Genomic DNA, 53,234 nt, shown 5'->3' with positions numbered 1-53,234 from the left:
GTGTCAAGTATGATAGTTTGTAGAAATCTGTCTCGAAATGGCCTCCATGGTCAAATCAGTGCCCAGAAACCAGCACCAAACAAAAAACAATAAAAAAAAACGTGTGGCATTTGCCAAGGCCCACAGCCTGCTAAAAGGATGGATGCTGGAAAAGTGGCAGAAGGTGGATTTTTCAGATGAATCTTCGGTTGAATTACATCACAGCCGCCGCAAATATTGCAGGAGACCTACTGGAGCCCGCATGGATCAGAGATTCACCCAGAAAACAGTTAAGTTTGGTGGCGGAAAAATCATGGTCTGGGGTTACGTTCAGGATGGGGGGGTGTGAGAGATTTGCAGGGTGGAAGGCAATATCAACAGCCTAAAATATCAAGAAGTATTAGCTACCTCTTAAATTCCCAACCATAAAAGGGGTCAAATTTTGCAGCAGGATGGTGCTCCATCGCATACTTCCATCTCTACATCAAAGTTCCTCAAGGCGAAGAAGATCAAGGTGCTCCAGGACTGGCCAGCCCAGTCACCAAACATGAACATCATTGAGCATGTCTGGGGTAGAATGAAAGAGGAAGCATGGAAGACGAAACCAAAGAATCTTGATAAACTCTGGGAGGCAGGTAAGACTGCTTTCTTTGCTATTCCTGATGACTTCATCAATAAATTGTATGAATCATTGTCGAACCGCATGGATGCATCCTTCAAGCTCATGGAAGTCATACAAGATATTAAATATGGATCTCACAGCACCACTACTTAATTCACTGATGTTATGCAACATATTTTTGTATTTGAAGTAAATTATTTGTTCAATTTTCACATTACTCTCTGTAGGCGACAAAACTTTAGTCTTGCCAAAATCTGATCTTTCTGTGTTCATTAAAGGATCAATCTTTCTTCAGTGAAGCAAATTTGTTTTAGTATATTAAACATAATTTGAGAGGGTTTTAGCTTTCATATGATCCATTTCTAAAACCAATGGATTAATTAAAAGTCATGTTATAAGCTGTTGTTTCTACAAAATGGATAAGTGACAAGACTTTTGTCAGGGACTGTATACCACTTAACCTTTAAGGGTCGTGGGGAGAGATCGAGCCATCAGTGGACATTGGGCAAGAGGTCGGGTCTACACTGGAGACGTAACCAGTTGATCATAGGTCCAAACACACAGAGACAAAGAACCATTCATATATAAAGAATGAAAACTATATATATACTTACTTTAGCTGCTTTGTGGGATGACATTCACTTAACACATAAACCAAAATGCAAAGAGATTTGGACAATTTGGTTATTATGATATCATGACAACAGCAGTAAATGGGGGTGTTTTTGTGAAATAATGACTCAATTTTGTATTGAAAATGTGTAGGCTATAATGATTGGATATTTTTTATTTCAAATTGAATAATGTCAGTCACTGTCAGGTCATACTGAAAGATGTGCTTTATTTAATTTTTTTGTAACACGAAAAATATACATATTGTTTATATGAATAAGGAATTGAAGCAAAATAAGCTTATCTTCTATATAAAGAGGTTCCAGTGTGTTATCTTCTGAACGTTTTGTCGATCTTTAATGAATAAATGCAGGATGTGTGTTTGATTTCCTCAAATTCCACCAGTAAAACACTTCCGTGCTTTGTTATTGACCTTATAGATTATCTAATTTTCCCTCTGGCTATTCTCTTTAATTAATTGTTCTCACAATATAATTTTACTGTAGTTAGTTGAAGGCTTCTACAGCCGTAGCATTTGCTCTTCATCTATAGAGAAATACACACCTGCTCCCCTCTGCTCTTTTTATTCAGCTCCTTTTTTAATTCAGGAGCTACTCTTTGGTCTCCAAGATGCAAAAAATAACAAGATAACAAATTGTAGAACTTCCGCATTGTTCTAAACAGACTTGCTATTTGAACCTAATTGGATTTTATTGTGTGCAGATTCAGATGCAGATCATTTCCATAGCTACAACAACGTCCAACCTGATCTTTTAGGTGGATGTACATTTTTCTCAAGTACTGTACTAAAGTCTTATTTTGAGAGGATCCTTGTCCTTTGAGTATTTCCAACTTTATACTTTTTGTCATGCAACATTTCAGGAAAAACCCAGCCCCTTTTTTCTCAACAGCATTTATTTAGGTGCAGATTCTCTGTAGATCAAGCTTCATTTTAATTTAAAAATAATTTGTGTGTTTATTATTCAGTCCTTATTTTCTCGTTATTGTGGTGAGATAATTTCACAATGTTGTGTTGGATTAGTTCCCTGAATAATTTGGAATACAATGATATTTTTGTTACCGTCATCAGTCAGTAATCCTCTAACAATTCTCAAAGGAATCTCTGAAAGGTTATTTAAAGTGTTGATATCTGGACATTCCTGCAGTGCCAGTTTGTCTAAAAAGGACAAATTCAGACATCAAATTTCCCGGCCTAATTATTCAGACAGATGAAATAACACCAACATCCAAACACTGGGCATTCAGATCTGTCAGCTGTTATTAATTCAGTGCAAGATGGGAGAGAACAGTCCTCTCACACAGAACTGGGTCATCCTTTAGATGTTCAGGAATAGCATTGTTGTAATAGTTATAAGTGAAGCAGTCAGCGTGCTTTGTTAACATGAACTGTGTCATCTAAGTAGTGCATATAAATATTAATGGGAGCAGTCAGAACTTTGTGGTGTTATGTGGAAGGATGTTGCGAAAACAACAGGAATGTAAGAAAGATGGTGTCATCAGTATACATTTTCCAGGTTTATTATAAGAGTAATTAACCTTGATTGTAGTTGGATATTTACATATATACACATATATGTATTGGACATATCAATATATTTTTTGGCATGGTCCTTAATGATTCATTCAGTACAAATATAAGCTTCTTAGTGTGGCACTGATATTCGGCTTTTGACCAGCAGAGGGCAACATCCTTCTATCCTCTCCAGCTTGCATAATGACACACAGTCACAGCAGGACTATGGAAAATGAAATTACTCATGAAAATGACTCAATTTGGTAATCAAGTGACATTATAAGTCAAAAAGCCATTTTCCAATGTTCATCACTGCACCGAAATCAATATCCTATACTTCTATATGAGGCAGAATGAAATCATGACTGACAGTAAAACATCTCCTTAGCAGACACATCTCACACACAGTTTGACCTCAAGGCAGGAGGTAGAGCTATCTGTCAGAGAATCTCAGAAGCTGCCAGGAAACTAATCAGAAAATAAGTTGATGAATCAATTGGCAAAGTCAAACAGTAGCCGCTGCAGTCGGAATAGATCCTTGGCTGACAAGCTGATAGCCAATATAAAGAGCTCAGGCTTGTTTGTTGAAGATCAAAACGTATCCTGAAAGTGAGCCTGAGGGCTGTATGATAATAGCTTCACTCACACCAGGATATTTAAAATCCCCCCTGCTCTCTGTCTGATTCCGTAATCCACCACACATAAAGTCTACTGTACGTCACAGCTGCACGTTGATAAAGATTTATAAAATCAATGTAAGTGAAATTCGTAAAATAAAGGATATTTCGTCACAGGAGTGCTGTTACGAAGAAGGGTGGGTTAGGGTGGTTCACTCTCCGGCGGGTAGATAGTTCGATTCCAGTCTCATCCATTCGAGGTGCTGAAGTGTCCTTGGGCAAGATACTGAACCCCAAAATACCCCTGCTGGTTCTAATGGCTGCGCCGGCATTGTGTGAGCGATGTGTGTTAGAGAAAGTGCTGCACATGGATGCACTGTATGAACATGTGTGTGATTGGGTGAACGGTAAAACTGTACTGTAAAGTGCTTTGAGTGGTGATATGTTAATACAGACCATTTACAATTGATCAAAGGCCTAAAAAGGCCACCATAAGTATCCTGATATATAGATTTGACTGATAAACCTCATAGATTGTGGATGATTCTGCACTGGGGGTCCTTTTAGGCCACATACTGCATATTGAGATTCCAATTTGAATTTCAAATTCATCTGCTGCACATGAGTAGATTTTGGTTTCCTTGATGTAATAGATACGCAGAGTATCTACTTGTCCTGTTCTCCTGCTGTATCTTTAACCTTTAGCCTGCCCACTGAATGTATGAGCACACTGTTTTACTCACTGTGTCATAGAAGCAGAAGAGTTATTGTCTTTCATTAATGGTGTAATGTTGGTTCTAGTTTGGTTCACTTTGGGCATGCTTTTCAGAATAGAAAGGACTGGGTTAAAAATGGTTGAGATTGTAATCGAAATGTATAGATCCTGAGCATCCTGCATGAATGTGAACATATCATACCACACTTCCCACGTGTGAGAAATAAGGTCGCAGACATTTCCCCCAGGATTCTCATTTTTTAGCCATCTTCACTAACCATGGCTCCCAGTCAGATGCTAAAAGTCCCTTTACAAACCCACCAGGTTGAGTTGGCTCCATGCAGACTCTCTGTATACACATTATTTTGCAAGAATGTTTTGGAAACAAAATGTTGAAATGCATCCATGGTCGTCCTCTCTGTGCTGCCCCCTTGAGTCTGTCTGTGCCCATGCCTCACAGTCCGTATTGTTACTGAGGGGTTTCAGGGACCGGCCGGGCTCCAAGGCTGCAGATGGACACTGCAGAGTTATTATGAGTAAAGCATTCTTTTTATTATTAACTAAGAGATTGCAGCAATTAATTCCCTCTGGTTCTGGCCGACAACGTAACCTCCAATATCATCCACACACTCTGTAACAGAGTGCTGGTCACTATACTGTAGGAAACGGAGTTGAGATCCTTTTTTATGAATGTACTGCATCATATAATGGGTTTAAGTCCAAATGAGTTGGCACAATCCCTATGTAAGTCCAAGGATCTCTTCTCGAAGCAGGCAGCGTCCAGTTCCTCCACATACTGAAATTAATCATTGTGCATCTTTTATTTTAAGGCACAAGGTGTAGAACTTCATATTACATATAGTTTGACACAGTCTCTATTGTGAGGTTAGCGTGCACATCAGAAAAGTAATGAGGTCACACATGGCGTCTCACCATTGCAAATTCAGAATTTGCTTTCCTGGAGGTAGTGGCCAGTCCATCAATATATCAGCCAAACGCCAGTCTCCAGTGAAGTTATTTTCAACACTGCTGAATTAAATTCTCCCAACAGGATATTTATCTGTCATAAAACATTAAGCCATGAATAATGATGTGTCATCTGAGAGCATTTTTCCCTCATACTAGAGCACGGGACCATCTATGAAGTCCTGGTCTTCATATAACACAAGATAAGCCTCGGTGTGTCTTGAGGCCCGGGGGAAATTACTGTGTCACGCAGAGATTTTAGTTGCTGATCCCCACATTTAATATCAAATACAAACGTCTGTCATAGATGCTCACTGAGACAATCTGAATCCATCTTACCTGCACGGAATAAAAGCACAGTGAAAAACACAGTCAGTCAGAGAACACGCATCAATGTATTTTGTTGGCAAGATTCATGGTAGCAATAAAACACAGTTCACTTAATTATAAACAACACTGATTGTGTCCTTTCCCTTTGGTGTTTTTTTGTCAGAGTGCAATATGAGCATTGATTTTATGACAGAGTAAAGCATGGAGTAGTTAAACCCTGTCATGGCTGGATGTAAGGCATCCTGACAAGATCTTTCTTTGTGACCATTTCAGCCATTTTCTCCCTTTTAATTTTTATAATGGTAGACATCCACCACCTCCACTTCTCAGCCCCCATTCACCATCAATAACCTGCCTTTAGTATTTATTATGATATTTTATGCGTGTGAGGAGCCGTGGCCAGAGGCTTAATGTTTCCAGGTTGTCCGTACGTCTGTCCCCTTCCAATGAGCACGATATATATATACGGGAAATCTTTCTTTGGCACAAACATCCACATAAAGGTCGAAGGCCAAGTTCACTGTGACCTAACAAAACCTGTTTTTGGCCATCATGCAAGAATTCAAACCCTAATAGGATACAATGATGAGCTGATGACATTTGGTGATGACCAAAAGGTCAAAGATCAATGTGGCATCAAATTGTTCCTTCTGGCTGTTACACGATTCCATATCGACAGACAGATAGAAAGATTGTTACCATATTTAACATTCTGACAGATATAGAGTAGTCTCGGACTGAAGGCATGAAGCAATGTTTTTTATTAGAAAGTACTCACTGGAATCTTACATGTCACAATAGTGATAGGTTTTATTTCCTCCAAAAATTCCCTTTAATAAATTCCTTCAAAGTCTCTACTACATATGGTTTATTATACTGGTCTGGATGCATGTTCGAGATACAATCAATAATGCCTCATAGCTCCTATGTTCAGTAAAATGGATTAGAAATTACACATCCTTCTCAGTATACAGCCATGCCATGAGCCGTGAGGCTCCGTGGTGCTTTAAACTAAAGGCAAACAAACACATTGCAACATGCTCACAACATCACAGAGCTAACATACTGGTGCAGGTCTAATGTTTAACAGGTTTATTATCATAGATTACAACCATTACAACTGTTAACGTAAAAACCATAGAAGTTTATACTCCTCTTCGTTTCATTATCCGGATATGAAGCGGAAATATCCAGGATAGGAATGCTGCCATCTTGCGTAATTGGAGCTATGGTTGACAGTAGCGATCTCCGGATGGATGAAACATCCGATGATGTCTAATTATTGTATTGCATCAAACAACTCATTAAAACCAAACTTAATGTGAAAATAAACAAAGGTCTGTGTGATATGATCTAGGGTACATAAAATGACAGAGAACATCTTTGAGAAAAATATATTTGACGTGTAAATTGACATTTACGTTTGGTCCTTGTCCCATCTGTTAACATGGAGGAGGATGTATGACCTGTACAGCAGTCAGCCACCAGGTGGCGATTGTGATGCTTTGGCTTGACTTTTGAGGAGCTGTTATGTCATCCATCTTTATTTACAGTGTATGATAACTACACTTGCCATTAATGTCCATCCAATAATTGTTGAACAACAGTCTTTTCTTCATCCTCCCCTAAATACTGTCAAACTTTCTGCTCTTGTTTTTGAAATGTATGTAAATACCTTCTGAATGCCAAATGCATTTTTCTATTATTATCATCATTGTTCTTTTCCCCGAGAGACTTTGCACTGAGCGGAACATCAGAGCAAAAGCTCACAGTTAAATTTGGCATGCTTCATCTTAAATGGCCCTTAACCCCCACAGCACAGGGTTCACATCCTGAGCTCGTCTTTGCCAGACCGGCTGACACTGAGCTGCCCTTTTCTCATTCAATTGGGGATTCCGACAAATATTTACTTTAAAAGTTCACGACCCTGTAGATCAACCACGGTGTTGTTTCTGATGAAACCTCCAGCAAATGAGTGGCCTATACATTTCCTGAGGATGAGACTTTTCACATGAAAGAGTTAGAAATTAATGAGATGACAGTTGATTGTTTGCTCTCTCTAAGTTCAAACTGAGAGCGAGTTGAGGTCGGGTCAAGAGTGAAATGAATCACCTCTGAAAATAATGACCACAGAGGGAATTTGCTTCTTTCTTCCAGACGTAGTGTATGAGCAGCAGCTCGGGAGGAGAGATCTGCAGAGGTAGAAGACACTGGCAGAGCGGAGATTGACATTGCTCGTTCTCCCTAGCCAGTTTGTAAAACATTTACTCTTGTGCTTGTCGGACATGGCAAGTATCATCCATGTTCTTTCAATGTCAGCCAAGATCCCCAAGCTGACAGGCTGCTCTGTGGACTGCAGGGACTCTCACTCGTCATGAATATTACATCGGAACTGTTTACATGCTTGCACAGGGCTATCAGTAGGAGAGCTTTATGAAACAGCCATCGTTGACTTTAGCAAATATAATAAAAAATAACTAAATTCTTGCACTTCCATCTTATGCATTACAACCAGCTCAATTTAAAAGAAAGTTGTCTTTTCACTTATTATTTTCACTCTTGTGCTCCCCATCAAGCTTATTGCTTATTCATGACTAATTACCGCTTTATGTATGTAGACTAGGCGGCCACAGGAAGCAGCACGGGTTAAGAGGCTGTCAGGCGTGAGAGAAAAAAAGAGGAATCAAGCCATGCTGCCACTTGTCATATTTATGAAACGTTAGAAGAATGGTCTGAGTGTAATGCCGGGGAGGGGAGGGTGGAGGAAGGTGCTGGTGGTGTGTTGTTGGTTAGTGTGTGTGTGTGTGTGTGTGTGTGTGTGAGGAGGGAGGGAGGCGGGGTGCCACAGCTGCAGGCCAACAGTTGATCCTGTCCCGGGAAACAGGATCAGCCAGGTCATGGTGAGGGGGGGGTGGAAGAGGTCCTGACCCCTGAGGTTAAGGAACAGACTTCACAAAGAGGTACATCTTCAAAAGCGAAGGGCCACTGGGGAACTGGTATAAGGGTTGAGAAAATAAACCGGTTTGACCTCCTTTCTCGGCGCAGGAGTTTCCCCAGGTGTTTACTTTAACCTCTTTTTTTTTGTTGTCTGACTTGAGGCGCCGCTCTCGTGTATTTTACACTCATCCAGACACAGCAGCAGCATCAACCCCAGGCAAACTACTTTGCCTGATTTTAACTGTTGTCTTTTAGGCAGAGAATCTGTTTTTTCAGCATTTTATTCACACATTATTTACGACACTCCAAATGGGGTCACGTGTACCATAAAATGCTAATTCCATTGTGTGTGTGTGTGTGTTTGTGTGTTCACGTAACATATGAGGTCATGCCATGTGCTCGAAGTTCAAACACTTGTATGAGGAGAGGGTGATCGAACATCTGTGAGCATATTTATCACACCAATCACCATGACAACTAGTGACAAGTGTTAGCTCAGTGTGGTCTCCATGTGAGTAAACAAAGCACCTCGCAAGAAAGTCACTCATTAACACTCAAATCGGAGTGCGAGAGAAGCTGGTGTTTTAAACAGTTGAATGCGCTCCCATGCTGATACACCCGTGACCGAGCATGTTAAGTGCCGTCATTAAGTTGTTTGTCAGAGAATAAGCATCTGTAACTCCAGGAAATCGCTTTTGGGCCTCATAACTATGAAATGTCTGTTATGGGACTTCCGGGTCCTTGAGTCATTGGGGGCCTGGTGTGCGCCGCTCACATCCTTTTGGCCTCATGCTGAGGTCAGGAAATTAAAGAGAGAAGCCACAGACAAACAGCCGATTGTCAAGTTTTACACCTTGACCTCGGATTAAACTTTCAGCTCCCGCCTTTATGCTTGCCGCTGCTTCAGCAATCAGAGGAAATCAAGAGGTTACTGGCGGTTCAGCCTTGATAAGAATCTCGAAATGGAGAAGTTCACAGAGGGGAAAGGTTACAGGGAGTTGAAAGAGAGTGCAGTCAGTCATGGAGAGGATTAAATAAAAGGGAAGTCAGGGCTGAGGAACTGCGCTGCGATTTCAAAAGCGCACTGCAGACAAAAAGCTGTCTGTTCCCTCACTGGACTTCATATTCAAACCCAGTGCCAGGGAAGTTTAGCTTGAACTCATCTTCACCTTCAGAGGTCTCACGCTACAGGCTGTTTTTCTCAAGTCGAGAAATGTATCACAAAGTGGACAGCTTTCTAGAGTGAACACAAGAACTCAGGTTTGGTATTGACTGTACAATGAGATCTATTTCGGGCTCTAAATAGAAGATATGTGTTCCATTTTGTAAGGCACATCCTTGGGCCTTCAGCGTACATCTGGTGACCTCTATCTGTCCTCCCTCCTCTCAGTGTCTTTCCTGCCTTTGTTAATTCAGCACTGCAGTGAACAGCAGCCAAGTCAGAAGCAGACGTTTTGGGCCAAATACAGGACATCCTGTCACTCTAATGGACCACAGTCTTTGATTACACAAAAGTGAATTAGCCTTTGATGTGCTTTGTTAATAATACAATTCTATCACCCGTGATCAGTTTACCAAAATAATCCCAGGTTCTAAACCAACAACCTGTATCTTAGATCCGATTCCGACAAAATTAATCTGCCCCTAATTGATAGTTCGTTACTTTCGTTACATAATCAATCTGTCATTATCATCAGGTTATGTACCACAGTCTTTTAAAATAGCAGTAATCAAACCCCTTCTCAAAAAAAACACCCTAGACTCAGAGGTTTTAGCTAATTACAGACCAATATCTAATCTCCCCTTCATGTCTAAAATCTTAGAAAAAGTGGTAGCCAATCAGCTGTGGGAGTTTCTCCAGGAAAATTATATATATGAAGCCTCAGATCAGGGACTTGTGTCTGTCCTCGTTGTGTTAGATCTCAGTGCAGCATTCGACACAATTGACCATCAAATTCTATTACAAAGACTCAAACAGTTAATTAACATTAATGGAACCGCCCTTAACTGGTTTAAATCTTATTTTTCTGATCGCTCCCAATTCGTGCAAATTAATGATGAGTCATCTGTGTGCACCAAAGTTAACCATGGTGTTCCACAAGGCTCTGTGCTCGGCCCAATTTTATTCTCATTATAAATGGTTACATAATCAGGACACACTCTGTAAATTTCCACTGCTATGCGGTTGACACCCAGTTATACTTATCAATAAAACCTGAACAAAGTAATCAATTAACTAAACTTCGAGCATGTCTCAAGGACATAAAAACCTGGATGACCCGCAATTTTCTCTTATTAAACTCAGACAAAACAGAGGTTATAATACTTGGCCCTAAACACCTTAGAGATACATTATCTAATGATATAGCTGCGCTAAACGACATTGCATCATATTTCTAAAATCAGACATGTCCTTTCGCAAAAAGATGCAGAAAAACTAGTCCACGCATTTGTTACATCGAGACTGGACTATTGTAATTCAATATTATCAGGCTACAGCAGTAAGTCATTAAAGACCAAGAAAAGAGAGCACATTTCTCCAGTATTAGCATCGCTACACTGGCTTCCGGTTAAATCTAGAATAGAATTTAAAATTCTCCTCCTCACCTTCAAGGCCCTGAATAATATGGCGCCATTTTACCTTAAAGAGCTGTTAGTAACCTATCAACCCACTAGAGCACTCCATTCCCAGAATTCCGCCTTACTTGTCGTCCCTAAAGTCTCTAAAAGTAGAGTAGGAGCCAGAGCTTTTAGCCATCAAGCCCCTATCCTGTGGAATAATCTACCACTTTCAGTTCGGGAGGCAGACACTATCTGTTCGTTTAAGAGTAGGCTCAAAACCTTCCTTTTTGATAAAGCTTATAGTTAGAGCTAATTAGTGCGGCAGAACGTTACTTGTTCTATGTTCTAAAATAGGAAGCGTTTAGTTTAAAAAGGCATAGAGGTATTGATGGCTGACCTACTGAGGGGGCCACATGGTTTTCATCGTACTACCATACAAACCAGTAGCCAGTCAGATTTACCTTGAGCCTCAGTGTACCTCAAGTTCGGCCTGTATCATTGTATCATTGATTACAAGGCAAAAAACCCTGATGACGCTAAGACGCAAAGGGAATTTGAAGACACATGACACACGGAGCTTATCTTTCCAGCTTCTCCTTCCTCTTCTTCATCTCTATCCCATTGAAGTAAGTCATATCTCATCACTACATGTTACTGACTTGACCCCTTCCCTGAGTCCCTTTGCTTTATCGCCCGCAGATCCAGATCCAGGCCCGCCGATTTGCGGATCGCGCATCAGAGGTCGCAATGGTGGATCCAGTATGGGCGGATTCTATATCGTGAGGGCTGATCGTAGTGGTAATGGCGGATCCTGTGTTGCGTTGGCATCATATAATGGTGGTGGACCACGACCGAGGCGGCGGCTGATGATGGATCCTAATAAGCAGCAGTGGACAATGACTGTGGACTATAGTGGATCCGATCTGGATGGTGGATCATGATCCTGCTGGTTGCTTACCATAGACTATGATTGCAGCAGTACTGCTTGACATATAGTATTGAAGTTATCCTTCAAAATGTTTACCCTCATCAAAAACTTTTAATCTTGATGATGTTTTCCTACACCTGACATCTATTGCACTTCTGTCCGTCCTGGGAGAGGGATCCCTCACATGTGGCTCTCTCTGAGGTTTCTACGTTCTTCTTACATATTTTTATCCTGTTAAAAGAGTTTTTAGTAGTTTTTCCTTACTCTTGCTGAGGGTTATGGACAGAGGATGTCACACCTTGTTAAAGATCTATGAGACGAATTGGGATTTGTGAATATGGGCTATACAAATAAAATTTGATTGATGATTGATTGATTATATTGTGAGGCTCAAGTCTGATATTTGGATGTGTGATAACTTCCCTATTGGCTGACTAAGTTTACTGTAATATGTTCTGTAAAACCTGCCACTCACATGAAAACTGGGCTACACTTGAACCTTGAACAAGAGTAAATATTTCAACACATGTATTGTTAAAAAGAATCTTGACAAATACAAATGTATTTTATGGTTTATGGTTGTACCTAAACATTTTCCTGAGATAACATAGTCCAACAAATATTCTGAATGGCACACTAGAAAAAGAGGAACACATTCATACCAGGTCATGCATTTTAGTACTTTATTTTTGAGATATCAGTGCAAATGAACACCAAAAATGAAAACATAAAAAATGATAAGTTTCAGGTCTTCACATGAAGAAATGAAACATCTTTATTTTTTTTAAATATTTGCTGCTACAAATTTATTTCTTAGATGCACGATGCAGATCCATGATTGTATGTCAATCCGCCACTAAAGCTCTTTCACAGAGCTTTGTTAACCAGTAACAGAAAAGAAAATCACAAAAATATTCAATGCACGTTTATTTTTCACACATTTTATCAACTTGCTCAACAGCCTGTGGTTATTTAGAGACTGATCATATTCTAAACGAACCTCTCTGTGTGATAAAAAAGACCTATTTTAAGACTTGACATTTTCCCCCATCACCAGTAGGGATACACAGGTAGTTCCCATGCGTCTGCATGCAACAGGCAGCAGTGAGGAGAGTCAGACATTATTACACAACACAGCGCAGGATAGATTATCATTTACCACATAGAGACACATGCAAAGAACAAACCAACCAAAAAAAGATGGGCATAGCATCCTCTGCCTTTTTATGTACACTTGTACGCATATAATTCATATTTACATGTCAGGGCATTAAAAACTAGGGTCATATCTTTTCTTAAACATTACAAAATAGTCATCTTTCATACTGAAAGTACTATTTACACAAATATATTTAACCGTTGTGAAAATGTATTAATCGAAGAGACGTACTTCATAGGTATATGTATTAAAAAGATCACAAGACTAAATGGATAAAGCAGTGTCTGAAAGTAACTGAAAAGAATACAGTTCAATCAAAGTAAGGAGCTCAATACCAGATATCCCTCAAGACACCAACAAGTCTTGGCGATTGTTGGCCAGGTACACACATCCAGCTGCTTTGGAAACAAAGATGTACCTGTGGTCTTCTCTTTATTATCATGCATTTCTTTTGACATTTTATGATTTAAAAGACAGAGAGAGCCACAAAAAGAAAAGATGTCCAAAAACCACAACAGTTGAAAAATGATGGGGAAAAAAAGAAATCACAAACTGTCAAATTCTCAACAGATAACAACACTGACATCTTTTTATTACATGCCATCAAATTATGCTGAAAAGCACACGAAGAACTCAGGTTCAATAGTGCAAACTCTGGTCGCTCCTTTATATGAAATGAAAAGAAAAGGCCATGTGCTTCACACTCAAAGGTTTTGTGTGCATGAAAAAAACAGTGGTGTGGGTTTACCCAGGATTGTAAGATAAGTTTCTCAGACACTGCAGCCTTTTAACTGTTGCTCTAGAAACCTGTTTACACACAGTTGCTCAACTGTAAGTACCACACACGCTCTGTTGACCCACCTGCTGAAAACGGCACAAACATCATCACCCTGAATTTGCACTGTTGAATATTAGCCTTAGAAGTTCAATTCAAATCAAAGTAAAATACAATGAGTTGTGACCATTACAACTTCTGCTGATATATACTCACTTCATTGGCAATCATACCACACCATGAATCTTTATAAAAAGCAAGACAAAGCATTCGTCATGGTAAGACCTTCACCGAAGCAACTGCAGTGTTAATATTGTTTTCAACGTCTTTGGATGAATGTCTCATGTACTTTGTTGTAATTGACTGCTGTGACCGTTTGAGAATGACTTTATTTGGATTCTTATCTAAAATTGATGGGACTCTGTCTCTCTGAAAGTGTTCTGATGTAGAAAATAAATAAATGTCCAGTGAACTGAGCATGGACAATTTTGCACTCATTAATTATAAATGTCACTTGAAATGTTCTCTCTAAATGTTTTAGGGAAGGCAGCAAAGAAGTCATGGATAGTGATATGTGTGCAATTCAGTATAAAACAAGGCCAATTTGTAAAGGACTTCATATCTGACAAAATAAAATATGTAGTGGATGATAATCACTGATGGTAAAGGTTTAATCTGAGACAGCAATGTAGTTTTGGTTGTATCAATTAAACATTTTTGCTAAGACAGGCCTGTTTTCAGCTTTGCATTCTTTGTTATTTGTCTCATCAAACAAATTTGGCAAGTCATTAAAAAAAAAGAAAAAACAGAGTCAATGGTTCTGATTTCCACTTGTTATTTTTCTGTTGATGATATAACTTCTACTCAGAAAATCGGCTCAGCCCCTGGCTCTCGTGGCTGTGCTTGTCGTTGTGGGTTGGTGATTGCGGGGTGGAGCTCAGACTGTGTTCATAGGCATGCATGTCACTGATTGGCTCTTCTTTAACTTTGACCACAGACTGGGTCCCTACTGCCTGATCCCTAACCTCTTTCCTCAGCTGAATACTGCCCTTCTGCAACATGTAATACAGGATGGGGTTGGAACGTGAGAGCCGAGGAGAGTCCAGGTTTGAGTCACAACCCTCCTCATCCTCCTCTTCCTCCTCATTTTCCTGACTACCCCATCGCACAGGGCTCTCAGGCTCCTGTTTGACAAGAGTAGGGGGGTCCCGTTTTTGACTGACAGGCCATGGAGCTGGGTGGCGGCTCCAAGGGTTGCAGATAGGGCTGTCGCCTGCAGGCGGGTTGGGCAGTGGTCTGAGATTACTCTGAAGCCCTGAGTTAAGGGAGCCATGGGGGTGCCACCCAGGTAGGTGAAGGAAGTTGTGATTATGGGCAGGCTGACTGAGAATGCTGCCATTGGCCTTGCCATTGGCCTGCAGGACAGTAGGACTGGCTGACCCCCGAGGCTGCTGGGACAGCTCCTTCAGGCAGTTGTCCGAGAGCAGCAGCTGTTTGAGCACATTGAAGCCCCGACTCTCTCTGGCAGGGGTTTCACTTATAGGGCTCCTCGGTGGAGCCACCTCTTCCTTCAGACTCCTCTGGTGGTCAGGCTCTTCCTGAATAGCAGAAGAGGCAAAAATGTTTGTGTCATTACTGTCCACTGCTCTTGAACAGCTGGTATTGCTCAAACTATCAGTGTGATCAGGGCAGAGGCGTCTCTTTTTAGGACTGGGGCTTGGATACTCCCTCTGTTCCTCTTTAACCTGTCTGGGCTGAGACTCAGTCTGCATAGCAGCACTGGTGTAGTAGGTAGCAGTCTGTTGTTTCAGCAGCTGGCTAAGGAGGCCATATTTTGCTATGACCTCTGCAGGCCGTGGTTCTGTTTTAAAGTTCTGCTGAGAATCTGAGAGGGGGCTATTCTTTTCATAGCCACTAGGTTTTTTCCTGCCACTTAAGTCCTCAGACATGGCAGATGATGGTCCCATCCCCTCTGTGATCTCCGTTTTGACCTTTATGTCCAAAGGAGGCCCATTAGAAGTGTCATACATGATGGAGGTACCAGGACTCTTCTCATAGCATGCCCCTGCCACTTCCACACTCCTTCTCCCACTGGGCCTATCTTTGCGGCTGACTGTAGCACTAGCCGAGCCTGTTCCTAGAAGGAGCTGCAGTACAGTGCGTCTCTCAAGAAGGTTCTCAATTTGAGAAGGAGGAGAAGCTTCCTTACGACTGAAAGGAGTGCCACTGCCGGAGGGTCCGTCGGAGAGTGGAGTTGTGCTGGTCCTGTGGATTGGAGCATTGAGCCTTTCCAAAAGAGCAAGGGGCCGGTTGGCATCAGGTTCCTGGGCCAGTCCTTTGCTGGAGGGGATGGGTGGGGAAGATGAAGCTGTGCCACACTGAGCCAAATTCTGCAACAGTTTACTGGCACTGAAGGCAGGCTCAGAGGCCTTCTCAGCAGGGAAGGTTTTAGATTTACACAAGTCCAATGGGCTGGATTGAACATGGGGAGAGGGGTAGGAGTATGGGGACAGTGCACCACTGTGGTCACGATTAACTGAGTAGTGGGATTGGGCTGGGGCTACGGGCTTATCTGTGGGGCTTTTTGTCCTGGTGTCATCCCAGGGCACCAGTCCCTTTGGTGGGCTTTGAGACATGGTAGCCATGGTTATATCAAGTGGCGAATCTTGGTTAACAACACCTTTATTAACCATCTCATTATTTCTGCGTTCAAGAAGAAGCTGCATTAGTGTGACCTTAGGGTGGGATTTTAGGTCAGAGCTCATTTCAGACTCCTTGTTCATCGACAACTTTGATCCCAGTGCCTCTGGCTTCCACTTGTTTATTAAAGACTCTGTTAATTTGTCCAGGGAGGAGGTAGAGATAGAGGAGGTGGAAGATGAGAAAATAGGATTGGAGACAGAGGAAGCAACAGTCAAGGTTGGTGAAAGGTTTGAGGCAGAGGGTTGAGCTGAAGATTGAGGAGAGAATGCAACAGGGGTGGAAGAAAACACCGTTGTGGAAGAAGAGAGGGTTGAATTGGACGAGGAGGAAGAGAAGGAGGAAGGGGGGGTGGTAGTTTTCGGCCCTGTGTGTTGTGTTTTGGCCCGGCTTCTCATTGAGAGGTCAATGGGAGAGCAACTTGAATAGGAACTCTCCGCATCACTGCTGTCCTTGGTCAGCCTCCTCTCCTGGGTGGAGCACTCGCTGTCCGATGTGGCTGAAGAGGAACCGCTTGGTGGCAGAATGCCACAACTATCCTCCAGGTGCCCATTCTTGGTCAGCTGCTTCTGGTTGTTGTGGTTGTTGAGTAGCAGTAGGAGCAAGCTGCTGCATGTCTGTGGGGGACGGGTTGGACGTGAGTCAAAGCCTCGCTTCTCCTTAGGTTGTTGGCTGTGAGTGTGGCTTGGAGGAGTTGGGGGAGTGGCTGGGGAACTTTGGCTATGGCCACGTTGCAAAGAGGGGCTCTGTGGACTAGACAGGGCTGTTCGAGAGGGTATCGTTTTCGTATTTGTGGTTGTCATTCCGTTTTGGGTTGTGATGGAGCTTAAGGTGTCTGCAGCTCCAGGGAGACTCCCTCCCACACTGGGGGGTCTTATGTCCTGGCCATATTGCTGGTTTGCCATGGCAGCTAGTCTCTCGCTTGCAGATCTTCCTGAGAGCTGGGCTTTGAGTGCATGCTCTCTGGAATACTGCTGAAGATGGGCTTCACTGGACAGAAGCAGTGCCAGTTGACTGCAGGCTACACTGGGCTTGGGTGAAGGTGCTGGACTGGAACGGATTTTCACCATGTTGGCCACTGCCTTTAGACGCTCCGCACAGGATACCGATTCAGTAGCTGTTGGTGCAGAGGGAGGTGTGGCGCTATGCGTGGACCGAGGTGATTCTGGTGGCCTGTCCTGATTGTGTACCCGTCGACTGTAAGGTGTGTTACTGTGATTTTGAAGTTTGCTCTTTCTCATTAGGCCCTTCAAGCGGCTTGAAGCCGTCCCATACACAGGAAGTGGGTCTTTGTCTGCAAGTGGTGCCTTGGATGGAGAGGAACACTCACTGGGTGGATTATTAGAGTGCTGAGACATTGCCACACTCTGAAGCCGTGAGCTGAATGACTGAAGCAGTGAAGCCAACAGGGTGCTCTCCCCAGCATGAGGAGATCCCTCTAGTGCTGCATTTTGTAGGCCTCCCCCTTGGCCATTGAGTTCTATTGGGGGTGAGCTCATCCGCTGATTCCCTGGATCAGTCCAGGCTCCAGAGCGCAGTAGGCGGGCCTTCTTCAAGTGCTGTGAAGAACCTAGTGTGGGCCCGCTGGTTCCAGTCTTAGGAGCTGTGGGTCCATGGCTGGGCAGTTGGTAGGGCCCAACCCCTTTGTCTCCTTGCTCCTGATTGCTGCGGGCAGCCTCAGACCTCCCACCTGCTGTGGCCCCAGGCCCGGCCACCACTGGATGCATCAGTAAACCTTCCAGATAAGTTAAAACAGCTGAATCCTTGTGTGTCTCAGGGCCAGGCTCCTCCCCATGAGTCATGTTCAATACTAGGATCCTCTCGTATAGTTCAGCCGGCTACTGGGAAACAAATGTCCACTATGTCATCTGGTAAACAGTGGCATGTACTTCCTTAATAAGGCCATGAAATTGCACAAAATGTGCAGGGGGCTGAAAGATTCACTGGCCGGAAAGAGATCCCTCTTTTTATTCTGCAGAGTTAGCACTTTGGTAAAACAGCAGCCATATTTGGAGGCAATATGGGGCAGGGGGGCCTCCCAGGCATTGTTGTCTGCCTGTAAAACACCGTAGGATCCCAGAAGGCCCAGCTCCAGGCTTATGTGAGTAGCAAGCGAGGAGTTGGCGGGATTTCACCACAAAGATGTTGACACATTCCGTGGCTGTGGATGTTTGGGATGTCTGTCCTGAGGCCTGGATGTGGTTCTGTCAGTGGCGCCTTTCAGCTTTGCAGATCTCACACGGGGGACCTATGGCAGTGAATGAGAGAAAAAAGAAGGAAGGGAGGAAACAGAGATGGTTGGGTGGAGAAAAAGAGGAGAAAAAGGAGAAATTGTGTGAGAAGCCGGAATTTGCAAAGCACTATATCACATTCATTTCACCACCTTGTCTACCATCTCTGTTACTTAGCAACATTTCAGATTGACTGCACACAGCTCCTTCTCCTCTCTGCACTCTCCCTTCACAGCCACCGAACAGACGATAAATGTAGATTAGGCCTGATTGGATCCAAATTGAAAATTCAAGACCACTACCTTGAAAACATTCAGGTCTTGAGCTGTAAGCCCCTCATAGCGATGCCTTTCCAAAGTGAAGGGCCTTGTGAGAGCTGTGAATAATTTCTTATGCAGCTTGTCATTTCAGTGGATTATCCCCCCTACTACCGTCTTCTCCTTATGCACTTGAGCAGCATCTCACACGAAGCAAACCCTCAGTCTGCATAGAGCAGAAGCCACCCACCCACATGCACAATAATAAGAATTTAAGCATTCCTACATAGACACAAGAATGAAGATGTGTATGAAGACATAGATACTGAATATGAACATGCACACTCTCGTTCATACATAATAGGGGGAAAGCTATTATTATACCTCAATCAATCTCATAAATGCATTATTTGTATTAATACCTGGCCAGTTGCTGATACGTTACCAAGATTAGCTCTTTACAGGCCAAATTATTTTTAAACCAGTACACAAGACCAAAACCTGAACTGATATGATGTGAGCTGTGTTTATAAATGCAGGACAATGACAGAGGAGAATCACAGCAAGAAAGTAGCTGACACACAAGCTGTACATAACTGTCAAGTGCATGTTTACTTTCTGTGTATGTATTGAGGAGTAATGGTGGCTTCAGGATCAGGTGCACCTGTCACACCACACCACTGTCAGGAGGGCAGAACCAGTGACACTAGGGTGACCGTTGTGCTAGTTGCCATGACAGTGTCAGCACTGCTGCCCTAGGAGACCTCTGCTCTGAACCCTGTCAGCTTGGTTTCCGTGGATACAGGACACCTCTGACAGTCCTGGACACATCCCATAAAGGTTAATTAATACAGAGTTTCCACCTCGCCTCAGCTGCTGTTCGTGTCCTTTCCCAATGCCGTCCTCACCTTTGGTGTCCACTGAGTGGACCAACATAGCAGGTCACACAACAGGACAGCAGCCCTTGCTTATTACGAGAGGCCATGGCAACCCATGCAACCGCCAGACTAAATACCTCACAAAAAACAGAAGCAAGGGCCAAAAACGACACGGCAGCATGCTTCCAACCAGGCCGAAATCCATCCCCATGGTCAAGGTTCACAGGTTGTCATGACAGTAAGGGCAACAAAGTGGCACTTTTAATCCCACCATGAAAATGAGCCCGGATTAGAAACTGGATTTAGGCTGATTAGCATGTCTGAGTTGCAGTTAGAAACAATAAGGTTGGCAATTTAAAGACCTCTTCAAACCAAATGTCCAGTCTGATCAGACATTTCAGACTATGCAGTATTGTATAGAATATAATAATTTAACTGAGATGGACCCATCCACATCAATTACAGTTCAAGGCCATCTTTAAGCTGTTGACCTAAATTTGACAGCAACAAAAGCCAACCTGGACACACTTGGCCATCTGACGTCTGCTGTTATGCTCATCTTAGATGCTCAGGATTAGGGCTATTTTCCCGCCAGTGAGCTTAACGCAATTATAATAGAATGCTCTGTTACACCATGTTTGATAAGCACAGTAAACATGTTTACCTTCAACATATATTGGTAGAGTAACTAATAGGCCATGATACAGTTAGTGAGGGGAAAATGTGAATGGGAAAAAAAACACGGTCTCAACATGGGAAATTCTGTTAATCTCTCTGCTGCTGGCAGTAAACCTTTGGAATTACGTTTGACCTTGTCTATGTTTTTGTCCAAAGAAACTTTAATACAGAGCAGACAAGGCAGGACAGAGACACTATGACACTGCACAGTTTTAGTTTATATACAGCAAGGCAACTGCAGTAACTATCTCACATTAAGTATGAAATACTCTTTAAACAAAGTGGAGGCCTTCAGCCTCTTGAGAGACATGTAATGACAGAACCTAAATCAATTGATGCTAAAGCGAGGGAAAGAAAAAACATGTTCTCCTCAGTAACTGAGCACTGACAACAAATAAATGACCTTAATATAGGAAAAACTGTCCTCTATACTGAGCACCTAAAGCATACAGCTCTCCTCCCTTTCCCTCCAAGAGTGTATGATGTGTGCATTACTATTACATTATCTCCCCAGGAGTATACATTGAAAATGACCTTACACATCTGTTAACATTTCAGCTCATTGGAGGTGGCACCCAAAAAGCCTGACCTCCAACCCCTCCCCCACTGTGGGACACCACAGCACCAATGAGCTGCGCTACGGTTTCTGTGGTGATTATCCATTATCCTTGACAATGTCAGCCAATGACAGAACAGGCACCATTCTAAAGTGATTTTTACCACTACAGTCAGCCATGTACATGTGAGAGGGGAGGGAAAGCTATGTGAAGGGGTGAAAGCTTCATCTTCCTCTGGCTGGTCTACTCTTCATCCATTTCACTCTCTCTTTTGCTCCTCTTTTACTTAAAAGACACCGGGAACAGAACATGGTTACTGTAGGTCATTCTTCATATGGGTCATAGAATTAACAAAAGGCAGACATTGGAATATGTCAGTGCCGATGCCATGGATTATATCTTAAAATACAACCTTCATTTCATCCACTGACCTCCACATTACAACCCCCCAGCCCTGAACACACTTGCTGGTATTTTTTATATCTAAAAAAAGTCAGTTCCTAACTGACCTTCATTGTCAGGAATGGTAATCCATTTAAGCCATTTAAAATGTATGAGACCAAACAAAAGAATTAAAAAGGGGAAGAGCCAAAGGAGCGGCAGTTAAAGTCAAGGTCATTCATACCGCTAAGGCTTTTCCACTTGATGCAACAGCTGGTGTCCATGCAAAGCTCTGGGCGTTAATAAAAAGTGACAATGCTGCCTGAGCGGTGTGTATTACTAATGTCTGACACCAGCCTGGCAGATGTGTTCTCGCTGCATTTAAGGGGAGTCAAGGTTAAAGGAATTTAAAAGGAGAGGCGATGCCTAAACACTATTATATCATGTAATCTGCAGCCCAGCCCTGCTGCACATACTCATCGGGGTAGCTCACTTACACATGCGGTGTGACCGCTATTTGTAAATTCAATATACTCTGACATGATTAAATAAGACAAAACATAAGCTACCTGACCAAATGCAGTGGTTCCAGGCCTTCTACAAGTGAGCAAATGCACCAGAGGAAAGTTGAATTAAAAGCTCTTGTTCACCTTGAGAGAGGTAAACAAGAGAATAACATGCCAATGAACAGCAAGAGAGCTGGAGCAAGAAAATGTTTTTGCAGATAAGTCAATCAGGACAAAATAACAAGGAAATGCAATACACAGACGCGTGCACGCCCACACATTGAGAACTAGGGCACTCTGACCCACTTCTTAGGATATACTGACCAAACAAGTCATGCAAAGCACACACGCCCCCATGTGTGCAGACAGATAGAGCCATGGATGTACCCCACATCAAGGAAATGTGAGACGTGAATGCTGAAAAGTCAGACCTCTTGTGTTAAATAGCACAGGCAATATTTGGGGAAACTATCCTTCTCAGAGCACTTGGATGTGAGGAAATGCATGTGATGACTGAATGCTAACATTTCAGACTTGATCAAAAACTGTCTGGAGTGCTTAAGTTCCTGGCCTGCATCTGGCCTTCGAAGAGGAGTGCGGGGGTGGGTTTCAACTTCATCTGTACTCATCAGTACAAAGAGTTCTTAGGATAGAGGGAGAGGATGGAGGAATTAATGCACGCCGATGAGTCATCTAAGCAGTTCAGAGCCCAGCTGACTCCAGCCAGTGCAGTGATGATATCACTGTACCGTATCACAGACACAGGCAATCATTCCCGTACCTCCCATGCCCAGGCTTGCATTGTTTACTAAAGTGTTTGAGTCCATAGTAAATATTTGTGTGCCATTTGGAAGACCCGCCCAAGGGCCACTTCCTGAGTGGCTGAGAATTAGTGCATCTATTAAACACACACACATTCTTTCTTAATGAGCCGTAGCTGCCATCAATCTATACCTGATTCATTTCTATTGGGCTCCGAGGTAATCTTCTGCTCACATCGTCTGTCCAAAGTGGTGCTCATTTCCCTCCCGAAACAACACACATTTTACATTTAAAAGTAAACACTGGCGCTGGAAATAGGAACAGCTGATTGCCCCATGGCCAGCATGCCAAAAGGCAGAGGGAGGCTCTTGAAACAGACTGCAGTGGTGATGTCTGAGGGAAATGGGCCACTTTGCTATTGAGATCCAATGTCCCAGAGTCAGGCTGCCCTGAGAGCTGGATAAAACCAGCTAAAAACCTTGGCCTTTAATGAATCATTCCCATAATATCCTTGGCATCGGCCTTAAGAAGGCTATTGCTGTGAGTCAGCAAGATGTCTGCCTTTATTGGGTTAAAAGAGTACCTCGTCTTTTTTTCTTTTTACTGTGAGTAATTTGGGATGGTTTGCAGTAATAATGCAAGCGACAGACATCTAAGAGACAGAAAAAGAAGAGTCCATATTTCAGCTATCATTTTCTATTTCATAATGCTCCCCATGACCTACTTTCTATTTTTTAAATAATTCTAATGCTTGCTCTGAATGAGGTTGGAGAATGATATCAAATTGTAAAACAGGGTTTGAAGGGACATTCCACATGAAGGATCACAAACACAGTTTGGATTTTTTTCTTCTCTTTACCGTAGTAAGAATACAAGACTTACAATTAAAATGAATCTCATAAATTAACTGAATACATTTAACCCAATAAAGTATAAAACAATTATGTGCAACCTTTTCTGACAAAATCTCTCAAGTAGCACCAATCCAGTTAGCAGATCAGAGCTGAGTAGATGCCAACGAACAGGAGACTTCAATAAGATTAGTCCTACACCTAGGAGTCTGACCAAGAGCTCACTGAGCAAAAGCTGGTGCAACCGACAAAAACAGCCCAACTCTAAACATTCCTGAAAGTCCCAGACCCTACATTAGCATCCAGGTTAATCATCAAATCCACTTTTGGATAAAAGTTTGTGACTTTTCAATATGGCAAGGGGGGGCACAAACGTGTCCATATATCTGTAAGATGAACTGATAATCTATCTTATTATCAACCTACACTAAATATGTATTAAGGGACACGCTTCTGCAACAAGCTGCAGATGGCACAGACATCAAGACAGAGAGAAATACACTGACAATTAATCTCTGTTAACAGTAACTCAGGTAGGATTATGTACACAGCCCCATTAAGAGCAACACTGCTAGAAAAACACAATGCGTTACCGCTGCTTACAATACTTCCACAAAATCTTAGAGTTTTGGATAACACTGATGAAACAGGAAACAATATGCCTGCCGTCCCATCATCCCAAAGAACGTTGAAACACCTTGTAGCCTGTTGTTACACAACTTGAGTGTTAGCTTTAGACAGGCTAATCTATTTAAGTTAATGTTACATGTCTCTTATGATTCCTTTTCAAGCAACAGAACAAATTTTAACCAGATAAAGGTTCAGTGTGTTTATATTAGTGCATTATCATCTAAATTATATATTTATTAAAATTGGCCCTATACATTTAAATTCTAATAACGAATAACTCGTGATAGCTGCAGCAGTTTAGCATTTTAATTTAAAGGGCCCATTCTAGGGTAAAGACTTTTTTTTTATTATAACGCACTAGTGAAAACAGGATTATTTTATATTCAATATCTGCCAATAGATCCCTTCAACTAGGACATTTAGGCTAAAAACATGGTTTAATTATGCTGTTTCGAATCGTTTTTGAATGTCAGTGCTTACGGACACCACAAAAGAAATACGGGGTCGTGTTATGTTTTTGTTTTAATTCTGAACAAGTGGTTGCCATTTACTTCAATGTCACTGGGTTTGGCTGCAACGCTGTTTACTCCTGAATCTTCTAAAGTGTTTTGTGGACTAAAACACTTTACCGAATCCTCAAACGGCATGGTGATGAGTATGTGAGTGAATTTTCATTTTTCTGCGAACTATCTCTTGAAATACTTTACACAGGAAATTAATATGTCTAACCTGGACAAAGACAGAAATCCCAAAAAGCATTTAAATAATAAGAAATTGTACTATATCATCAGTTGTGCATAAACTAACGATAAATTATATTCTGGCAAGGACATTTTTTATCTTAAACTCTCGCCTGATGTTACAAGCACTGACACTGGAACAGTGACATCCGATCACATGACACACATTATATTATTACAAGTTATAACTACACTAGCAAGATGGTGAAAAGTCAAGTGTCTGGAAAAACTTTCAAATTTGTGAGGAGCGCCCCAAAAAATCTGGTGAAGATATAATGCCACAGATGATGTTAGAGCAACCAACATGCTAACTGTCACTGTCCATGGCTGATCGTCAACAGTTGTAGCGATGTTGTGCCAAGCATCGTGATGCCCACCAGACTATTCAAAAATCATACCGCCTTGTTTATTATAAATTGTAAGCATCCCCACCCCTCATTGTAAAACAGGTGGATTAGATGAGACTGTGATTAATCAGTTTTCAATGGTCACAATCTGTCAGTGAATGGAGGGTTCATGATTTGGGCCAGGCCGGTGACAAGCAGTGAATATAAAAATGCTTGCGGTGGCCACTGACTATATTGACAACGCAGTGCACGTAACTGGCAAGCTGAACTGATCAGTGTAATTGGCTTTGAATTTAAATTTCTCAGTGAAAAGATTGTTCTGGGCAGGAAAAGTAGTATCAGGAGCATCTGAAGATGAAACTGTTTTTCTTAATACATTTGCTTCAGTCAACAGAATCAAAAGTAGAGGGGCTGATGAACAGATATTTTTTGTTTAAGTCAGTGGGTTGCATCTCTCAACCTACTTCTTGTTTTATAAACAGCGGTCAACTCCAGTTACTGGGAGGGAGCCCAGGTTTAATCAACGTGTCAAGTCTTACTGATAATGAACATTATACACAAACAATAAATAAATAGTTAATATCAGATAATGGAAGAGGTACATGCTTTGGAATTGATCAGGTTGTTTTAACTGCAAGAGAAACATGCTAATTGTCAGTCTAGATGCAGACAAGCGCAGGGCCAAGGCATGCAGGAAATGAGTCCGTCTTCCCTCAGTCAGCTATTGACTATTAAAGCAGACAGAGAGAGATAGACAAGGCCAGCACCTAACTGCAACTGGGCTATTTCTTCACTGTAATGAAGGAGATCGAGAGGACAGAGAAAAATTATCCAGCGGTAGTCGTAGTAAAAAAAAGCTACACTAAGCCAAATACTAACACACCTATTCTGCTGTGTTTGGGAGGTGAACGCAGACACACATCATGCTCCCGTACCTTGTCATCCTTAGCTGTGGAGGCTGATACAGGTAAAGTGCAGTAATCAATTTGCTCTACTGACAGGAGAGCTCCTTTAGAATACTAATCAGGCTTCCGCCCTCCCCTCTTCCCTCCTTCTCGCCATCCCTCCTCCACCACCGCCCCCACTGCTTTTCTCCTTCCTCGTTCACCTTTCTCATGACTTGACACCCCCCTCTCCCAGTGCCCCAGACCTGACCAAATGCTAAAGGAGGGCGGCCTGTCTTCTGCACAGATAACTGCTGCCACTAATCAAGCCTACGTGCACCGGGGCGTGGGATTAAAAGAGCTTGCACAGCTTGACTCAGGCACTGAATGGTGTTAGCACTCACACTCACGCACACACAGGCAAACACACACAGATACACGAGGTCAAAATAAAAACCTATAGGGAAGCCAGCAGTGGCATGTTCTAGAAAAGCACACATATACTCGTGCCTCAGATGAGCAAACAACACAACAAGGTCAACTTAAAGCTGATATGTTAGGTGAACATTCTCGGGCTATAAAAGAACACACACACACACACACACACACACACACACACACACACACACACACACACACACACACACACACACACACACACACACACACACACACACACACACACACACACACACACACACACACACACACAAGAAGATTAGATCTAAATTTACTCTGCCGGTCAAAACGGGATTCAGTGGTGAGCCACCCATCTCTATCTCTCAGAACACATGTCACGCAGGGAACTGCAGTGTTGTGTGCATCTAAAGCGAAAAAGAGGAACAAACTTGACTGTGAATTGACAGGCCCTTAATTCCCATTCGTTTTTCATTTGGGGAGATGGCTTACAAGGGAGGAAGGTGAAGGGGGGGGGGGGGGGGTCTCTACACCATATCAAACACATTCCGGAGTTGCCTGGAGGCTGTAACAAAGTGTCCTCAATGTTACACTGCATGCACACACACACACACACACACAGGCAGTAGAAGTGTGTGTGTGCATGTGTGTGTGTGAGAGAGAGAGACAACGCCACCCTATGCATCAGCAGGGATATTTCATTATGTACATAACGAGTGCCATTAATCGCTCTTAACAAGAGGACACAACCTCACCTTGGCAGTCTCACACGCACAGCAGGAAGGTGGGTGGGTGGTGGGGGGGAGGGGGTTGTGGGTGGGGGCATGGAAATATCTATAGTGCGCACAGAAATTAAAATTCACCACAGTCAAGGATCTGCCGCCTCCATTTGACCGTCCACATCGTGGCCTGGGGGTGTGTGGAGGGAAGCCAGCAGTCATGGAGAAATGACTCGTCTGACAGACACATAAAAACACCTTAAAAGGTATACGAGCAAAGGAGAAGATGAGGAGGATGAAGGGGAAGTGAAGAATTAAATATAAAAATAAAAGTAGGGGAAAATGCCGCAGTGGCGTTTGCCAGCGGGGGCTCGTGCCCTTGACATACTGACATGGATGGAGGAGGGAGGGGAGCGCTGTCATGTGACACTCTTGTCATTTGCCTGAATGCTCGCCTGTCCACCCGCCTGTCTGCCCAACCACCTGGCAAATCCCCCCACCCCTCCTGTTGCAATATCTCGCCCACCTTCACGTGACCTCATCCTCCGCTGACCTGACCCTCCCCATCTCCTTCCCCGTCCACCTATGCCCACCGCCACCTGCACCCCCCCCCCGCACACCCATCCCGCCCCGCCCCTTCTGCAGTCCTAGCCCCCTGTCCGCCCCACCCCTAGCACTCTGTCTCCCTCACTCCCCTCTTCCTCCCCCGCGGCTGTGCAGCAAGGTCAGGCGGGTCACCGTGTCCTCATCTGTAATCCGCTGCCATTCGTCAGCAGCCCCGGCCCAGGCTGGAGGAGAGAGAGGAGAGGCAGGCGCTTCGACGAGGGGAGAATGCCCAATTAGGCAGCTGTCACACACACACACACACACACACACACACACACACACACACACACACACACACACACACACACACACACACACACACACACACACACACACACACACACACACACACACACACACACACACACACACACACACACACACACACACACACACACACACACACACACACACCACAGAGAGCACAGCAGAGCAGGAGAGAGCAAAAGGGGAAGGGAGGGAGGCTGCAGAATCAGTCTACTGTCCACAGACGAGGGTGGGGGATTGGGGGTGTACATGAATCCTTTCAGCTGTGAGTGTCTGTGTATTGTTTTGGTTTATGAGTGTGTGTGTGTGTGCACGGAGCAGTTTGGGGTCAACTACAGTTTAGACACATATGACTACTAGCTGAGGCATGTCAGCGGGAGGGGCATCAGGGTGTATGGACTTTTGAGGATACACTAGTTAAATTAAATTTTATGACAGGGCAACTATTCTTATCTCACAATGAAAGGAGTGCTGAGTATTCTGTCGAGTGCCTCTCTCTTATCTGCAACCACAAGATTGATGAAATGATCAGAGTGAAACGACTGTGTGCTACTGGGGACAGAAAAACTCAACAGGGTAAGCACCGTGTAATGGCTAGCTGGGTATTCAAACAAATCCAAAGTCCAGGTCACAACGTACCCAGCCAGAGCGGACTGTGGACTGGAGGGGTAGCACCAAGTTGAAACTCCTTGCTGTCCCCAACTAGCGGCAGATATCAAATGGGTGACAAATATCCCATAATTGGATCATTCATCACCAGCGAACACATCTGTTTTGAGTAATGGGGAAAGTAATCAGCAAAAATGATACAGGGACGACTTTAGCCGAGGCACCCGAAAGATTTATGCTACAGCGATCCACGACTCAAGCCTGTACCTATTGATTGTTAAGTCTAAATGCTTTTTCGTTTAATCAAAAGCAAGAGTCAAAATGGTACTATGCCGGCAGGGTGATGGAACAGGTGTGATGGAACATCCGGGGGAGAAGCTGAGAGGAGACTCTTTCTTACTCGGTTCTACCTTAAATGTCAAAGTTCATCAGGGTTCAGTGGAGCTTCAAATCCAGCTTTGAGTGGTTTGTGCTCAAAAGTGAGAGGAACACTTATCCGGTAAATCCTGTCTGAGTAGAAAGTACAGTTCACAGGACTTAGGCCTGGTGTCATACCGACTTTTCGCCTTTACAGGTGCCCAGAGTAAATGCCCCCTTTCTGGGTTACACAGTGAGTTAATGCACGTATACACAATGGAGCATGCAGGTAGAGGGGAGATTTCCCATTACATTCAAGGAGTAGCAGCATTCAAATGGATAAGTACTGAAATCCCCTGAGAAACACTCCAGATAGGAACTTTCCCTTTTGCAATTCAAAAGCCTGTTTTATTATTTTTTCACTTAAAGTAACTTTTAATACCAGTTTTGTGATGACATTTTCTTTTCTCCAAACGGTTTAAGGGATTATAATTATAAAAATTGTTATTACACTACAAGCCTTGTAGCACTCCTTCGCTTTGACTTTTTAGGCTACATCGACATTACCATGTTTTCATTTGAATCTGCTACGGATATACCTGGGGTCCACACTACCCTAGAGTTTTTAAGCTGCTAAAACAGAGAAATGCGACTTCAGTTATATCTGAAGTTGTCCCTCTGACATGTTGTCTCCTCTAAGCTATAACTGCCCCTAAAAAAAGAATTATCTGAGATCAATGTAATGAGATGTACTCTTATGCAATCAATTCCTGCTACTAAACCTCCGAACAAAGGAACAAGAAAAAGAGATAAAAAAAGTTCATTAAGGTCACTGAAAAATCCCTATCAAGTACCATAGGCACACTACAAGTCCCAATGGGAATACTCCTGAAATATCTGTCGGGCTGTATCACTGCGCGGCTCCACCCGTCTCTGAGATTGTTATTATAATGACTCAGTATTTTGTCAGCCAGGTCTTGCTCCATTCTTCCAGCACTGAAAGTACCTAAAGTGCTCCCAAAGTCTCAAGATTGTAATCTGTGATGTCATATTGATGCATCGCCTGAAGCAGCTCTATTAGCAGCCGGGAAGATGGACTTAGTGGACTACAATTTCTGCCTGTACTTTTACATCTACAAGAAATTCCGACGATAGTTGCGCTCTTAGTTTTGTTCCACAAAATGTTGCCTTGTCTCTTCCCAAAAATCCTCCTGCTTTACAATCAACTTGCACTGCGTTTTTTCTCATTTCTGGTTTTGACTGAGAAAAAACACACCACAGTATTTCAGACAAATTAATTTGTATAAAATAATAATTGGATGCTGTGAATAATTGAATACTCTAATGTAAGGAATATTATTCACTTTCCCCGTCACAGGGAGGTCAGAAGTCAGGGGCAGCTACAGCTCAGTGCAAAGCCCCAGCATTGGAGCTGGTAATGATCCAGTTCAATGTAGCATACGGTATGCTGCGAAAAAACGTGACTTCAGCTCCACCCTCCCTCCACCACCCTGCTCCCATAAGTGCAACCCTGATATGTACAGCTGTGTGCTGTTGTACAACAAGACTCGTGTAATGCGCACTGAAAGCCGATAGCTGATTGAACACTGAACACACGACGCAATGTAAACAAAAGGTGGATGAGCAAGTATACTACACACTATCACCCTTACTCTTAGTATGGCTGGATGATATTCATTGTTCAGGTTTTCTATCGTGATATAAAAACAAAACCTATTGCAAAATAAACAAACATAGCTGCTGTTTCATAACTGTATTCCAGTTGACTTTATACATCTGTCCAGGGACTGCGGATGACTGCATTAATAGCAATTGTTCTTGCTTTTCCAGATAAATAAACAAATAATACAGACAGTAACATAACTAATTCACCTGTTGGCAAATGTAAGAAAGCAAAAAAATGCTTTCAGCTAATAACACACACATACTACATATATTGATAATTAGGCTCTTATCTCTCACAATAAAGGCTAATCATTCCCACAAAATGACACCATTATGGTGTGAAAATAAACAAATATTCATACAAAATTGTGAGAAGCAGCAGAGATGGTGCTGTCGTCATTAATAATGGCTCTGTTCTATTTGTTCTGTTCTGTTCAGATAAGCCCTGACAGAGTGACCCTGAGCCAGCACCACACTGGACCCTCAACAAATGCGCACTGTGGCTTCATCCACACATACCTTTTAATTTTGAAAATAAACAAAAACAATGTCTGTCCATAAGAGCTAATTGAAAACGCATATCACATGACCCTTGTAACTAACTGGTTGTGCTCGGTGTAAACAAGTAAAAGATTCTATATTCTGTACTTAGTTGAGTATTTGCAGAAAATACAATGAATGAGGAAAAGCGATGACAAGAGGTAAGAGCATATAAAAACATATTAGTGTAGACATAACCGATATTTCGGTGTTTATATTTGCAATGCAGCCATTTAGCTGCCGTTAGTGGTCAGTGCTGCTTACAACAACAACAACAACAACAAACAGAAAATCCCTGTGACCACAAGCACCACCCGCAGATACATTACACCTACACAGCATAGTGCGCTCTTTGAAGTGACTGATTGGTCAAAAAACTGGAATTGTATGCTTAAACTCATGTTGGCCCAAACGCATAAAAATACATTTTTCCATTGGTTCGCTGTCCCTTTAAATAACTTTAAGAGCTTTTTTCTCTTCCGGACCTCCCTCCCCTGAGGTTTATCACTGTGACTCCTCTCTCTTTCTCTCTCTCTCTCTCTCTCACACACAGACACACACACACTCTCTGTATGTGTGGCTGGCAACTACAAAGCAGTTAGCCAAGCATCTCTTGGCTCTGTGCAGACAGAATAAGACACTCTCATTACTGCCGTTAAAAAGCTCTTGCCCTCAAAAAATCCACCGTAGACCCAGAAACCGGTGCAGATAGTCGCAGCATGATTTGGGTAGTTGAAGGCTATCTTTTTCCTGACAACTCAATTCTGTTTGTGTGCATGTCTGTGGTTGATGAATCCCCCCCCCCCCCCCCCCCCCTCCCCCGCAGTTCCCCTTTCCTGTTCCTCTTTAATGTCACAGGACTGGCTCATATGACCTTGAGCAGCAGCGTTGGCACGGCAAGAGCGAGAGCTCCCTCGCCTGCATGCGCCCTTGAACTGGATCTGCAAGACAAAAAAAAAAAACCTTCATGCGGCCTGATAGACATCTCAGCTCCACCCACCCCCTCAACTATCTGCCCTGTTTCTCCTCAGCTCTTTTATTCAATCTACGGTACTCCTTATCTGTTCCCCCTGGTGGGAAGAGAATTATCAGAATGCTGTATCTTTAACCCCTCTATCAGACTGAGATAGAAACTGAATTTCAAAATGTCTGACCAGCCTGTGTGGATTTATTTTTACATTACCACCACCACCACCTCCTCCTTCAAGCACAGGCCTCTTGCCATTTGAGGAGGGGGGAGTTGGTATATAGAATACACCTGTGCGATGAGACGCCATTCACCTCAGAGGTGTTGTTAATATACAAGGGAATTCCAGACGTTTTTTCCCTCCATGCTCTGCTCTGAGCCATTGGCACAGCATGACCTGTAGCTTCAAAACAAATATGCCTGCCTCTGTCCGAAGGATAAGCGTCATCTTACTGTCCAATCACGCTTCTCTGACTTAAAGAGGGGGTGGGGCCTCAGAGCCTGTGTTTTGACAGGTTGAGGGTGACCTACTGGGTCCCAATGAAGACCTCTTGATTTTCCAAAGTAAACAAAAATGGTCCATAGTCCAAAGTCTGACTCTGCACTGTCAAACTGCTCTTGTATGGGTGCTGAGCATAGTCCACTGTAAAGCACAAATAATTAAACTGTAAATACTGCGGCATCCTCCCTTCAAGTGCAACTCAGGCCACGAAGGTTCAAGTACTACAGTAAGTGTCAATATTGCAAAGTGTTCAAAACTTGCCGTTTGAAAATTCTAAAAAGGCCCTTTTTTTTAACATAACATACAGGAGACTGCACAACAGGGTCTCTCTGTGTGTGTGTGTGTGTGTGTGTGTGTGTGTGTGTGTGTGTGTGTGTGTGTGTGTGTGTGTGTGTGTGTGTGTGTGTGTGTGTGTGTGTGTGTGTGTGTGTGTGTGTGTGTGTGTGTGTGTGTGTGTGTGTGTGTGTGTGTGTGTGTGTGTGTGTGTGTGTGTGTGTGTGGCTGCATTGGAGGTTTGGACACTCAGAGACTGGCCTAGCCCTCATACTGGTTCTCTTCATGCCTGACCTTTCAAAACTGTAATGTTATCACATGTCATACGCAGGCCTGCTGGAAACCATCTGCTGAAGGCGCTGTGGTGGCTCCCTGTCCCCGAAAAAAAAAAAAACAGGCTGGTATGGCCGACTACTGGTTCTGACTGGTTTACCGCTCAGCGTGCTTCACCTTCACACACACAAACACACAGACGGTGACACGTATATGCCCCCTCAGAGGTTGTTGGTGAGCGACATGAGCTATGAGCAGTCTCCTCAATTAGCGTTAAGGGGCTTTTGCAGAGAGACATGAAGTTCTGGGGCTAAGAATAACATTAGTCAGGTCTGCTGCCTGGCAGTGGCAGGACTTGGGAGCTGTGGCAATAAGGAGAGCTGGGTGTGTGTACTAACCAGAGTCTTGCTGTTAATCCGATCCCCCGCCATGTTTAGCTCCACCTCAGGATATTATGTTATATTTGTTAGTGTGACACCTTGGCTAATAAGGCTGTTTTTACACAGAGCGAAACCAATATGATTAACATTAGCCCGGACTTATATAGGAAAAGAAAAAAAGACTGGAACTCTAATGAACCTTGTGTTTATATGATGAGAAATCCCTCCCATGTCAAATTAAAAAATCTAGTTTTTGGCGGTGTTAAAATATTAAAAGACCCACTATAGATCGCCCCACAGAAGAGCCAAAAAGCAGACTCGGTTGTAGAGGCACCACAGTGTCCTGGGAGATTCATTACAGGCAGATTTGTTCCACATAGTGAAATATGAGTGAGCTCCACTGCCTGAAAATTGCATCGCTCCATAAGCAGACCCCAATGCAAGAATAAGCTGTGATATTCAGTTCTTAAAGGTCCTAGCTCAGTACAACAGCCGCAGCAATTATTTGTGAAGAGGAGATCAGGCCCTGTGTTCATCCCGTTTTGTCTGAGACAAAGGATGTGAAACAACGAGCGACAGCACAGGCCCATATGAAATCAATATCAAAAATATATGGTGACAGTGGATTAAATCTTCCCTTAGGCTTTATGGAAATTGGCCACAAATCAACTCGAGCAAAATTTGACACAAATACTTCTTAAAAAACAACATCAATCATTGGCCTGGTTTAGGCAACAATGCCTTAATAGTGGGCATCCTTTGACAAGTTTACCAGAATGGGTTAAATCAAAAAGGTTTTTGTTTTTCCAGAAATAATAATATCATATGAAGACTCATGGCAAATGATCTATTCACATCTCTGGCTTTGGCACAGATGAGATGCAGAGGTCATTGCATCTGAATGAGCATCTGTATTGCTCATTTCTAAACCACTATTGAACTTAGTACAGTAAATAACCTGACCTGAATAAAGTCAAGTAAATCTGGCAGAAGGCAGGCTATGTTTAGAAAACAGCACCCAGAGTCAGAGAAAGAGAAATGATTCTTTATTTAATAGCATGTGTGGCGCGGGCTTTGAGCTTGTCAGGTCTGACTGCAGTAATCAAACGGTATTACCAGAGACTGAGAGGGGGAGAGAGGAACTTATAGAAGGTGGCAGTGCATCAGAGGCTCTTGCACTACTGTAAGGCTTATATGTACGTGTGCTTTTTGAAGTGCGGGGCTGGGGAGTGAGGAGAGACCTCAGTGCTCAGCTTGGGGCGTATAATCTATGGTTCATTTGCAGCTTTTCTCCCCAGTATGACAAGCCGTTTACAAGACGTAGCCTCTGCTGCTGACCCAGTTCTGAGTGGCTGCGTCTCGCGACAAGGCCCTGCCTCCCCATCAGGCCCTGCTCCTCGTCTAACTGACGATAACACCGCCACCCTCTGCCTCCATGAACTGTGGGGAAAAAAATAGGTCGCCCTGACCCACTTTTCTTCTTTTTTTTCCCTCCCCTTCCTAAGATCGTGCAAGGAGTTCTGCAGAGCATGATCAAGGGAGACAGTAAAATGGAGAGAGAGAAAGGGAAACAAAGGAAGTTAAAAAAGACAGACCTAGAGACTTCTCTGTGATGAGTCCCTGCATTCTGGCAACACGTTCCTGTGGCCTTTGGAATACAGGCAACCCTTATCAGCTGACCTGCTGTATGTTTGGCAAAAAACCCTTCCACGCCTTGATACAACAACTGCTCCTGTGATTAAACACCATCTACAGGCCTAACCAGTCCACCCAACCTTCTGATTTGTACATCTCCTCTTCTAGGCAGCCATTATCTGATGTCTTACTCAGAATGCTAAATGGGTTCCTCTGCCTTATTTAAACACAGACATACACACTCCTTTTTGCAGTCCTTCAACACCCATGAAGGTATCACATGTCATCCAGACTGAAAAATGATGAGCCTTTCTTGGCAAGGGGAGATATTACGGGGCTAGCTGAGCCGGGAGCTGCTCTAATGCCTGGTAGCATGACACCGGTCCCTTTGAGTTCCTCTGTGTGGGTTAGGACAACTCATGATATATCTCAGATCATGCACGGTGCTCTCATGCAAACCGTTCCCTCATTAAGCTGCGCTCACTCATGCATTGCTTTTGTAATCCCTCCGCACATTAACCGTGGCTCTCCTCAATGGGCTCGTTTCCTCTGACAGCAGCTGAGAGTTTCATTCATTTACAAAACTGATAGTTTATTCTGTGACACCCTTTGTATCAGTGGTGGATTCCTGTTTGAACCTGTTGTGTGAGGCCTAATCAAAGCATACCTTTGACTGCTCATTTAAATATGAATGTGCCAGCTAAAAATCATCACTTGTCAATTATGGTGCCTTTGTGTCGCTTAGCAACCTTTGTATAGCCTCTATTCAAGAGCTATATCTGTGTGTGACATTTAATTATTACCTGTTAAAAACTATTTAGCTTTATAGGGACTTACTAAACAATTTTACTTCAGCTATACTGTGCTTTTATAGCAGTATTAATCCACTCAGTGTGCATACAAATTATTTTAGACATTCTATAACCTTTCTAATACCACAGAATGACTTGTGTAAGTTAACTTTAAAATGATGGTTATACAAACTTCTTACAATACGTGGCTTTCAGATAGCTAGCATGACTTATGTTAGCCCCCCTGTGTCACACAGTTTGCCCGTACAAGAACATTAGTCCAGCCAGATGCTAGCAACTGCATGTGCTTGTGTGTCTGCTCATTTGCATCAGCCAGCTTGACACTCCTCTTTAAAAAACAGAGTAGGGTTTACCTGGCTCTAAACTGTAACCAGCATGGTGCTAACTAAGCCTGTGTGTGCTAATGGTGACCCAGTGCACATTCAGACCTGGTGGTCCATTAGAGACAAGTCATGAAGCCCGCTCTCCACTTTCCTCTTCTGCGAGACAATCTGCAAAAACAGTGGAGCTATAGTGTATCTCACTTTTAAGAGTAAAGTCCAGCAAATACAAGCAGAGAGAACATGGCCATTAAGAAAAAGTAGAAGGGAGTAAACATCTTTATTCGGAATGGGCGGTGGAGGTTCTAGTTCCAGTTAAGGGGTGAATGTAGGTCAAGCCCTGCCTCTTCATAAGCACCAAGGTAATGCTGAATAGAGGGGAAGGTGGCTTAGAGAGAACGTCGCCCCGGATAAACCACATTCGTCTGGCACTTGTGCCAGGACCGGCCCCAGACACGTAAACACACTAACACAGGTACACAGCTCCTCTGTGCTCCACAAAATATCATACATGTTATACATGCTTTACTATAGCTCTCATTACCTTTTACAAACCAACAACGCTTAACCTGCATATGAGTTAGCAGCACTTCTGTCGTGCTGCGCTCTTTGAAATATCTACAGTTGAACCTATATGACATAGAAGTGCTGGTCTGCTGACTGTGGCCTGAAAATCTCATATTTTCAATCCACATCCAAATTACAAATTACAGGTTTGTCTTATGCACGTTCTCTTATCCCTGTATATGAGCTACAGATGTATCCAGGCTACATGCCTGTGAATGTGGAGTCCTAGCAACTTAATTTAGGTTCTGTCTGAAACATAATCACATAAGCGTTTGATGTGTTACTGGGTTTGATATCCATTGTGGCATCATACAAACTACCACACTAAAATGTAAGTATTTAACAAATACAACCAGTTTGTACAAAAGTAAAATAAAAAAAAAACAGTGTAAAAATTAGAGCTCAGCTTACTTTTTGTGTAAATAGACACAAGGAAACATATGCACATCTGGATCATTCTTCTCGCTTTCTAAAGCAGTCAGTTACCCATCCAGAGAAATTATGGCCTGTAGCAACTTAAGCAACAGTCTGGTATAATGTCCTTTTCCCTACAGCACATGTTGGGTTGATATTATTAAAGCTGAGGAATATAATATGTCTTGGCCTGTGTTCTAATAACTACTTATTGAGATGAAAAGCTCTACACAGAGAAGAGAGAGAACATATGTGAAAAAAAGAGTGGAAATTAGTTTTTGCTTGTTCATATAGTCGCATGATATTCTGTGTGCCGTCTGGAAGTATATTATAATAAAACAGAAAATAGAGGAACTTTCATTTGTTTTCATCAGATTAAGTTTCTCAAACTTAAGCCATTTTCAGATATGACCTCCGGGTAAAACCCGGAAAATTGGTTAAGGAGTTTACCCAGAGTCTGCCTTTCTCACATGCACATCGTAGGCTTTCTGCACATATGCGTTGAAAACATGAACAAATCCATCGCATTATTCAGGCGTGGGGTGGAACAGCCGGGTGCAACAGGCAGAGGCAGGAAGTGACGTATTAACCCTGCTGCGGAGATCAAGTAATTTCTGGGGGATCCCCAGCTTTGTTCTCAGAGAGACTATTTCTACAGACTTTATGCATCTGACCTCCTAGTATAAAGAGTAGAAAGAAACTTTAGAAATTACAGTAAATTATATTGCATATAGCATTTTGCTATCATATATCATATTTAAGATGTACAAGCTTGTACCAATTATATATCATCGTATATCTGTTCGAAACAGGAGCGAGGTTTACTGAAAAAAAAACTATACTAAATAATACTTGGTCATCCTCTCAGATATGAAGGTAACATTAAAAAACGAAGTTGCTACCACAAGCACAACCTGGAATTTGAGATATAGATAAAAGCACCCTGATTTAAAGACGTCACTTTGTTTCACAACTCAGCTGGAAACATTTTCTATCATAAAAACTATAAATAGCCGGGAAGAACCTGATGGAAGAAGGGCATTCCTCTGACTTGAGTAGTTCTCCAAATATACTAAGAGCAAAACTAGTGTCTCGCATGTACTATGACTGGTGTGGCTAGCATTTCCCGATGCAGTTTTACCAAAGTAGGCCGGGTTCCTGATTTACCCAGCCATAATGTAAACATATCCAGGGGGCAAAAATGTTAGCGTTATAGCATTAAAATACTCTGAAGCAGGAGACAGGAGCTTGCTCTTAAGAGAGACAGTGAGCCAGTGTGGTTTTACACAGCGGGGCAGCGGTAGGGATTGAGTGAAGGCAACTGCAATAGCACAAATCCTAGCAGCCAGCTCACTCTGGACATGAATCACTCTGGACATGAAACGACCTTTCCCTGACATATGCTGGTATCAGTGATTGAGAATTGAGGAGATGACTAAACCTGCTCAGTTCGTCACCACAGTCAAGCAGGGTGGAATCTTGTGGCCAGCGATTCCCAGACTCAGATAAGAGCAGGGATCACTGGGGCTGCACTGTTCGCTCTTACATGACCTCAACCCTTTTTGACCTTGGAGTGAATGCCCAATTGAGTGACGGCCCCTGCAGCTGCATGCAGGCCTGTGGTGAGCGTCTCAACCCTCTCAACCTCGTGGACATAGAAGGTCGGGGGAGAGCATAGGGGGTGAGGCTGGGTGAAGGGTGTCACATGATTGGATCTCCTTCTGGAGAGTTACTTAAAAGGCCTCCTCAGCAATCAGGTCAAGGTCGTGCTCTAGCCTTAATGCCAACGGAAAAGAGAGATGTCTCTGAATGTGTGTGTGTGTGTGTGTTTAGAAGAGTGCACAAAGACAGACGAGAGGGAGGAGGAGTGACTATATGCTCCTCTACATGTTCAGCAGTCCTGGGTCCTTGACTTGAAAACACAAGCTATGATTCTATTAGCTGTATTAATCTCCCTGCTTAGTTGAAACTTTTATTAAAAGTCACTTACACAATTATCACTCTTGCACATCTCTCTTTCCATTTCCACAGCTGGATATTTACTGGAGAAATTCAGGTTAATTGCCTTTGCTCAAGGGCAGAGGGTGAGCAGAGTATGAGCCAGCAATCTTCTGGTCACCAGTCCATTTCCCCTAAGTAATAGGTCATATGGCTGCCTCAAGTCATCAGCCCAGTGCTCTCCATCTTCTCTCAAATGGCCTCTCTGCTACTGGGAGCCTTCTAACACAGTTATGAGAAAGCTGCACTTCTGAACCACAGTCTTTCGGTCTGTTTAGTCTGCTCTAGTGAGGATGTACTGAATAACGCCACCTCACTAATGGATTTACAAGTGGGCTGGAGGTTCACAAAAGGACGGCATGTTTCAGAAATTCAAGAGACTACTTTCAGACAAAGAGGGGGAGTGGGATTTCGCCAAATGTCCTCAGTCCTTCCCTTGCTGTGTGGGAGTGCATTCATTTTTATTTATTTTTTTAGCTGTGCCACTTAACCTGTTTAGCTCAAAGACATGTATTGATAATGCAATGAGACATATATACAATAATTAACAAATTAATAAAGGAGTAAAATCTGGAGTGTCAAACCATTACAAGGCTGGGTATTATGCATCTTAGAAGAAGCACTAATTAAATATTATTTTGGACGACATATAAATACTAACGTCTACCTTGGAATTACTTGCAATCAATTAGGTATTTCAGTCGGGATTCACCGACACTCTTCTAGTGGAAAACCCAGGTAATGTGCTGCAGATCTATCTGAACTCGCATAGCTCCAACTCTCCATGGCCACCCGCACAGGTCCCTTGTTGCCCAGCAACAATTCAGCTCATCACTAGAAGCCAAAAAGTTACACAATTACAGTTCAAGCCAAAAGAGGATTTGGGGTGTGCAGCACGTAACATCATTCAGCAGGTTATATCCAGTTTCTATAAGATGTGGGTCTGAATGAATGAGGAAGTGGGGAAACCCTAACTCATCCTGCGAAACCCAGGAGTGTGAAAAAATTTGAGCGTTCAACGGATTGCACAGACAATTTCCCAAATATTGACAGTGGAATGGTGTACTCTGGACTCACACGTGTTCTTGAGCTGGTGGCATACAGGAGCAGCTCATAGGTACAAAGTTTAATGATGCATGAAATTTCCCAAACTTTACCCTTTTTGCAATGGAAATAAATCTGAGGCACACAACCTCGAAGCATAGACTGCATATGCATCGCTCCTGCTGCCTCTCCTCCTCCCTTCCCTCTCCTCACTGTCGTCCAGTGCAATATATCCATCATTCATTCATAAATTCTGAAAACTCCTCTTTAGTTAATTGCCTGGGAAAATTTAATTTCAAACGAAAGCTTTTAAAAGAGAAAGATATAATTAAGTTGCAGGGATTTCTCTGCCCCCACCTTGTCCAGGGGGGCTGAGGGGACATGTGCTGTGAGCTGTGCAGCTCTGCACCGCACAGCTCCATGTCAGGGAAGTCATACACCCATGTTTAAAGCAGAATGTTACGTAAAGCCTCCCCCTCTGCACTGGCTTACTGCACCAGACACTGTGTCCTTGCCTGGGCTGCTCAAGGTTCCCAAAAGGACAGGCTGCTAAGAAGTTGGGAAGGACGGGGCCCTGTGATAGCCTGCAAAGGGAGGGAGGGAGGGAGGAAGGGAGGAGGGAGGGGGGAGAGAGCCGCTGCCTGTGACAGCCTTGGACTTTGAATTCAGCGCCAGACAGGCTCATGCATCAATCCCTCAACTTACAAAGACAAGCCACTAACCTTGACGAGGCCAGGGACTCTTCAGGAATGAGTGGCATTTTCACTTAGCCCCAGCTTCTCCCCTGCACTCCTGCCACATAACCTGGTTAAAATAAGACACAGTTGAATATCAGCTGACCTCAGTCTCTGGACTTTGTGACCCGCTGTTCTAGCCTTCAACCCGTAGGCTTCTTAGACCACGCTAGGGAGGTATGCAATAATACATTTGGAGGCAACACAAATAGCACTTAGTAGACAAGGTGTAGTAGTCTTATCTGGTGCTTGTCAGAGGCTGGTTTGTTTGAGTGCGCTGTGAAGCAAGCCCAGGTGAATCAATGTTTACTATGATCCTTAGGATCAACAACTGTATTATCACAGACTTAATTACAAGCAGCCTCTGACTGGTGCAGCTAAATTATTCCAACAGCAGCACCAAACATGCAGGTAGGTATCTGCCGTCGTTACCCTTTGTATTTCACTGTAAGAAAACAAGGCAGACGTTTTCTAACATGTGCTCACAGGCCGGGCATGCCTCCTATCCATGAGCATCTGTCCTTGTTCCCCTTGCAGCCTGCACACTCTGACACGCTTGTGACATTGACCTGCTTGTGGCAAAAAGCAGAGACCTTCCCCTTCGTCTGACTGCAGCATCCTGGCAGCACGCTCACCACAATGGAAGAGAAACGGTCCTACTGCACCTCTACAGCCCGGGGCAGCAGCTCTGCTACAGGAGCAAGAGAGTGTGGGGGGGGAAGGAAAGGAGTGAGGGAGGAGTCAGTTCCACTCCGCTCCTCTGCTGTGACCACACCAGCCTTGCCAGGAGAAGAGTCAGCTCCTCTCACATCACCCAGGAGGTCTGCTGCTCCACGCTACATCTCCTCAGTCCCTCCTTAACGAATCAGAGGAGAGGGACAGTAGAGATTCTGTGTTGTGCTGGTAGCTCCATTACCACTGCACAAAGTAGCTTGATGCTGTTACACTGCTCTGCTTCATTGATTGTCACAATTAGGCTTTCACAGCTGTTGTTTTGCAAACAGGCCGATGCTTCACGTGGGTAACATGTAATATCTTTCTCTTTCAGGCTCCTCTCCCCACTTCGCAAGCAGCATTCAGTTTAAAGTTTAAATAATTCACAGTAATTGCAATCAGCAGCGATCAATCGGTGGAGATAATTGAGGTGCCTGTCATTGCGCCAAGGCCAAGGGGAAGCGTGAAGGCAGAGGGGTGGAGAGCTGGGGGTGAGGGTGAAGGGGGTAGGAGAAGGAGGTGGGAGGAGAGTCATTCAACAGATGAGCTCAGGCTGGTATAGCTTTCTGGGTTGCAGCGGAGGCGTCCATCTTTCTTCCTCACATTTCGTCATTCCAGCCCGCATCCAGGAGCGATGGCTGTAAAAGGCGCATTTAGCAGTTCCTGCCTTGTCATCAAAATGAGTCCTATTGACTTTGGCTGCCTTCTGTTCATGACAGAGGCACCAACAGGAGCAGGAGTGATTGCCTCTGAATGAGATAGTGCTGCTATAACCGAGGCCCTCACCAAAACCCAGCACACACAGCGGGAATAATCTCAAACTGCCCACACAGGGGATCTTATTTCAAAAAGCCAAAATAAACTCCAGTGGTTTTGCGATGTTGTTTCTTTCAGTCAGGTTTCTAGCGGAAGAAAATTCTGGGAACATAAACTACCAACACTTTCTGATTTCCATGGGGCCCTTTATGTATCTGCCTGACTAAATTAGTCAGGCAGAATGAGCTCTTGTGTAAATTCTAATGTCTGTACAACAACATTGCTGAAGCCTTTACAATTTATTCATCATATCCATTTATTAAAGGCATTTCCTATTCCATTTTTACGCATCAGTCTGCATGATTCAGGTGTATGTGAAATCCATTGACTGATAAGAGGTGTGGAGGAGAAGGCAGAGAGTCAATACTAAGGGGTGCTAACAGTCTCATAATTGTCAGATGTTAAAAACTGATTATTTAATACATAAACACTTGGATCAAGTACAACATTCACCAGTCGTGCACTGGGCGTTTGTCTTGTCACAATTTCTGATAAACGTTTGACTCCCGACTATGAAAATTTACAGCACAATTGTTGCGGCGTAAATCTCCACGGCTGTAGCATCGAGTATTGTTATTAGTAGCAAGTGTCTACTGAGTAAACAAACAGTAAAGAGAACAATCAAATGATTTGGCTTAATGCTTGCTCCACACAAATATTATAGAGGCCAAACAATTAGAGAAATGAGCTAGTGGCCAATAGGTCTCTGGTTGGATTCCTCAGTGGGCCGGCAAAGTGCGGGCCTGTAAGTGGATGAGAAATGCACTTCTCTTCCTCAACATCTACTGTCAAAGTGCCCTTGAACAATGTTCAGTGGCCAACAACACAAGTGCTGGGCAGCTCCCAGGTCTATAATAAATCAAAACCTCTGCAGTAAATGCATGACACTTGTTCTGGTAGATTGCACATTAGCTTGTTGATTCGCAGAGTATCTCAGCAATCAAAAAGCAGGATGCCACCCTCAATTTGTGTCTGCCCGTGCATCTCTTGCTATTGTGACTGACAGATTTACAAACAGTGGGCTTTCAGCTGGCCCACTGGTGGTAGTTAGAGAGGCTGTTAGTGGAGGTAAGTGCCTGGGCATGTACTCCTGTATCTGTGGCATCATCCTGCATACAAATATACTATTACATCAAATTATTTAGAGGAGAAAAGAAAGTCGCAGATGAGCAACGAGCAGTTTGAGTATGAAATTACTTAAAAAACTAAATAAAACACATCTGCTAAAGAAAATACATGCAGAGCAAACGTGCATGAACACAGTCACTTACACACCAAAACATGCCACTTTCATACAGCAGCAGTGGTGTTTTGATGGCAGATAAGATTTGTGGTGATGAAAGGCAGCCAGTGGATAAGAGCGAAGAGTTCAGAGTCCAGTCTTGTGACTGTTCAGCAGCCTCAACATAATTTGCATTTGGCCATTTGAATGTCCTCTGGTTCTGTTTGAGACTACTGCAGATCACTCAACAGCAGCTCCCTGGACAATAGCAGATGGCTCAGTCAAATCAAGCAACATCCACTACGGAGAACTCTTTGAGTTACTGCACAGTTGGCCACACGTCTCAAACAAAAGTACTTTTGAGGTGCAACTTTAAAGTTGGGCTATAAATGTAGAGGTTTTAGTTATCTATGGCAACAGAGGACAAGCTGAACTACCTTGAACATCTTGTGTAAGTTCAGGTCAAATAATTAAGCAGCTTAAATGTTCAACAAAGGAGAGGCTAAAAGGCAGACCCCCAGACACAGACAGTATTTAGAGGGCTTTAACCAAGTTTAACTTTTCTGCACATTGCCTTTCATGTTCCTCTGAGTTACAGCAGTTCCCTTTGTAAACTGCCCTTTTGGAACATGAACTGAAGATGCACTCTGCCCTCCTTCCTGTAACTTGCAGCAAACTTCAGCCCCTGACCTTTTGCCTCCGCACTCATCCAAAGACCAATGAAGCAATGGGCCATTTACGGAAATGGAACACCAACACAAGTGTCGTTCGAAATCCTCTCTCGCAGTTACTGAAAAACAAGTCTCTCGAAACACATCCGACGTGTCACACGGTGACTTGACAGGCTGCTACTCACCAACTCTAACCAGCTTTAATTTGGTCAACAGACTGAAACAGGGTCCTTCCAAAAGATTGAAGGGACCAGCCGGTTTTTACACGCAGTTGTTTTTTTAGGAGTTTGTGGTTTTAAGTAACGAGGGAAAACAGAATGACCATTAATGGGGTTCATTAGCCACGGATCCATACCATGGCTGTTTGGAGTGCATTCAAAGGCCAAATGTTACCTTGATACCGAGAATGTTATAGACCTGTTATAGCAGTGTTCCTCTGTAACCATTTAACCGTCTTCCACTATGCTGTATTTACTCTACATGCACGGGGCTTAGTGATACTGTCCCCTACTGATTGGTTATGCAATGTAAAACTGAGACAATGACACTACAGGGAATATACAAATATATGCCAGGCAAGTCTTAGACTCTTTCAGAAATTAATCCCATTTAGTATCAACTCCAACCCAAAAAAGAAAAAATTAAGAATGAAATGCTCACAGTGAAGTATGTTTCTTGGCAGCTGGCGAGATTTCTCATTAAACAGCCCTAATGCATCCAGGACAAAGCTATATATTTTAACACCCCTGCAACCATAATCATGACTCCAGCTCAACATATAGCCGCACTGAGGTCCATTCAAAGGCCATGAGGTTTTCCTAAAACCCGTCCACGCTCTTTTTTGAAAGGGAGGCAGGAATCATCAGTAGTAATTTACAGAATAGTGCAACTGAGAGGTGTCTCCTATTGGCGGGGCTAACCCTACTTCAAAATAGGATGAACTACATTTACTGTACTAACGTGAGACGGCGACTCATATGACTTGGACAGCCCTATGGTGTGTGTTGTTATTAAATGAGCCTGCGGGGTGACACTTTCCATCCAGTGTTCATATGTTCAGTAGCAGGCTGTGACAATGGCGCTGTAAGAGATGAGCAGGAGGCTTTCATTGGACTCAATCATGAACACTGACATATTAGAAGAATATATACACCATCTATTCCGGGCCTGATCCACTGGTCATGGTGTAGCCAGGGGACAGACAGTGCCTGTTCTGGCTGAACGAAACCAGGTTGCCTGTAACAGACACACACACACGAACACACACACACACAGATAGGTTTTATCCGCCAGTTCTTCTTTACGCAGCGTTTTCAGCGCTGAATCCATTTGCATCTCTGCTCGCGACACAAACACACACACACACACACACACACACGACAAAAAGCTTTTATCTGGTACAGTCCTCAACACCGCGCCCCGTGTATAACACACACCGCACCGTGTCCCTTTCTCACAGCAGCCTTTAGGGTGTGTAATAATTGTGTTGAATAATGACAGTGTGTGTTTATGTGTGAGTGTGTCTCGTACCTGTGTCTGTCCACCCCTCAGTCAGCCGGAGAGGCGCATCGTTGTTATTCGACAGGAGGCGGCAAATCCAATGAAAGCGGTGGCATCTCGTCTTGACACTTTGGGCAGGAAGCGGAGACGCGGAGGCAGGCGGGGGCTTAGGCAAAAAAAATGAAAACAAACCGATGAAGATTTTAGTCCGATTAAAAAAGAAGCCGCCTCGTGTGTTGTGTGCTCCGGCAGGGAGCGGAGGAGCGTGTGGTCTGTGTGAATTGTTTATTCTCGGAGTCTCCTCGCTGTGGAGCAGCGAGCGAACACAGCCTCACTCCTCCTCCCCCTCCACCTCCTCCCGCTGCTGCTGCCGCTGACACCACCCTTAAAGGAACAAGCCCTCCCTGTGCTAATGCTAATGCTAACGCTGCCAACTCACTCACACTCCATGTTCCAGGAAACAGTGCATATGACAAAAGATACTCAATTAGTTTGATGTACTTTAGTACCTTTTTCATGTATTTGTATTTTTCTTCTATAGGTTTAGTTGCAGACCACACCATACGTTTAAACAAATATATATGTACTCTCTACTGAACCACAGCTAATGCTGCTAATGCTAATGCAGTTGCCCATTCACTCCCACCACAGCACCTTCAGTGAAACAGTGGTAAAATGTAACAAAGTATATTTATTTCGGTATACTACTTAAGTACATTTTTCATGTATCTGCACTTTACTTAAAGGGATAGTTCACCAAAAACATTTGTAGAGTCCTAGGTAGGGTTACCAACTTCCTGAAAAGGAAATAAGTAACACGGAAATAAGTAACACTGACATAATAAAAGAACAGAAAAATTAAATAAAATGCCCCCATGCTGTTACTTTGGTGTCCTCCAAGTGTCAGTAAGCCCAGACATTTATGCTCACATTGTTTTCTATTTTTCAAAAGTAATCAATAATAAAGCTTAAGAAAAATCTAATTTATTTTCTGCATAGAGATTTTGATTATCAGCCATAATATTTTAACCATCCAATACTGACTCACCTCCACCACGTCAAGTTTCTATGATAACTACTCGTACGTTATATTAACTTCAACATGTTTTATTTGTGATATCAAGCTAAAAGCACTACACTACTCACAATCCTGAAACACAAGTACATACTTACTTTTACTCAAATATAAAAGTGAATGTGGTACTTTTACTTTTACGTGAGTTGTGTTATGGAAAGTACCTTTTCAGTTTGTGAAAACAAGTTGTATATTGTCAGGTGTGTCGCTGGGAGAGTTGTCTTGAGTCTTAAGCTGTTTTCAGACATGTATCGAACTCAGTAGTTCCTCCATATTTTCTGCGGAGGAGGTGCATTTGTTAACGTAAATGTCCAAGTGAGACGCTTTACAGTTTCTGGGTCTTTCTCCGCCCTTGATTCCCGGTGAAAAAGTGGCTACACACATTGCCAGGAAAATCATGTGATCTCCGCAGCAGAGTTAATTATCTGTTCCTGCCTCTGTCTGCTTCGCCCGTCTGCTCCACCTCTCAGCTGAATTATGCAGAAGATTGGTTGCTGTTTTGAATGCGTCTGTGCAGAGAACGTCCTGCTGTGTTGTGCATGTGTGAAAGGTAAACTGTGGGAAAACTCCGTCGCCAGTTCTCCAGCTTTTACTCGCAGGTCATGTCTGAAAAACAAATAACTCTGATGATGTCATCAGGGCTATCTCAGTTTGAGTTTGAAGTCACATTTTTTTTTTAATGACTCCTAGGCTGCAGAGTTTTGAACTTCTGTTCATATGTATATAATCTAATATAATCTGAACATTGATGTCAAGAACATGAATCCAATGGAGGATAATCACAAATCCTGTGAATTAAGATTCTTAGTTGATTTGCCAACATTAAACTTAATGGCGACGAATAGAGTTAGCATTGTTTGTTATACCACGGTTAGAACCTTTATACATCACCTCCTTGTGTTTTGTTTTATAATGAAAAGTGAAACAGCAATTAATTGGAGGACTGAAGTCAAAATCCTTAATGGAAGCCACACAATAATTATTTAACCTATCTCCCTTATACCAAAAGCAGGTTAATAAAATGGCCGTTCAGTTAAATGCAGAATTAAGTAAGATGTGCCCCAGCTAACCTTTTAGTCAAAGTCTAAACAAATCATTAGGCCTCTCCTTGGATGAGGTCCAAAATATGAGAGTTAAAAGAATATATCTGCCACAGTAGCAGAGATTTACTACCTGCCTCAGCACACAGGGAGCAAGTGCAGAAAATGAACAACATAAACGACTTCGAGGTGTCCTTGAACACGGCACAGAGGCTGCTCCCAGGTGTGAATGTGTGTCACTAAAGTGTGAAGCAGGGAGTCATTCACAAACAGCAGATGTACTCATTGAAACTTCTTAATTTACTTTAACCCTCACTTCATGAATCGTTTTCCATGGGGTCGTTATGAAGAAATTGTTTTCACAGCGGACCATAGGCCGTGCGACTCTGAATTTAGGATTGAGCTCCAAATGTTTGCAGTTAACTTTTTCCCTCTCTTCTTTTTCTTTTCTGACATCTTGTGCTAATCTGTGCTATCAGGTCCGCTGGCCTGCAGTCTGTCATCTCAACATGGCCTTGAACAAAATGTCTCTGAGGACCGGGGGAACATCAGTGTTCTCATGAATAAGAACACAACAACATAACCTACTTCTATCCATCCCCTTTTCAAATGCAGAATAGGGCATAGCATGTAAGTGTGTGTGTGTGTGTGTGCTTGTGTAAATTTGTGTGTGTGTGTGTGGGCACACACTCCTCCTCCTCCTGCCTCTGCCCTGCTATCACATCATGCTGTGTTATTGGCCACTTGCATTCAGCCACTTGGATACTGTGCCTCCTGACCTGCTGTAACCTCACCGTGGTGTTTAAACAGTAATTCAGTTCATTGCCAGTAGTATAAACAGAGGTGGCACTCAATGTGTCATTCAGGTAAATTGGATAGTTTTCTTTTACAAGGCTGTTGTTCACGGTAGGTGTTACCTGCGATTTGCATTTTGAGTACAACAGCAGTTAAAAGTCTGATCAAAGTCCTCGCCAAAGTGCTATTCATAAAAAGTTGATGTCGCTGCATTTATTGTTGTTGTCTGATTGCATCACGAGTGCTGCTCAGGACTTTTATTTATGTGTCGCTCCATTAACATTAGCCTTAAGTCAGATGAACGGACTGGCCTAGTAATTGTAGTTGGTATCTCAACTTGTGACCTCTGAGCCTGAGTGACCTCTCACCTTTGAACTCTGACCCCTGAATGCCACATAAATGGAGATACAATGTCTTCCCTCTCATTCCTTCCCCCAACCAGAACACACTGAACTTTGCCCTGGAAGCCTTTCACAGAAATGTGGTTCAGGAAACTCGGTCCTTTGACCTGAAGTATGGGGACAGCTTGTGGCTAAGAAATAAAAAGTCTGGGACCTTTTTGAAAACATGTTGTCTTGATTTTATTTATGTATGTGACTTGACATGTTCAGCTGGGTCCCTGAGGAGAAGAAGGTTGATTACAGATGTTTAACAGGCTGGCTGCAGTGTTTGGAGAAAGCGGAGGCCAGGGACAATAGAATTGAAGAAAATGGAAAAAGTGTGGCACATTATAAAAGGGAAGGTCAACAAGCGTCAAAGCATCATTATTATACGGCCTTTGGTGTTTAACAAGACTTACTTTTTACAATCGTGTTTACACAGTGTCGCATTAAGTGTGTAAAAACCCTGCTAGGATGGGATTTCGTAAAACAATTATTAAATGATCTAATCCAGGGGACTGAGTGGTTAGTGGGGCAGATTATCATTCAATGGTATTCGCAGATTTGATTTGCCGCCCCCTCCCAGTCCACAAATAAAGGTAACCGACCCCAGCCCTCTTTCAAATTAGTTTCTCACAGAGTCATTCTGCTCCCTGTTTAATATTTCTAAGTAAAGAAAAAAAGTAGATGGAAAACATATGATTGCGTGGGCAAAGGTCAGGTCTGCAGCGGTGTTCTCTTGGCCGAGCAGTGCAAACAGAGGAGAGTTTAGATTCAGACGCCTGATTGTCTCCGAGGGAGGGAGCTGCAGTGTCAGGAGACATTAACCCCTCCACCTTTGACCTCTGCTCCCCAATTTCAGCCGCAGTGTCTCCCAAGGTTTGGAGTGAAGGAGGGCCCTCTCGAGGAGGAGGCAGGTGCGAGCGGCAGTGGGAGGGCCCAGTGGAAGTCACACCATACTGTGACCTTTGAACTAGAATGAGTAAGGGGTGGTTGTGACATTCCCCACGTATACAGCTGCAGGGAAGGTTCGACCGAAAAACCATATGACACAGCAAAACCTGCCCACTGAGGGACCGATGAAGCATATTTGGATTCTTCTGGTGTTGTGCTTGAATAAAACCCTTCAGACACTCCATGTTTAAACCTACAGATCAAATAAATGAATATGCAGGCAAATCTACTGCACCACTTAACATGGCCTTTTATTTGCATTGTAGGAATCAGGTATTAATGAGGTAACTGGAAAAGGCCTCCGCCAAGGCCCAACAGTCCGCTTTTGAAACCACATTTAAATTAACTAGATCCAGATTATTATTTGGCTCTGCATCAGGTTGCACTGACTCAGAATTATCAGTCCTCTAAAAATCTTTTTTTTTGGGCAATTTTAAAAGAAAGTGATAACAAAATTCCCTGTTTCCGATCCCACCAAAAATTGAATGGGCTCTTTCCTGTCCCAAATGTCCACCAAGTGTGATAATAATCCAGCGAGTAGTTTTCGTGTAAATGCCGCTTACAAACAGACAGACAAACAAACACGGGCAAAAACATAACCTCATTGGCAGAGTTGATAACTCTTGGTACAGAGTCGTTACTCTCTTATTCTCTATAATTGTCCAATTCTTCCATAATTTACAATGAAATTGCACGGTAAATCACAGGCTGTATTATAAAGTGTTACCAAATCTGCATTCACTTGTTTAAGCAATTTTCACCAGGTCAGTGCATGAACTTGCCAAACATGTCCTTTACAAGTCTGGGACTCAGTTGCAGAAAAGAAGCACGGGAGACAGCAAAATAGAATGAAAAAATAAAACTTTACTTTAGTAGTCCATTCAGGGATAAGGCAAAATCCAAAGTCGTAAATCCAGGCAGAGTCAAAAAGCAGGTAATCAAAAACATGGAGGAAATAGCTTGAGAGCATGAACACACGACGGAGACAGTGCCAATCTGGGGGAAGGGTGAGGTGAAACAGAGGCTACAAATAGGGAGTGCTTAATGAAAAATAAGGTACAGGTGTGTAGGGAAACCAACAGGAAGCACAGCTAGACACGAGACACAAGAACCCGGACAACAACATAAAACAGGAAGTGAAAACAAACAAACAGACTGAACAGATGTTACAACATCGAACGTCAAAAATCCTTTCGACAGCCTCAACACCGGCCTCATGACGGGCTGATCATTCATTAACGAGGGAAAGTGTCTTTATTGGTGCAACAAACTATGGATGGAGAAGAAAATCCATGACCTCTGCTCAAAATAAACAGACAGGAGTGATTACGAGTGGATTATGGCAGACATGCTAAACAGCCATCTCAGTCGTCTCAGTAAATATTCCACTTTTGTCCTTGAAGTGTGTCAGGGAGATGAAACTGTGTCTGATAGACAAGAGAGATAATTTCAGTACAACGCAGCACAGCACTGAGAGAGGAGATACATGAAAGTCACAGCTGCCACTGTCAGAAAAGGTGTACTGAATATGATGACCGCATCCCTCCCTGTTCACATTATTTTCTCACCAGACCCGCAATAAGTACAAGTCTGAATTATTTCAAAAAATGCTCCAGGTAAGCAACATTATATCTGACTGAGGTCATCATGCAAGGGACATTGAGAAATGTCTTCTGGGGCATTGACACTCCGACAGTTGATACTACGGTCACTGTTCAGGTATGTCAGTGTTATTTAGCGCAGCAGCTCCGTGTTGAGTTTCTCCAGAGAGCAGGCGAGCTGACTGAAAGGATCCACACTCAGTGCAGCGCTCTGCGAAGGGATATCATGATGTTGGCCTCACAATAGGGAAGGTGTCGGCTTTCCCATTCAACAGTTTCTTCAGTCTGCTACCAGAGCAGAGAAAAATAGGCTTCATAAACACCTATGGTTAATAGAAGACAAAAAACTCCTAGGCCTTCCTGCCTAGAGCGGTTTGGTTAAGGTGTGAAACAGCAGAGCAGAGATGTTATTCAATAGCCTACATGACCTGAACTCACACGGCATGTAAAGTTTAGAGGTGAAACTGCCGGCTCGCTCAAAAAAGGACATCCTCGTTTATTAAAATCACTGTTCATTTCATCATTCTGCTTTCACCCGGCGAAGAAAATGTTCTGCCAGGGAATCAATTGTACGGCGGCTGACAGCAGTGGGAATGTTTACATCTCCCTACGCCTGTCCTCATATCTAATGCTTAACCCATACTCGCTCGCTCTGAAATAGAAAAATCAAGAGGAATTTTGAAGTTGTTTTTGGATAACTGTCAAAGTATGGGAAAACAGGTCACTGCGTAAGCGTTTCAGCCTCTGTGTGAGAGCACAGTGTGTGTATGTGTGTGAGAGAGAGAGAGAGAGAGAGACAGAGAGATGGAGAGGGGGAGAGAGAGACGGTTCACGCGTGTGAACAGGATCGCAGGAAGACTAGGCCGGCTCCTGTGTGGGTGAGTCGCTTCACGTCCCCCCTGTAACATGCACTGGCCCTGCATCTTGTTGACCTAGTTGGTGCTCTTTGACTAATCCCTGACGATTCTGCGGGTGGTCTGGGTGGAGCTCTCCTCCAGTTTCCTCTGCATTTGAATATCAGATGGCAAAGGCGGGGCCTTGTGGAAAAAAAAGCATCTCTGTACTGCCAAGGGATTTGACTGGAGCGCCTGCCAACACAACACGCAATGTTTTTTTAGTGCTCCCTGCACCTCCCCTCCCTCTCTCTCTCTCTCTCTCTCTCTCTCTCTCTCTCTCTCTCTCTCTCTCTCTCTCTCTCTCTCTCTCTC

At 43.3% G+C, this 53,234-nt stretch overlaps 1 protein-coding gene across 3 annotated transcripts; it reads right to left on the bottom strand.

Annotated features, from left to right (window-relative positions):
* Positions 1 to 12,471: 12,471 nt before the first annotated feature.
* nrip1b (nuclear receptor interacting protein 1b) lies at positions 12,472 to 46,535 on the bottom strand. Of its 3 annotated transcripts, XM_053440968.1 has the most exons (3): positions 46,212 to 46,535; positions 41,247 to 41,328; positions 12,472 to 18,684 (listed from the first exon to the last, which is right to left on the bottom strand). In XM_053440968.1, exon 3 carries the CDS (start codon positions 18,236 to 18,238, stop codon positions 14,597 to 14,599), a length of 3,642 nt encoding a protein of 1,213 aa, XP_053296943.1. In that variant the 5' UTR covers positions 18,239 to 18,684; positions 41,247 to 41,328; positions 46,212 to 46,535; the 3' UTR covers positions 12,472 to 14,596. The 3 variants fall into 3 exon arrangements, with proteins under 3 accessions (XP_053296943.1, XP_053296942.1, XP_053296944.1); XM_053440967.1 differs by lacking the exon at positions 41,247 to 41,328; XM_053440969.1 differs by lacking the exons at positions 41,247 to 41,328; positions 46,212 to 46,535 and adding an exon at positions 32,214 to 32,258.
* Between the last annotated feature and the right edge of the window lie 6,699 nt (positions 46,536 to 53,234).

Source organism: Pleuronectes platessa, chromosome 15 (genome assembly GCF_947347685.1).
Source record: "Pleuronectes platessa chromosome 15, fPlePla1.1, whole genome shotgun sequence".
NCBI lineage: Eukaryota > Metazoa > Chordata > Actinopteri > Pleuronectiformes > Pleuronectidae > Pleuronectes > Pleuronectes platessa.
Note: the sequence above shows the minus strand (reverse complement) of the source record. Positions and strands in the feature narration are given on the sequence as shown.

Excerpts from the sequence above, each read along its gene's own strand:
- nrip1b (XM_053440968.1), bottom strand. The coding sequence starts at position 18,238 with ATGACTCATGGGGAGGAGCCTGGCCCTGAGACACACAAGGATTCAGCT.